At 37.9% G+C, this 72,089-nt stretch overlaps 1 protein-coding gene across 7 annotated transcripts; it reads left to right on the top strand.

Annotated features, from left to right (window-relative positions):
- The first annotated feature begins 49,039 nt into the window (after positions 1-49,039).
- On the top strand, positions 49,040-69,977 carry ci (cubitus interruptus). 7 transcript variants are annotated; one of them, XM_070282422.1, is made up of 7 exons: positions 49,056-49,162; positions 49,733-49,864; positions 60,101-60,450; positions 60,508-61,133; positions 65,072-65,569; positions 66,827-66,991; positions 67,293-69,977. In XM_070282422.1, exons 3-7 carry the CDS (start codon positions 60,198-60,200, stop codon positions 69,636-69,638), a joined length of 3,888 nt encoding a protein of 1,295 aa, XP_070138523.1. In that variant the 5' UTR covers positions 49,056-49,162; positions 49,733-49,864; positions 60,101-60,197; the 3' UTR covers positions 69,639-69,977. The 7 variants fall into 7 exon arrangements, with proteins under 7 accessions (XP_017088051.2, XP_070138523.1, XP_017088052.2 ...); XM_017232562.3 differs by lacking the exon at positions 49,733-49,864 and having other exon boundaries at positions 49,040-49,162; XM_017232563.3 differs by lacking the exon at positions 49,056-49,162 and having other exon boundaries at positions 49,727-49,864.
- Positions 69,978-72,089: the final 2,112 nt, after the last annotated feature.

Genomic DNA, 72,089 nt, shown 5'->3' with positions numbered 1-72,089 from the left:
AGGAAAACGCAAAGGATGGCGGAGGTCTGTATCACGGGCAGCCTACGTACCACTCCTACGGACGCACTAGACTTCATACTCGACCTATTACCAGTAGAGATAGTGGGAGTCAAGATGGCCACGCTATCGTCAATCAGGCTACGAGAGACGGGCGCATGGAAAAGGACTGACTACGGACATACCAAGTTAGATCTGCACCACTGCACGCCAACGGGGTCTACAGACTACTGCGTACCTGTTGATAATCCCACCTTAAAATACAAGGTCTACATTCCAACAAGGGAGGAATGGGACACACAAATCCCGGGACCAGCCGGTTCCCTCCATATTTACACAGACGGTTCAAAATTGAATGGCCAGGTGGGAGGCGGTTTCCATTGCGAACAGCTGTGTTTAAATGAGTCCTTCAGACTCCCAGACCACTGTAGTGTTTTCCAAGCAGAAGTAATAGCTATCGGAGAAGCACTCAGATCCCCAGCACTTATTGGTAATCAGGACACAATCTGTATCTTCTCAGACAGTCAGGCGGCACTCAAAGCCCTTGACGGTCTTTCATCCAACTCCAGGACAGTGAATGACTGTCGCAGATCTCTTAACGAGATGGCAAAGCAGCAGAGACCACGAGGGTAACTGCGCCGCCGACGAACTAGCAAGAGCAGGTACTACCAATCCTCTCCTACCGGAGAAGGAACCAGTAGGTATCCCCTTAGCTACGTGTAGGCTAAAATGCAGGGATCACTTTGACCGCGCATCACTGCGGAAATGGAGAAACCTCCAAAACTGCAGGAACTCCCGCATGATATGGCCAATCCGATCTAGGAAGAGGTCAATGATGCTTATCGCCCTGAATAGGCAGGACTGTAGTCTGGCGATCAAGGCCATTACGGGACATTGGTTAATAGAAGCACACGCGGCTAGACTAGCGGTGCCTCATTATGACTACTGCAGGAGCTGTGGAGACGAAGAAGAGGAAGAGACAGTCGCACACCTCCTGTGTCAATGCCCTGCGCTGGGGCGCATCCGACTCAAATTCCTGGGCGCAGCAATACTTACAGACCTTACAGACCTCGCGGAGGTCGCTCCACACAGACTCGTAGCCTTCATCCGTAAATCTGGATGGGACCGCGAGCCGGTTCAAGAAGGATAGAGCACCCTTGGGCACATAAGTAGTGGGAAGGGAGAGGTCCTTTTGTAGGATCCTTGCCTGTGCGGTATCACAAGGAGCCCCAGCGGCTCAAGTGGATGGGGGTCAGAACCGGCCCTCATCGACGCCTCAACCTAACCTACCTAACCTAATTAAAGGAGGAGATGTGTTATATATTGTCAATCTCACATCTGTTTTGTATTCTCCATTCTATACACCTTTTATGTAGTACTTTAAGAATCTGGCAACTCTGTAAGCTTCGCATACAATAAGGCAGTCTGAAATAGAACTCAACGAGAACATAACATGGAGTAAAACTTATGAATAGCACAGACTAGCACAAAAGTAAAAAAGGGGGAATTACAGACAAAAGTGCTCTTGTAGTCATACAATTTACACTTTATGCTTCTTTTTGCAAAAATTGGGTTTTTCAGCAACATATGTTTTTCACCGCGGGGCTCCTTTTAAAGTTTTGGAAAGCAACAACCGCTCGCGAAAAGCCCTAAAGAAGCCCTATATTATTTAAAAAAAAAAAAAGTGGCGATCAGAACAGCAAAACCACAAATAAGACAACATCACACCAAATTGCAAATTTTTTTGTTACATAATTAAACATTTCCCACAATGCTGCTAAAACACCAAGCAACTTAAAAAAAAAAAAAAACATGCCATTTTGAAGGAACAGGAAAACATGGATTTTAATCAGAATAAAAACATGGATTTTTACTGCACGTACCACCTACGTACCTATTAACCTACTAAACTACCGTACTATTAAGTCAAACCAAATTTTCGAAAAATTTGAGAGACACTTATAGACGGCAACGTGTTAAATGTATTAACAGGAACAAGATCCTGCCAGGGGTGTCCAATGTGCGGGGCAAAACCCATTTAAATATAACATATTTTTTATACCAAAACATTTAATATGATGACACATACGGATCAACATGAATGAGGTTCCCTTCGTGCGTTGTTTTTCCTTTTTTTGATTTTGACTCAAATTGGCTTACAGAATTGAGCTTATCAATATGGATTAGGTTCCCTTCCCAATTTTGACTCAAATTGGCTTACAGAATTGAGCTATAAATGTGGCACGTCAAGAGAAATTATAAAATCGAATTGGAGTCACGAAAACAACAAATTCAGACCGAGTTTTGGAAAGAAATGAGGCTTCATGTAGGCAAGTCGAGGCAATACGGCGAGGCGGGCATTCTCCAACCAAAAATTACTGTCATCAATATTAGGAATAGATCAAAATTTGATTAAGCGCTTGCACGTTATTCTGATTGCCATAAATTGTCATAACGCTATAAATTCAGAGAAACTCCACATATTCGGTTCTGAAACTATCACAATGTATATAGCTAAATACTTTTGGTTCCCCATGTCGCCAACAGTACACAAACTTATGTTACATAGTTATGATGTAGTTGAAAAATCAATTGTTTCTGTTGGCTGGTTAGCAGAAAATGCAAGGCATAAAATTTTTAAAGCTCACAAAAAATATTATGTCAGAAAATGTACCCGGGCTGACAATATTTCCGATATTTTTCACAGGGCCTTGGAATCAGAATATCACTTACTATCTAGTTTTTGCGTTACAAAAAGCAACAAGATACTCCTGCCAGCAAAGGTTGCGAACGAACGAAGATGATACAGATGAAGAAAATGGAAGTGACACTTCTAAAATAGAGTTAGAGGAATAGGTACCAGAAGAGAATTAAAAACAAGAAATAAATAAAAAAAAACAAAAATGGTAAGTTACAATTTTAGATTTAAAAAAAAAAGAGTAGTTTTTTTTTCAGTGTTCGTTAAATATAAATAATGGATCCTAAATATAGAAATGAATTTTGTTTTATTTTTTCTAGCACGTATCATTATTTAAAATCGTTAATAAATGTTAATCTGAAAGTGTTTTAACCCACTGTGCGGGGAACAAATGAAAAAAAATACAAAAATCACGTATTACACTAAAAAAATGTCAGGGCAATATCTAATAAACATATATTAAACCAAAGATTATAAAGTACATAGATGGGACATCTCCTACAAAGAAAAATTTTCTATGGCGGGTTCCAGCAGTGGAACCCGCTGGAACGAGCGGGTTCCATGACAAACGGCTGGCAGATGAGAGCGGGAAATAGAGAATTCTATTTTTAGATCGTAACATCTTTGGAACGATGAAAGTTTGAAACGTTGTAACCGAACCAATGTAAGAGTAAAGAGATCAGAAATATCTTTTACTATCCTTACTCGTCAGCTCTGTTTTTGGTATGGATTCTAGCGCCTCCTCTAACACCAATTTTAAGTATCATAAAATCAACTTCGAGGGATAGATGGATAGATGGAATCAACAACATAGATGGATAGTGCGCGGTCCTTATTCATGGGGTCCTGGGTTCAATTTCATTAGCTGGCGGTTGTTTCAATTTTGGTAAAGTTTCAGTTTTATGATTCTTTTTATACCCTTTCAGAGGGTATTATAATTTTGTCCAAAAGTGTGCAACGCAGTGAAGGAGACATCTCCGACCCTATAAAGTATATATATTCTTGATCAGGATCACCTCCTGAGTTGATATGAGCATGTCCGTCTGTCCGTCTGTCTGTCCGTCTGTCTGTCCGTTTCTACGCGAACTAGTCTCTCAGTTTTGAAGCTATCGTCTTGAAACTTTGCACACACCCTTCTTTCCTTTGCACGCAGTATATAAGTCGGAACGGCCGGGATCGGCCGACTATATCCTATAGCTGCCATATAACTGATTGATCGGAAATGGTATAACTTTGGTGTTTTTAGAGTTAGAGAGTTCAAATTTGACACGAAAACTGTTTTTGGCAAACCATTACGACATGCCAAATTTCATAAGGATCGGCCGACTATATCCTATAGCTGCCATATAACTGAACGATCGGAAATGATCCAACTTTCGTGTTTTTGAAGATAGAAAGCTGAAACTTAATACAGATTCTATTTTTGGCCAGTTGATCCAACCTACCAAATTTCATTAGGATCGGCCGACTATATCCTATAGCTGCCATATAACTGAACGATTATAATTTTAAGAGGGTATTATAATTTTGTCCAAAAGTGTGCAACGCAGTGAAGGAGACATCTCCGACCCTATAAAGTATATATATTCTTGATCAGGATCACCTCCTGAGTTGATATGAGCATGTCCGTCTGTCCGTCTGTTTTTAGAGTTAGAGAGTTCAAATTTGACACAAAAACTGTTTTTGGCAAACCATTACGACATGCCAAATTTCATAAGGATCGGCCGACTATATCCTATAGCTGTCATATAACTGAACGATCGGAAATGATCCAACTTTCGTGTTTTTGAAGATAGAAAGCTGGAATTTAGTACAGACTCTATTTTTGGTCAGTTGATCCAACCTACCAAATTTCATAAGGATCGGCCGACTATATCCTATAGCTGCCATATAACTGAACGATCGGAAATGATCCAACTTTCGTGTTTTTGAAGATAGAAAGCTGAAACTTAATACAGATTCTATTTTTGGCCAGTTGATCCAACCTACCAAATTTCATTAGGATCGGCCGACTGTATCCTATAGCTGCCATATAACTGAACGATCGGAAATGGTACTTGGTAGAAATATCAACTTTCGTATTTTTGAAGATAGAAGTTTGGGACTTTTTTTAGATTTTTTATTTTAGTTAATTAGTTTTATTATGATGTAATCATAAGGATCGGCCAACTATATCCGATGTTTGCGATATATATCCGGTTTTAACTGCAAGGGTATATAAACTTCGGCTCCGCCCGAAGTTAGCTTTCCTTTCTTGTTACGCTTATGCTTGCATGCGATTCGCCAACACGTTGAAGAATTTTTTTTATATTTTAACGGCTTGGGGTGTCAATGGACGAGCCATTTAAAAAAAACTACAATTTAATTTAAATATTAAATATTATATAAATATTTTTGAGTAATAAATAATAAATATTTTAATAATAATAAAAAATAAATAAATATTTTTTGAGTTGGTACACATACATTTTAAAAATGATATGTACTAAAAACAAGAAAGGAAAGCTAACTTCGGGCGGAGCCGAAGTTTATATACCCTTGCAGTTAAAACCGGATATATATCGCAAACATCGGATATAGTTGGCCGATCCTTATGATTACATCATAATAACACTAATTAACTAAAATAAAAAATCTAAAAAAAGTCCCAAACTTCTATCTTCAAAAATACGAAAGTTGATATTTCTACCAAGTACCATTTCCGATCGTTCAGTTATATGGCAGCTATAGGATATAGTCGGCCGATCCTAATGAAATTTGGTAGGTTGGATCAACTGGCCAAAAATAGAATCTGTATTAAGTTTCAGCTTTCTATCTTCAAAAACACGAAAGTTGGATCATTTCCGATCGTTCAGTTATATGGCAGCTATAGGATATAGTCGGCCGATCCTTATGAAATTTGGCATGTCGTAATGGTTTGCCAAAAACAGTTTTCGTGTCAAATTTGAACTCTCTAACTCTAAAAACACCAAAGTTATACCATTTCCGATCAATCAGTTATATGGCAGCTATAGGATATAGTCGGCCGATCCCGGCCGTTCCGACTTATATACTGCGTGCAAAGGAAAGAAGGGTGTGTGCAAAGTTTCAAGACGATAGCTTCAAAACTGAGAGACTAGTTCGCGTAGAAACGGACAGACAGACGGACAGACAGACGGACAGACGGACATGCTCATATCAACTCAGGAGGTGATCCTGATCAAGAATATATATACTTTATAGGGTCGGAGATGTCTCCTTCACTGCGTTGCACACTTTTGGACATAATTATAATACCCTCTGCAAGGGTATAACAAGAAAGGAAAGCTAACTTCGGGCGGAGCCGAAGTTGATATACCCTTGCAGTTAAAACCGGATATATATCGCAAACATCGGATATAGTTGGCCGATCCTATTGATTACATTATAATAAAACCAATTAACTAAAATAAAAAATCTAAAAAAAAGTCCCAAGCTTCTATCTTCAAAAATACGAAAGTTGATATTTCTAACAAATACCATTTCCGATTGTTCAGTTATATGGCAGCTATAGGATATAATCGGCCAATCCTAATGAAATTTGGTAGGTTGAATCAACTGACCAAAAATGGAATCTGTACTAAGTATCAGCTATCAGTATCAGTTCTATCTTCAAAAACACGAAAGTTGGGTCATTTTCGATCGTTCAGTTATATGGCAGCTATAAGATATTTATGGCCGATCCTTTTAAAATTTAGTAGGTTGGGTTAACTGACCAAAAATTTAATCTGTACTAAGTTTCAGTTTTCTTTCCTCAAAATCACGAAAGTTGGGTCATTTCCGATCGTGCAGTTATATGGCAGCTGAAGGATATAGTTGGCCGATCCTTACGAAATTTAGCATGTCGTATTATTTTGCCAAAAATAGCTCTCATGTTAAATTTGAAATCACGTTAAATGTTAAACTCTCTAACTCTAAAAACACCGAAGTTATAGCATTTCCAATCAATCAGTTATATGGCAGCTATGGGATATAGTCGACCGATCCCGGTCGCTCCGACTTATATACTGCGTGCAAAGGAAAGAAGGGTGGGTGCAACGATTCAAGTCGATAGCCTTAAAACTGAGAGACAAGTTTGCGTTGAAACAGACAGACGGACAGACGGACGGACGGACAGACGGACAGACGGACGGACGGACAGACGGACATGCTTATATCAACTCAGGAAGTGATCCTGATAAAGAATATATATACTTTATAGGGTCGGAGATGTCTCCTTCCCTACGTTGCACACTATTGGACAAAATTATTATCCCCTTTGCAAGAATATAATAAATAATTACCTATAAAATAATTCAGTTTATTAAACAAAAAAAATTTATAAATAAATAGATTACAAACAAGCAAAAGTAAAATGACTACGTTACACAATTCACCAAAAACACAGCTGAAGAGAGAACCCTACGGTATTGGGCCCACTGAAGGCTTACGTTCCTTGGTCCAAATCCTGCATCCTTGGAATCATCGCCGGCCTTCCCTAAACTCCTCTTTACACCGACATGCACTCTCAGATTTTATATTCCACGTTTTCACTCCCTCTTTCCTATTGTATGTTCTCACTCACATTTCATTTTGATTGATAACACAGTGCAGAAAAAAAAAAATTTGGAGGAACTTTGGAAGAGACCTAGTAAGAATTGTTTATTAGGTCGAATATGGTATAATACGGGTATTTGAAATTTTTCTAACACCCTTAAAATCTTGATTTATCTAGAAAAAACGGGTTTTCGGGACTTTTTTGCTCTTAAAAATTCCTAAGCGCGTAATTTTACACCAATTTAAAAATTTTGTACGTTTTTCAATGGTTAAATGTTGTAGTTTTCGAAAAAAAAATATATCTTTAATTTATTTTAACAAAAAGGATAAAATTTTTACGCAAGAAACTAGGGACCGTAAATAATGATTATGAGTTAAAAAAAATTGAAGCCCAAAACAGTCTCCAAAAAAATTGAAAAAAATTGTCATAAGTTAAATTTTTATGGCAAATTCAAAAACAAGATACATTTTTTTTTTCATTTTATATGAAAAAAATTTATTTTTAATAATTAAAATTAATTTTAATAATACAAAATTAGTAATAATTATTAAGTATCAATTTTTATATAAAAATTACGCAATAACTTTTATTTTCAATTTTTATTATATAAATTGGAAAATAAAAATTATTCGACAACTTTTATTTTAACAAGAAAGCAAAGCTAACTTCGGGCGGAGCCGAAGTTGATATACCCTTGCAGCTAAAACCGGATATATATCGCAAACATCGGATATAGTTGGCCGATCCTTATGATTACATCATAATAAAACCAATTAATTACAATAAAAAATCTAAAAAAAAGTCCCAAGCTTCTATCTTCAAAAATACGAAAATTGATATTTCTACCAAAAACCATTTCCGATCGTACAGTTATATGTCAGCTATAAGATATAGTCAACCGATCTTTATGAAATTTGGTAGATCGGATTAACTGACCAAAAATAGAATGTGTACCAAGTGCCAGCTGTCTATCATCAAAAACACGAAAGTTGGGTCATTTCCGATCGTTCAGTTATATGGCAGCTATAGGATATAGACGGCCGATCCTTATGAAATTTGGCAAGTCGTAATATTTTGCCAAAAATAGCTCTCATGTCAAATTTGAACTCTCTAACTCTAACTAAAAACACCAAAGTTATACCATTTCCGATCAATCAGTTATATGGCAGCTATAGGATATAGTCGGCCGATCCCGGCCGTTCCGACTTATATACTGCGTGCAAAGGAAAGAAGAGTGTGTGCAAAGTTTCAAGACGATAGCTTTAAAACTGAGAGACTAGTTCGCGTAGAAACAGACAGACAGACAGACGGACAGACGGACAGACGGACATGCTCATATCAACTCAGGAGGTGATCCTGATCAAGAATATATATACTTTATAGGGTCGGAGATGTCTCCTTCACTGCGTTGCACACTTTTGGACAAAATTATAATACCCTCTGCAAGGGTATAAAAATTGAAAATAAAGATTGAATCTATATATTTTTTGATCCGTTGAAGCCAGATCCAATATATATGTATATATATGATCTACACATCAATACCTTTCAGATGGTATATAATAAGTATGTATATATATACAATATGTTTATCCGCTTATGTGCCTGTGCAGTATTGACAGTATTCATAGATAGCCAAACTATTGTTGCGGCGGCTGAGAAAGAGTAGTTCATTAAATTATTAATCGAGATTAAAGGAAGTAGTAGTGGAAAGGTGACTGTCTGACTGGCACATTAAAATAAACAAAAACAAGAAAAGAAAGCTAACTTCGGACGGAGCCGAAGTTGATATACCCTTGCAGTTAAAACCGGATATATATCGCAAGCATCGGATATAGTTGGCCGATCCTTATGAGAATATGATAATATAACCCAATTTATTATAATATAAAATCTAAAAAAAAGTCCCAAACTTCTATCTTCAAATAGAAGAATAGATCCTTATGAAATTTTGCATGTCGTAATGTTTTGCCAAAAATAGCTCTCATGTCAAATTTGACTTCTCTAACTCTAAAAAACACCAAAGTTATACCATTTCCGATAAATCAGTTATAAGGCAGCTATATAAATATATACAAATATCGAATAAAGCTGGCTGAATTTTTGTTGAACCAACTGCCAGGACATACCTCAGCAATAACAGGTACCACAGCAACAGTGAATGGCATGCAACTTCATTACCTAAACCAGAAACCGAATCAGCCATATCAGCAGCAAAGATGGACAAGCTGATCACTTGTTGGAATACATCAATTCTGCTAAAATACCACTGCCAGATCCAGCAATTCCATCGTACATACAGGGCACCGAACGATGTGTGCAGTTGTTAACACATGTCTCACGACGAGTTATGCCGCAGAATCGAGATGCTGTTATGTCATTGACTTTAGAAAGTCGTTCCAAAGTTCCTAAAATGGAGTCAAAGAAAGACTTGAGATTCTAATAAGATGACGTTATTGTCCAAGTCAACAAAATGCAAAAACTACCTACTTGTTGGAAAGCAAATAAACTTTATAATAAAAAATTAAATTAAATTCCGCCTTTTATCATGCCACGCCTATTTTTATTTAGTTGCTTAAAATGCCTTTGAATATATATTTAATTTTTCAGATCGATACCGTACTTCGTTAAAAAGTTACAGACGCATTACTCATACTTTCTTACATGAGGCTAAGTACATGGCTAGTTTGACTCTTTTTTTCGAAATTAAAAATAAATTATAAGGTAAATAAATTTAAAAAAAAATTATAAAATTTGTTGTAAAAAGATGAATCAGAATTGACTCCAACATAATTGGAAAATGCGTATGTTTTTTTTAAATACATTAAAATGTCTTAAATACCTCGAAATACCTTATGTACCTCATAGTGAAATCTTTAAGCTTCACGGCGCGAGCTAGGAATTCATTTTAGACACATGGTTTCATGGTGAAATTTCCTTAGATTCCGATTATGGGGGACGATTTTTGCGAAAAAAAATTGACCCGCCCTAATATATATACTTTATATAACAATGGGCCAAGACGACTTCCTTGAGGGACGCCAGATTTAGCACGGACCAGACGGGAATGTGTGTTTTTAAATAAGACTCTTTGTGTCCTTCCATCTAATTAGCTGGAGATCCACAATAAGAGGTCTGTACTCAACAAGACTGAGTGATTCACCGAATCAAATGCTTTGCTAAAGTCTGTGTAAATTACATCGTTTTGATATCCCTTACGAAAGTTATCTATGACAAAGGATGTCAACTCCAATAAGTTCGAGCGACGCTTAATAAAGCCATGCTGACAAGGAGAGATGATCGAAGAACAAAGGTGTTACAAATGAGGAGTAACTAATTTTTCAAATAACTCTGGAATTTCCGAGAATTTAGAGATGCCTCTGTAATTGGCGGCATCGGACTTTTCCCCTTTTTTCTGTAAGGGAATTATGAAAGATTCCTTCCACCTAAGGGTAAAAATCGAGGTTTCCAAAGATAAGTTGAAAAGTCTTAGAAGAGGTTTGCATAAAGCCCTGGCACAGTATTTTGGCACACAGCCTGGTACTCCGTCAGGGCCTGGCGAATAAATGGGTTTGACCTTTAGAGGATCAGATAATAAGATATTCTCGGAGAAAAACGGACAGAAAATAAGATAAGCTGATTGATCGTTGTATGCGTAAGGCTGATCTGTCAATTTAGGCGGAGAATAAGTTGTTTGAAAAAATTCTGCGAACAGATCGGCAATGGCCTGATCAGAGATCGCAGATGAATTTTCAAACGTAAGCAGTAAATTGTCCTGAGTAATCCTGATCCTGAGTAAATTGTATCCGGCAGCGGCGAATATAATTTCTGTAACATTCAGCATTATGCACGGTAAAATTTGACCGAGCTAGTAGATATCTTGAAAAATCAATACTATTGCAGGTTTTTTTATATTTAAGTAAAAGATTATTTTTAGAATTTTTAGGTTAGTGAGTCACCTTGTAAACCAAGGAGGATTTGTTGAAGCGGAAGGGTATTTCCATGGCACACATAAGTCAAAAAATTTATTTAAAGTACAGTAGAATTTTTCTAAGGTGACCTTTAGATCAGAGCATGCCAGAATATCGGACCAATCATATGTATCGATAAGGCTATTAAGTTTATGAAAATCAGCTTTACGGAAACAGCGAACCTTATTTACCACGCGTGGAGACATCTGATCGATACCAGGAATGGTTTCGATTGAGACCTCCAGCGTGGGGTGATATGGATCCTCTGGGGTTGAAAGGGGAAAAGCTCTGGAGAGAGCGGTACCATCAGGATCAGATACAAAATATAAGTCTAAAAGCCGACCCAACGAATTTCTAACATGGTTAATCTGACCTAGGGACATGTCAAACATGCCCGCGGTGAAGTCATGGTGCGTGATAAGGGACAAATATCGACGTTATTGACGTTGGACCACTTTAATTCTGGGATATTAAAGTCACCCACAGCTACGAGTTGGTCACGATCAGGTATAAGATTAAAAACGGATTGAATAGCGGACAATATGTGGGCGGTTTGGACGAAGGCGGTATGTATGAACATGTAATGTATAGAGATTTCGCGGACAAAGTGATTTTAATGCAAATAAATTCTATGTCACCAAACTCTTGAGATTTCACCTCTTCAGAAGCAAGTTGGGAGTCTACCGAAATGAGGACTCCACCTCCCCTTCGCTGAGGTCGATCCCGTCTAAAAGTGGTGTACTTACTTGGAAAAACTTCGGAGCTATAGATTTCCGGCTTTAACCAAGTTTCAGTAAAGGCTATTATATGGGGTGCAAAGAAAGAACTATCAGAATATAGTTTGGGGAGTTTGCTACATAGCCCCTTAGTATTCTGATAGGTAAGTGTTCGTAACGATATTATTTAATTAAATTAGTGGACGAAGAAATGGAGAAAAGTTGGACAGTGATTCTAATATGTGGAAGTTTTACTTCTAGAGGTTAAAACTTTTTTCTTTACAGTACTAGGCTGATGTTCTTGGACGAAAACGTTCTGTGGCCAAAAACTGGGTGAACAAATCGTCTTGAACATCAGCGCAGGCACACGAATCTTAAAAGCAGACGTGGCCCTTACATAATTATATTTAAATTTCGCTATGTTCTCCACCTTATACCGGTTTTTGTTTTGGCTTTGATATAAGCCGAGATATCAATCTCTGAAGTATCAGGGGCAAGCCGAGAAACAAATATATGTTTCGATGGAGGAATCACCTGTAAGGGTTTTGGTGTCGCAGCTACGAGAACTGCAGCATCAGCCGGTGCCGGGGGTCCGGACTTTGGGTGACTCTGACGGGGGTTTTGTTTACTAGGACCTGTGGTATCACTTGAAGGAATACCACGGAGGACATATTGGACAATTGCCCATTTTCCTTGAGAAATTCGGACGACGAATCGTTCTCAGTTCTAGCTCATGGGGTGGCTAAAGATATGAGCAGCTGCGTTATTGACGGCTGAACAGGCTGAGACGGATCACAAACAGCGGATTTTTTACGCTTAGTGGACTCAGTTAGCAGCTGAAGGCCGCTAAACTGAGTGTCAAGCGGTCATTGATTTTACGAAAACCAGTGGTCAACCCTTTAAATCCATTCTTAGTCAGTCTCATGAACGACCTCATTTCGTCTTGGACAGCAAGACAATTTCCACAACAACAATTTAAACCAGACCTACGGGAAATGGAATCCGAAACTGAGGCAGTGAACCCGGCACACTTGGCGTGTACGACGTTTTCACATAGCCAGCAATGGATGGTAGGCTGGGATGAGGAGATTGTCTTGTTACAAGACTTTATAGAACAGACCAGTTTAAATTCTATATTACACAGTGCAACAAAAAAAAAATTGGAGGAACTTTTAAAGAGACCTAGTTGTAATTGTTTATTAGGTCGAATATAACACAAAACCGTGTTTGAAATATTTGTAACACCCTCTAAATGTTGATTTATTTGGAAAAAACCATTTCCGTGACTTTTTTGGGCTTAAAAACGCGTAATTTTAAACCGAATTTAATCGTTTAAACCGTTTTTCAATAGTTAAATGTCGTAGCTTTTGAAAAAAAAAATTTATCTTACATTTTTTTAAACAAAAAGGATAACATTTTTACACAAGAAACTTACGTGTTTTTGGGACTTTTGTTCGTGTTTTTGATTCTTTCACGCCATTTTTTCGGTACTACTCATAAGATATGCTATCATTTTTGACACATATCAATATTGTCTCCTTAATCCTGAACAAAACGAGACCAATTTAATTACAAAATTATGAAAATTGTTGAAGTTATAGCGCTCCGGAGTAAAAGTTCGTAAAAGAAAGCAATAAGCGAAATGGAAGGACGCACTTTTGCTTCGGAACACTAGTAAGATTGCACTGACTTGTTTAGGAAAAGCGTTATAACTTCAACCATTTTCATACTTTTGTAATGAAATTGGTCTCGTTTTATTCAGGATTAATAAGACAATATTGATATGTGTCAACAAAGGCAACCATTTCATGGAAGTTAAACCGAAAAAATGTCGTCAAATTCCGAAAAACTCGAAAAAAAATTCAAAAGTGTCAGTTTCTTGTGTAAAAATTATATCTTTTTTGTTTTAATTAATTAAAGATATATATTTTTTTTAAAGCTACAACATTTAACTATTAAAAAACGTCGGAAATTCACCGCTTAAAAACCGCTTAAAATTACGCGTTAAGGAATTCTTCAGGACAAAAAGTCCAGAAAACCCGTTTTTTCTAAATAAATCAAGATTTTATGGGTGTAAGAAATATTTCTAACACCGTTTTGTACTATATTGGAGTTAATAAACAATTCCTACTAGGTCTATTCAAAAGTTCCAAATCACTGTCGCACTGTGTTATTAATTAATATATAAAGTTAAAAAACACTATACCTTGAACCACTGAGCCAAATAAGAAGCCGAAGCGGGAGCTTTGGGGAGTGACAAGGAAAAATGTAGAAATAGAGATAAGACGGGGATTGAATGCTTCGAATTGAATTTAAACAAATTTTTAATTCGCCTCCAAATATACCACAGCACACGCGAAGCGATTCGGTTTAAATTAAAACTTAAGATTCTCAATAAATTCAATTCACAAGCAAGTAAACACCGGTTTACCAATATTTATCACAAACGCAGGGCGCACAAGAAAAACACGACCGTTCGCTTAAGAGGAAGAGAGAGAAGTAATATCTTTTTATTAATATCTTTTATATCTTTTACTATTGACCGATATCTTTTACCAATAGAAAAATAGAGGGCGTGGACGTGGGATTTTATTTTAATCAGATTTTAACCAATTAACTAGGTCTGTGGGAGTATTTTTTAAAAATATATTAAAGTTATAAAAAAGGAAGTCCATCTTTGTAATGAAAGACAATTAATAATGTATAGAAGACATGTATTTTCCCTACACACTTCTTAAAAAAAATCCAACTCTTTGTTCTCTAACTCAATATTATATTGATATTCAAAATGCCCAATATCAAAAGAGCTTTTATCCTCACCCGCCGTGGTGTCATCGGGATTTGATGAGCCCTCTAATAGGTCCAAAACCTCTAATGGAAGACACATTTTTTTCGGTCACTGTATTCATTGATCTAAATTCAAGGGCGAAATGATCGGATCAGAAGTATCTGTAGCTCGCTGAAATTCGTCTGGACTACAAGTCTGGAGTCGCGTTCTTTCTGCGAGATATATTGCCCTTCGCATGAAAAGGCAGGGTTGGCCGACCAGTTTTTTGAATTCAGCCAAACTGCATGATTCCGGCGCTACTGACTTAATATAGAAGAGCACTCCTTCCACATTTGCGCCAAGCGGTAGAAACATTTTTTACTCGCTTGGTCTACGATATCGCTGTTTTCTTCAAAATTCACGCCTGAGATGGAATCTTTGCCACATTAAGTTCGGAATGTTAAAAAATAGTTTTATAGCCTCCGAGGGCAAATCCACACAAGCGGTGTGATAGGCACGCCGGCAGATGGACGCGCACCGAACGGCCTCACACCCACGAAGTTGGGTTGCAGTAACTTCTGCACTGCACTGCAAACGAGAGGCGACATGAGCGAAAAAGTAAATGTCCGAACTCAAAGAAAGCTAGATGCAGGCTAAAGGTTAGGTCCTAAAAATGAAAAATTTTCGCAAAATCAGAAAAAGTGATAATTTAAATTATGTACATTCATTCGAACAAGAATTTAATACTGTACAACATACAATACGTTTCGTGGATGGACTCACTTTAAATCCCTTATGGAACATAATACTTTATCCAGAATATGCATTGACAAGGCTACCTTTATTTTTGAACTATTACGCGGTCAACACGATTTTATTCTACAAACGACGTTCACTATTACGCGGTCAACACGATTTTATTCTACAAACGACGTTCACAAACACATAATACCAACCACAGAGGTTTGAATTAATTTCAAAAAATGTTGTAATATTGTTTAGCTTTATACTTCTACCCGCTCAAACTTTGTAAACAAAACATAATATTTCAGTCGCCTGTGCTTTGCAATTGCAACAACTGTGTTTGCCAGCTGAGTCATTTTTTGTGGCGCCCTTTATCAAAATTTCTGTTATGCAACACTGAAGATTGGTGAATTTGGAACAAGTTACACTTAAAATTATTTTAATTTTCCGACTTTCACAAAATGGATTTTTGTCACAAAAACTGGTCGAAAACCCCATTGGATTGGCGGCACACAAAGGCGCTACAAACAGTTCGTAGGGATCAGAGTAGCTAAGATTTTGGAGTCGATGAAAGTAGCCCAATGGAGATGGATACCGTCCGCCGATAACGTGGCGGAGGATGCGACTGCAGCGTGGACCTAACGAGGAGTCAAGATGGTTAGAAGGATCAGCATTCCTGAGGAGACCAGCAGGAAGCTGGCCAGGATCTGCACCCGACGACGAAGAGAATGCAGAGAGATGCCGAGTGAGTTTGTGCCCGTCGGAGCGAGTGAATCGTTTATATCGTTGCAGAGGTTCTTGAGGTACAGGCGATTGGTAAGGACAACGTCCTGGGTCATAAGGTTCACGCGCCGATGCCGTGGACACCAAGATGAGCTTGAGAACTACGGCCTCACTGTGGCTGAGTGTGAGGCAGCCGAGATTTTGTTGGTCCGCAGAGCGCAGTGTTAGGCATTCCCGGATGAGATGCGAGGCGCCAGGTGATTTTTGGATGCTGCGAGTGTAAGCTGCAGAGAGCGCGGCCGATGCCGCCGATAATGGGACTCCTGCCAAAGGATCGTTTGGAGGCCAATGGTTGGCCGTTCAAAAACACCACTGCTAGTCACCGTAGCCTGGCACCAGAAGAAGCGATGGGTGGCCTTGTTTAGGTGTCTGACGACCAAGGCGATTCATTTGAAACTGACGCATAGCCCTGCAGAACTGGAGGTGTCGATCACTACATGGGTACTTACTAGGTTAACCCTATAGTAATCGAACGTCGTACCACCGAGTCGACTCGAGTTTGCGATTGGTCCTGGGTAAGTGCTTACCTTGTCGATCACTACATGGGTACTTACAAGATTAACCCTATAGAATCGAACGTCGAACCACCCAGTTAATAAATATATGCGCCTTAAAGCATTAGTACAAAATAACGGCAAGCATCGCTTTTTTTTATTATTTTGTGGAAAGAGCATACAGAAAATTAAAGACAAAACTTCGATTATGCTTTATATCGCTGTTTTTTTACGCGTCTTAGGTGCACTGCTTACAAAAAAAATTGTCCAGAAAGAACAGTTTGTTTTATTTTGTGCTACCCTTTCGCTTAAACGCAGCTGTGTTTGCTGGCTGACGAAATTTTTGCAAGCATTTGAGTTGAGAAGTTCAAAACGGATCAATCGATTATAAGGTGAGTGACTTAAAAAATAGTATATGTTTGTATTATATGTGTACTAATGTGTAAATATTAAATAAACAATAAAAGTACGACAAGCAGTTCCAATAAGGTATAGTGAATGACATATAAGATGGCCAAAGCAGCAGCAAAAAGGAAAATTTAAAGTAAAGTTAAGATCTACAGTGGAGAACAAAAATGTGTCCAAAGAAGAAGTGGAAATTATTAGAGAAAATTTACATTATGGAAATAATAACAGTGAAGCTATTTTTTTGGAGGAAATAATTTTTGAAGACAATTTTGACAATGAACTAAAGACCAAAAGAAATGACGGTAACAAAAACTTGAATGACGTTTCTAAAAAATGGTTTTTAAAACATAGGCCAACACGTGACTGTGCAATTGATTTAGTTTGAATACTAAAAAACAATAGTTTAGAAGTCGGACCATTTTACAAATACAGTGCCCCTAAAAAAGCTGAAATAATGCAAATGAGTGGTGGCCGATGCAAGACGATTCAAGAATGTGCGGATTTTTATACGGAGCCTATAAGATCCTCTGACTTGGGTATTTACGTAGTAGATCCGGAGCCCTTATCTTCTGAAGAAATTTTTGAATTAAACCAGTTGATTTGTAAAGCAGTCGCAATACCATATTTAAAGATTATGATTATAATGCCGTTACTTCACCATATTGATGATTGAGGATATTGTCGTACTTTTATCTGTTTAACCCTAAATTATGTCATATAGAGGGTGGTTAAATTTCAAGGGCCGATGTTGATTTTGATAAAACACAAACTATTTAGGAAATTATTGTAATTTTTTTTTATTATGATATATTGGTATTATTCAATTAGGTATGGAACAAAATATCGGCCAAATGGGCACCGCGACCACGGCGGCACAACTCCATCCGATGGTCAAAATTTTCGATGTCCCTGAGGCATAATGGAGGTTCTATGCCGGTAAGGTGCCGAATTATCTCATCCTTTAGCTCTTGAATTGTTGCTGGCCGACCGATGTACACCTTTTCTTTTAAATCACATGATCTTGGCGGCCAATTGACATCGCCATTACGTAAGATAACACGGCCATTTAATTTGTTGCGCAAAAGTGCCGTTGTTTCGTTAGCTGTGTGGCAAGTGGCACCGTCTTGCTGAAACCACATATCGTCCACATCCATATCTTGCAATTCGGGCCATAAAAAGTTTCATTATCATCTCACTATAGCGAACACCTGTACAGGGTCGCCAAAGGAAATCACCCAGATCGCCCAGAAAAATGGGGCAATTATATTTGCACGTCTGTGCTCTTTGATTACTGTTTTATTTCTGACTTTAATTTGAAAGATAAAGAATTCTCTAAGTCTAAATACATAAGTTTGGCGCGCGCTGCGCTTCCAGTTCAGCCGGCAGCGGAGCGGCTACATTACATATTTCTTATATACATATAATTAGCTGGTATGTTGTTGGGAGAGCATGTCACATGGGCATGCACGCTTAGTTTATGTAAATGTATAGAGAGTGAGTCTTATGCACACATGTCTTTGGCATATGCGGTCAGCGTGGGAACGCTGACTTAGCCTAACTCATAATTGGGCGGTCATATTTCGCGCACTTGAATTGGTTTATTTGTTTGTTATATGCATGCAGGGTACAGTGTTACCTCGCTACATGTTTCTACATATGTGCATATTACATCTCCCTCCTTTTGAAAAATAACGTAACCTAGTGAAGTTATTTTTATACCCTTGCAGAGGGTATTATAATTTTGTCCAAAAGTGTGCAACGCAGTGAAGGAGACATCTCCGACCCTATAAAGTATATATATTCTTGATCAGGATCACCTCCTGAGTTGATATGAGCATGTCCGTCTGTCCGTCTGTCCGTATGTCTGTTTCTACGCAAACTAGTCTTTCAGTTTTAAAGCTATCGTCTTGAAACTTTGCACACACCCTTCTTTCCTTTGCACGCAGTATATAAGTCGGAACGGCCGGGATCGGCCGACTATATCCTAAAGCTGCCATATAACTGATTGATCGGAAATGGTATAACTTTGGTGTTTTTAGAGTTAGAGAGTTCAAATTTGACATGAGAGCTATTTTTGGCAGAACATTACGACATGCCAAATTTCATAAGGATCGGCCGACTATATCCTATAGCTGCCATATAACTGAACGATCGGAAATGACCCAACTTTCGTTTTTTTGAAGATAGAAAGCTGGAATTTAGTACAGACTCTATTTTTGGTTAGTTGATCCAACCTACCAAATTTCATTAGGATCGGCTAACTATATCCGATGTTTGCGATATATATCCGGTTTTAGCTGCAAGGGTATATAAACTTCGGCTCCGCCCGAAGTTAGTTTTCCTTTCTTGTTTTTTTTTATTTTTATTTTTTTATTTGTAAAATTTTATTTTATTTTTTTTAGATGCTAAAAATTGACAATTTTATTATTATTATATTTGAGTGTTTTCAGTGTTTTCTTTTTCATATAGTATTTCTATATAGTATTTTTGAAATTTATGACCATTGATTCTTGTGAATTAAAAATTTTTATCCTATCCTTATGTACTGTTTGTTTTTTGTTTTTATGTCCTGAAATAACTATATTATCTCTGTCATTAATTTGTTCTACTCTATAGGGGCCTGTGTATTGGAAGTCTAATTTATGTCCTACTTCATTTTTAAGTAAAACTTTATCTCCTATTGATAGACTTATTTCTTTAGCTTTTTTATCATAATATTCCTTATTTTTCTGCTTATTCGAGCCAAGCATATTTCTTGCTCTTTTGTATGCAACTTCTAATCTATATTTACTTTCCTTAGCGTAATCATCTATGTTATATAATGGTTCTATATTATTTACGCTATTAAAATGCTTAGGTAAGTTACTTGTTTTTCCAAAGAAAAGTTCATATGGACAATAGTCATGTGTGTATATATGAATGTATGTATTCATTAAAAGTTCTATAACTTCTTTCGACTGTTCCAAATGTCTGATGGTGGGGTGCAGTAGATGTTATATTAGTTATTTTTAAATACTTATACAGGTCATTTATTATCGAATTTTTGTATTCTGTTCCCATGTCCGTAATGAACGTCTTCATTGGACCGTATTTCAGAATAAAATTTTCGAATATAGCCTTCGCTATTGTATTAGCGTTTTTATTTGGAATTGGAATTGCTACTAAATATTTAGTCAGGTCACAAATTAATGTGGCTGCATATTCGTTTGCGTTTTCTGACTTGGGTAGTGGACCTATAGTGTCTACTATAACCCTGTCAAAGGCTTTTAAAGGGGTTTCAGCAATAGTTAAGGGGGTTTTAACATGTTTATTTATTTTTGTGATATGCTGTGTTATATCACGAGTCATACCTTTCCAGTAATAATTTCTTTTTACCTTGGCCAAGGTTTTTGTAATGCCTGTATGACCTCCTTGTATAGGATCATCATGGAATGTTGACAATATTGCTTCTTTCTCTATAACATTTGTTAAAGTGGTCACCGGGTTGAGTAGCGCTACTCTTAATGTATTCAATAATTCATTGCCCATATTTTTGAAATCATCTATTGAAATTTTTTCAAAGATGTTTTCCCGCGGTGCCATTTTCAATTGGCTTATTTTTAATGTACCGACTTCTTTTTCAAGCCTTGGAAATAGTTTTCCTAAGTCAATATTTCCATTTGCACATAAATCACCAATATCTATTCTTGCTATAATTCTTTTACCATGTTTAAATAAACATAGCGCATCTTTTACATACAAGGTCACTTTTTTACGTACTTCGTCATTATTTATGACTTGGTATACGTTAGGCTGAGAAGCTTTTTCTGTAGATTGCCTTGGCAATTATATTTTTCATTGTCTGCGCAGATATTTCGTCTACTTTGGTACCTGGTAGTGACTTTCAGGATTTTATTGTGTATGTCTTTTAATTCGGATATTGTTATCCTAGATAGGGCGTTTGCCACGAAATTATCTTTACCCTTTAGGTACTCGATAGTAAAGTCGTATTCTTCTAATTCTAGCCGCATGCGTGTTAATTTAGAACTAGGATTTACCATAGAAAATAAATATGTTAAAGGTCGGTGATCTGTTTTAATTGTAAAATGTTTTCCATAAATATATGGTCGAAAATGTAATATTGCCCAGTGGATTGCTGCTAATTATTGTTCTGTAGTACTCTTATTGCTTTCACCTTTTGTGAATGCTCTCGATACGTAAGCAATGGGGAGTTGGAGTCCGTTATAGTTTTGGGTTAAAACTGCTCCACATGCTTGCTTATTTGCATCAGTGATTATACAAAATTCTTTGCTAAAATCGGGATATTGCAACAGGGTTGGTTCCATAAGTTTCTTTTTTAAATACAGGAATGCTTTTTGGCATTCGTCTGTCCATAAGAATGGGACATTCTTTTTACTTAATCGTGTTAAGTGCCGTGAATAGTCGGCGAAGTTTTTTATAAAACGTCGATAATAGTTGCAGAATGCAACGAATCGTCAAGCACTGTCCCCATAGTGTGGTACGGGATAATTTATGATGACTTCATACTTTTTGTCATCTGGAAGTATTCCTTTATCTGTGCACTTGTGACCAAGAAATGTCACTTCATGCATAAAGAATGAACATTTTTGTGGATGTAATTTGAGGTTATTTTTTCTACAGAGTTCGAATACATTGGTTAGGTTTTTGATCATATGTTTTTCTGAACATCCACTGACGATTAGATCGTCCATATTAAGGAATGCTTGGGATGGTTCTAAACCCGAGAATGCTATTGTCATCATTGTCTGAAATGAATTTGGTGCTATTTTTAAACCAAATGGCAACCGCGTGAAACGATAAGAGCCGTTGGTTGAGAATGACGTTATATTTCTTGATTTTTCTTCAAGCTCTATTTGATGAAAACCTGACATAAGGCCAAGGCATGAAAAGTATTTAGCTCTACCTAATTGATCAAGTAAAACGTCAATCCTAGGTAGGGTAAATTTATCAGACAGAAGTTTTTTATTAATTTGGCGATAGTCTATTACTAATCTCCATTTTTTATCATTAGAACCTGGGAGTGATTTCTTAGGTACTAACAGAAGTGGGCTATTGTATTCAGATACAGACTCTTCCAATATATTATCTTTAATATTTTTATCTACTTGGTTCTTTCTTTCGTCATGACTGTGCGGTATTCTGTAGTTTTTTATGTACTTTGGTTCTTTATCTTTAAGTCTTAAATGTTGTTTGTAAAAATTATTAGTTGTGATTGATTCGGTTTCGAGTCCGAATATGTCACTATATTTAGAACATATGTCGGTGAGCTCTGATTCGAATTGCTTAGGAAAGTTTTTCTTTAATTTGGATATGACTTCACCTGTTCTAGAACCTTTGCTTGGTTGAATTGTCTCGTAATTCGAAAGCGGTTCATACTGTATGTTATTTATATCTATTAATTGGTCGGTACTGATTCAGTAAACGGACAAATGTATTATTGGATGTTGCTACTGTATTCGCAACATAAATACCGGATACTACTTCTTGATTTAGAATTAAGATATTATCTTCTGGTAAGTTTATATCTAATTTACGGACAACTTCAGATCTTGCTGGTAATAGTATTAAATTATTACCAGAACTAAACTTTATTGGAACGTTTATTGGGTATTTTAAGTTGTTTGGTCTTATTATGAACCAATCATTTGCTGGTGCACAATCTAATTTGCAATTAAAAGTTTTTATAAAGTCAACTCCTATAATTCCGTCGCATGGTATTGCGAAATTTTTTGAAACTAAATGGAAATTGTGCGGAATTGTATACTTGTCAGTCTGCAATTCAATTCGAATTAAGTCATTGGACCTAATTACTCCTTGTCCAATGCCTTGTATATCTATTGTTCTATCATGCTCGATGTTTTCAAAAGCATCTGAATTATCTTTTAGTAATGAAATGTCTGCTCCTGTATCTAGGAAAAAATTATTCCAATGAGCTTTCTTGTATGGCCTTTCAATTTTGACTTGATTAAGTTAATGGCTGTTGTTTCATGAGGGCCTTTTAGTGAATCTATTAGATTCAATGCGTCTATGAAACTTGTCAGATTTTCTGCCTTTCCATCAAACTCTGGCAGCCGAGATGAGGCAATCTTTAGGTATTCTACCTGTGACATAGCCATGTTTACGACTTTTTCAGATATTGATTCTGACTCAGATTCGGATACCTCGGGAAAATGTATTTCCGCTGGTATCGTGAGATCCTGTAGATCTTCTTCTTTAATCAGATATTTTAAATCGCTTGCGATTTCTGAATCGCTTACAGCTTCTGTATCTGTATTTGTTTCTTCTTCGATTACCGCTGGTGTGTTCAGTATCGAAGGTATTGTAATTTCTAGTAAGTATTTTGTCTTAATATTCTGAAGGTTATTTTTAAACCTCTGTAAGAATCTAGATACATACGACCAATGGTGAGAGTTTAACTTTTTTCTATTGACGTGTATCAATGAACGTGCTTGGTTGAAACAAACAACTAGCGTTGTTGCGTGTTTTTTTACTGTTACGCTTGATACACTTCTATTTTGCGTTAAGCATTTATATGACTTATCGAACTGTGTTTTAATATCAACTAATTTGGCGTTCAAATTATTCCATTCCATTGCAATTCGTAATGGAAAATAATGAAATAGTTCTTCGCCGTGTCTTTAGTTATATATATATATATTTTAAATGTCTCTCTTTCATCTATCTATGCAGTTTTACCATTAAAATTGTACATTCGCCCATTATTGGATTAGTTTCTTGTAATTTTTTTATATATACATACGGAAATGTAGTCAAAATTATTGCTTTAATTGTATTATCGAAGTACAGAAAAGGGCTGAACATACGGGTATATGTTTCCATATATTCACATTCAAATTCATATAAGGACATATAATCCTTGTGTTTGTGCAGAATGCTAAATGCAGGAATTCGGCATTTTCGGTATTTCTGGCATTGCTTTAAATTTAAAATTCAATTATTCAATTAAGTTGTATTCCAATGATACCACATAGATACATAAGACAAATTAGCGAGTGGAATTAGATTATTCATAATTTTATTTTCATTTTATTAGCTTACTTACAATGTTTTTTTTTTGCTTTGTTTTTGTTTTGATTGTTTTTCTTAAATTTTATCCAAGTCACTTGCTTGGCTCTGGTATCTTTTCTTGATACATTTATTGTGGTAATTATATATTTTATACAATAGATTTGCCACATTTATTATGAATATTATAACAATTAATATGGTTATAAATTTAAGGTCAGTGTTATCAACTTCTACTTTGTTGATAGCATTGGCTGTAGAGTCTACAGTTTTAACGTCTACAATGCCCATGTTGGCAAAATTTTCTGATAATTCTGATTCTATTTTGTTTTTTGTTTGCTTATTTTGTTTGTCTCTATAGACATTTAGTTTTTATACATATTTTCCTGCCTATTGTTTCGAATGGCTTTTCGGGCCAAACGGCTTACCGGTCGACTCAATTGTCGTCGGGTATTACAATGATTTTTATTTTTATATATTAGTATTATTATAAGTGTAGCTATCTAAGTGTTGGGCGCACTTAGTTGCGCTGTCGGGTTGTCCTGCTGCACTACTCTATGTAGTGCCTAGGTATGTAGTGTCTAGGCGGTGGGCGCACTTAGTTGCGCTGACGGGTTGTCCTGCACTCCATGTAGTGCCGCCGGCATCTGCACCCTTTGTGGTGCTGTCGACTTCTTTAGGCGCAGCTTGATTTGCTGGCGGTGCCGGTGCTGGCTTCACTGGCTTTTGTTGCTGTTCCTGGTGCATGTCTCCATGCAGTACGGGCTATAGTGGGCCTTCACAGTCAGCTGGACATCTGGCTTTGTAAGGCTGTATACTTTTCCGATCTGGACGAGGATTTTTTGGATTAATTATTTTATTCTGAATTGTTTGTGAGTTACAGGTTGAGTCAGTGGCTTTTTTCTTTAACAATGTCTCGATGTGTTCGAGTTCATTGAAAATTTTTTGTTCAATATGCCACTTCGGGGGATTTTTGCTTTTGTATATGGTCTTTACGATCTCAGACCAGCGTTTTCTGAGTCGTTCTTTGACCCCACTTCGCCTTTTGCTCATTGCCTGTACTCACTCAGAATTATTTCCGTTTTGTTCAGTTGTTGACTGCTGCTGTTGCAAGTCCTAAGTCCTCCAGGACTTGTGTCGCCCAGAAAAATGGGGCAATTATATTTCCACGTCTGTGCTCTTTGATTACTTTTTTATTTCTGACTTTAATTCGAAAGATAAAGAATTCTCTAAGTCTAAATACATAAGTTTGGCGCGCGCTGCGCTTCCAGTTCAGCCGGCAGCGGAGCGGCTACATTACATATTTCTTATATACATATAATTAGGTGGTATGTTGTTGGGCGAGCATGTCACATGGGCATGCACGCTTAGTTTATGTAAATGTGTAGAGAGTGAGTCTTATGCACACATGTCTTTGGCATATGCGGTCAGCGTGGGAACGCTGACTTAGCCTAACTCATAATTGGGCGGTCATATTTCGCGCACTTGAATTGGTTTATTTGTTTGTTATATGCATGCAGGGTACAGTGTTACCTCGCTACATGTTTCTACATATGTGCATATTACACACCATTCACAGTCACTGCCTGACCGGCCTCATTTTAAAAAACTACGGCCCGATGATGCCGCAAGCCCATAAACCGAGCTGTACGAGCATGCACTGGTGTTCTCACATCTTCTACTGACCCGGTTCGCTCGAATTTTTCCACGATTTTTGCGATAGTACGCACATTTGGACGATCGAATTGACCAAAAATAACACGAAGTGCACGATATGTATTTTGGATAACTTTAACACGTTGTTTGATTGATAGATAGACCATCGAACTACCTAACTGAGCGGACGTGCTTTGTCCGAGCTCCGGGAAAACTGCACCATAATACAGCTAATCAAAAAACTGGGCTAACCCAATATAAGCGAAAAGACGCTAAACTACAATTAATTAAAGGCAATAGACAAGCTTTTTATAACCGTTGTGATGTGCTAAACCAAAACTAGTGCATTGTTTCAAAAAATAAGTGCCACGCAATGAGCTTATTGAGCAACGATCAAAAGAACGAGCGTAGAAGTTCCGTGAACCAAAGAAACGGCTTCTACTCTTACTTTTCAACCCGCGAGACCGAAATGGAAAAATCGGCGATTATAAGCAACCCGGCTTTACTGACCGCTGAAACCCAAAGGGCACGGTCTTGCTCACCAGCTCTGCTCACTCCGACTCCCGCGTCATGGAGTTCGCAGTGTAAAACCCCCCCTCCAATATCGGAAACAAATTTCGCACCAACAACTAGCAGCGCTACAATTTCTGCAACAACAGCGAAAACATCTGCAACTCAAAGTACCGCGACGTCAACGACTACAGCGAGTACAAAAACAACAACTTCGGAAAGTGCCAAAGCGGCAACGGCCACACAGACTGGAATGGATCGCTACATCCAAATTAAGCGCAAGCTTAGCCCACAAAGTAATCCGACAGGCAATAAAACAAAAATTAACCGTGTCCTGAATATCGATAAAGAACTCGACAGATCCATTACTAACAGATTTGCCCTACTGGCGGAGGTTGAGGAAAACCAACCAGCCCAAGACACCGCAAAAAAACCCAAGCCCCCTCCAATCTATATTAGGGAAAAAAGCTCGAGTGCCCTGGTCAACAAATTGCGTCGTTGATCGGGAACGGTGACAACTTTCATGTTGTTCCGCTTATCAAAGGGAACATCCATTAAACAAAGGTGCAAGCCAAGACTGAAGACCACTTCCGAATCGTGTCCAAATATCTGGACACTGTACAAAAGAAACTATTACAAGTACCAGTTGAAAAGCAGTAAGGGCCTACAAGTGGTAGTGAAGGGAATAGAACCTGATGTTACCATCGCGGAAATAAAAACCGCCCTTAAAGAAAAGGGCTTCGCCGCCAAGAATGTTATTATTATAATGTTATCGAGCTCGAACCAGAAAGCAGCTCGCTGAAGAAGAACGAAGTCCACCCAATCTACAACCTGCAATATCTTTTGCATCGGAAAATCACTGTTGAAGAGCCACATAAATGCAACGGTCCAGTGCAATGTACTAATTGTCAAGAGTATGGACACACAAGGTCTTACTGCACACTTCGGGCTGTCTGTGTAGTCTGCGGGGACGCCCACAAGTCCGCTTACTGCACTACAAACAAGGACAGTACCGTGAAGAAATGTGGAAACTGCGGAGGCTGCCATACGGCAAACTATAGAGGATGTATGGTGTATAAGGAGCGACCGCAACGCGCAACCAAAATCCACAGAATGCGTACATTGCGTCAAAAAACTACGCCAGACGTCTTCTTCGCCAAAGCTGCGAGATCCTCATTCGGCTCACTAAACACCACCAACGGCTTCTCCTACGCCGATGCTCTACGATCTGGAAGGAAAATTCCAATTCAGCCTAACTCTTAAAGAGCTCAACAGGCCCCAGAACAGCCACACTGCAAAACGGAAACTATGATGCTTACCCTCCAACAAAGCATGATGGAGCTTATGTCATTCATAACAAGAAAGGAAAGCTAACTTCGGGCGGAGCCGAAGTTTATATACCCTTGCAGTTAAAACCGGATATATATCGCAAACATCGGATATAGTTGGCCGATCCTTATGGGAATAGGAATATATAACCCAATTTATTATAATATAAAATCTAAAAAAAAGTCCCAAACTTCTATCTTCAAAAATACGAAAGTTGATATTTCTACCAAATACCATTTCCGATCGTTCAGTTATATAGCAGCTATGGGATATAGTCGGCCGATCCTAATGAAATTTAGTAGGTTGGATCAACTGACTAAAAATATAATCTGTATTGAATTTCAGCTTTCTATCTTCAAAAACACGAAAGTTGGGTCATTTCCGATCGTTCAGTTATATGGCAGCTATAGGATATAGTCGGCCGATCCTTATGAAATTTGGCATGACGTAATAGTTTGCCAAAAATAGCTCTCATTTCAAATTTGAACTCTCTAACTCTAAAAACACCAAAGTTATACCATTTCCGATCAATCAGTTATATGGCAGCTATAGGATATAGTCGGCCGATCCGGGCCGTTCCGACTTATATACTGCGTGCAAAGGAAAGAAGGGTGTGTGCAAAGTTTCAAGACGATAGCTTTAAAACTGAGAGACTAGTTCGCGTAGAAACAGACAGACAGACGGACAGACAGACGGACAGACAGACGGACATGCTCATATCAACTCAGGAGGTGATCCTGATCAAGAATATATATACTTTATAGGGTCGGAGATGTCTCCTTCACTGCGTTGCACACTTTTGACCAAAATTATAATACCCTTGTTCAAACGCTTGTTCAAAACCAGAACATGGTGATACAGCTGCTTATAGCACAACAGTCTAAATAATCAATGCAGGCTCTACGAATATCAATGTGGAACGCCAATGGTGTCTCACGGCATAAACTAAAATTGTCACAATTCTTGACCGCATCTTACAAGCAAATAAAACTTTCATATAAGAGGCTACACAATCTACCGCACAGATCATCCAGATAGGAAAGCCCACGGCGGAACTGGAGTTCAAATCACAGAACGCATTAAACACCATTTTCACAAAAGGTTTGCAGCAAACTTCTTGCAGGCCACATCGATACAAATTCAGTCAAGCAACGGAATCCTTTCAAACGCTGCCGTTTACTGCCCTCCTCGTTTCTCAATCTTGGAAAGACAATTTATGGACTTCTACAATTCACTTGGGGATCGATTTATAGGCGCAAGAGACTACAACGCCAAAGGAAGACAATTGTACAATGCAATTATAAATATGAAAAATAAACTGGACTACGTTTCCCCTGGAAGTCCCACATACTGGCCAACAGACTCACGAAAGCTCCCAGACCTTATTGATTTTGCAGTGACAAAAAACATACCTCGCAATCTAATAAGTGCCAAAGCAGTCTCGGACTTATCATCAGACCACTCGCCTGTGCTTCTAACGCTTCTTCAAAGCCCGGAAATAACCGAACACCCCTTCAGCCTGACGACGCCAAAAACGAACTGGCTAAAATACAAAAAGTACATGAGTGCCCACATAGAACTCGCCCCGGAATTTTACATCGAATCGGACATCGACTACACTACGAGCGCTCTGGAAGAAGTACTCGTTGCGGCAGCTATAATCTCTACTCCTCATGGGAAAGAAGTAGTAGAAACACTTCAAATCTAATCAGAAAATCGAACAGCTCGTGCGAGAAAAGAGGCGCACGCGTCGTGATTGGCAAAACAGCAGATCACCAGCTTCAAAACAACACCTTAAGGAAGCAACCCGATCACTCGACCAGGCTCTTCGCCAACAGAAAGAAAATGCACAGCTGAGGTACATCCAGAATCTCTCGCCAACAAGCACGAAATACCCCCTGTGGAGGGCCCACCCAAATCTTAGCGCCCCAATTGAAACGACCACCCCGATAAGAAACTCTTCGAGATGCTGGGCTCGCAGCGAGGAAGACCGAGCTGAAACATTCGCCACACATCTCCAAAGTGTCTTCCAGCCAAACCCAGCCTCAAATTCATTCCTCCTGCCAGTAATTCAGCCAGAGTCCTCCACTCCCCTTCATTCTGGCCGAACGAAATCGAAAAAGTCATAAGAGGCTAAAACCAAAAACGTCTTCCGGTGGTGACCTATTGACCCCAAAGATGCTGATCGAACTTCCAAAATGCGCTATAGAGGTCGTCTGCAAACTAATTAATGGAATCATTAATCTTGGCTATTTCCCAAAAAAGTGGAAAAAATTCATCATTATAATGATACCGAAGCATGGAAAAGACCACACAATTCCGTCATCATACAGACCAATAAGCCTTCTATCTTATTTGTCTAAATTGTTTGAAAAATGCTTGTTAACTCGCATAATACCACATCTGGAAGCTTGCAATATTATCCCGGCACACCAATTTGGCTTCCGAAGATACCACGGAACCATCGAACAAGTGAACAGGTTAACATCCCAAATACGCTCAGCCTTCGAGAACAGCGAGAATACTGCAGCGCTATTTTCCTCGACGTATCTCAAGCTTTCGACCGAGTTTGGCTCATCGGCACAAGTTACTGGAATCATACCTCTACAATAGGGTATTCTCAGTGAGATGCAACGCAGTACTTCGGGCGACTACACCATCAAAGCTGGAGTTCCACAAGGAAGCGCACTCGGCCCGTGTCTATATGTTTTGTATACTGCGGATATTCCTACGAGCGCACAACTAACAACGTCAACGTTCGCCGATGATACCGCTATCCTTAGTCGCTCCAGATGCCCAACGCAGGCAACAACCCAACTGGCTAATCATCTCACAATAGTGGAAAGGTGGCTGTCCGACTGGCGCATTAAAATAAACGAACAAAAGTGTAAACATATAACGTTTACTCTTAATAGACAAACATGCCCTCCGCTTTTACTAAACGGTATGCAGATCCCTCAAGCTAATGACGTAACGTACCTTGGCGTTCACCTTGATAGACGACTTACCTGGCGTAAGCACATCGAATGCAAAAAGATGCACCTAAAACTGAAAGCCAGCAGCCTCCACTGGATCATAAACTCACAATCGCCACTGTGCCTGGACTACAAGTTACTACTGTAAAATTCAGTCCTAAAGCCAATCTGGACGTATGGCTCCCAGCTGTGGGGGAACGCGAGCAGCAGCAACATAGACCCGGTAAGTACTTGAGCGCGCACAATCAAAAATCTTGACAACTAGCACAGGGGCACCTTGGTATGTTCGCAACGAAAACATCCACCGGGATCTGGGCATCCTCGCAAAGAAAGACGAAATCCAGAAGGAAAAAGAGTCATACAAAGAAAAACTGTCTTCGCACCCAAATTTTCTCGCTCGGAATTGACCCGGGTTTCTAGCGTATCCCGCCTTATACGCAACGACCTCCCAACCCCGCAATCGATTTTTAGGGCCGTCTAACTCCGTATCAGTCAATATGACTGTTAGTTAAGTATAAAATATATATAAAATAAAACTTATATAAAATATAAGATTTGATATACCTCTTATTAGTCTCGCAAAGAGAAGATTCAAGAAATAAAAGCAACGTTAAAAAAAAAAAAAAAAAATGTGTGCCTTTGAGTGGCTCCAGTTGGATGATGAGCTCCAAGTCTTGTTTCTTTGAAGTGTAGTTAGAGCTCCGTCGAAAATTATTTTGAGAATTTTGAATTGGATTTTCCCACGTGTCCTTCTCTTGTTGGTGTTCTCTTTCCTTTTTTTTCGTCTCCTTGATCCCAGGAGCTAGCCGGGCCAGGAGCTAGCCGGGCCAGTGGGTTCTCCAGTGAGTTCTCCAGTGCATAAAGTGAGTTGCCCAGAACGTTACATACCCTACACTTCACATATGTTGGAGTTGACGTTCTTGCGGAGCTTGCTGAGTATGAAATTCCGCTTATAAACTTCTTGTCCCGGTAAGTACTTGACTTCCCAGGTTTTTAAGTTTTACCACTAACCATACAGCATATAGACAACCCATTTCATACAACGAAAATGGACGCAAAAATTTCTTGCGACAGGCCCCAGCAGGCCCCAGAGCGGATTTCTTACACTCTCTTACGCTCATCGTTCGTTCATCTTACGCTCAATCTCTCATTAAATTTTTTCTGTTTCTCAGTCTCTAAACGGAGCGCGATGAAGAAGGTTGGCCTGCGCTTCGGTTGATCTTTGTATGTATGCGTGTCACACATACACATACACGGGTGTTTGTGTGCGTACGATTTCGTTTCGAAGCCAGCGCACAAAATTTGGATTTTTCTTACTTTTCAGGCTTGCTACCCTAACAAAATTCGGGTATTCGTTATTTGATGAAATGACGAAAGAAATTTATTATTATTATACATTTGTTATTTATTTTACATTTTTAATTTATTTAGGAATTAGATTAAGTGTTAGTAGTAAAATGTTTTCTGTATATATATTTTTACGAATCATTAAAAATCAATATACTGAGAATGTGTCAGAGTATATTTCAGTCGGAGTCACTTAAAACGCCGATCTAATCTAATTCCTAAATAAATTAAAAATGTATAATAAATAATAAATGTATAATAATAATAAATTTCTTTCGTAATTTCATCAAATAACGAATACCCGAATATGAAATGGGTATGGATATATGGATAATGGATATGAATTGTATGAAATGGGTTGTCTATATGCTGTATGGTTAGTGGTTTTACCTATGCGCCGCCTCTTCGTAGGCCTGGTGAATTCGTTTCTTTATCCCGGAACACTGGACTTGTTCTTTCTCCGACCTTCGTAGCTGCCGAATCTCCGACTCGTTTAACGCCTTTAGCTTACGGGGCAGCTGGTAATCTCCACCATTCGAAAACATATGTTGCCCGAACATTGCAAAATATTCCATATTCCCGACACCGCTGTCGAGCAATGTGACGCTGCCCTCAGTGCCGCCTGTACCTCCGGTAATCGTTCATCCCGTCGGGCTCGCCAATATTTACTCTAATGGCCGCGAGTACCGACTGGTTGACGCGCTCGGAAGCATTTTCTTGCAGTGCGTATCTACTCGGCCTTCTTGAAAACATAGCGGCTTACCCTTCTTGTAATCCGCTCCTCGCACTCCAATTGGATTCTTTATATTTACTAATACTTGATTAATATGCTTAACACTACTTATTGCCTTATTTTCTAGAGTCTGCGGATCGGCCTCTTCCTTGATGCAAATGGGTTGGAGCGTGGCTCCTCGGCCCATGACATGCTCCTTCCCCCGTTTCTCGACTGACACTTCGGACATTTCGGCTACACGACTGCCACACTTATAGCAAAATATGTTGCGCAGTGCGCACCGTCGATTCACACTCCCAAAATGTGTGCCCCGCTCGTTGCAGTTCCAGCAATTTAGTGGCGACTTATCCCTCGACTTCTCTTACCGGTGTAGAGTTTCGACTTCAACATACATTATTTATTCTTTTATTCTTTTAGCTCTTCCACCCTCGGACGATAGAAGAATCCTCTTTGATGCTCACCCTCCGCTGACTGCCTAGATCATCGAGTGGCTAGCATCCTCTCCGCATCGTGACACTCATGGCGTAGCTGCTCCAGGTTTGTGACATTAATGGGATATCCTCTCTCTAAGGTTCATTTTTATTATTTTTATTAGACCAAAGTCGGATACCGGTGTCTCCAATCTTGCCCTCAATGTCAACATCACATGGATACAATCCTCCACACTCACTCCGGATCTTTGTTTCCTCTCTCGCAGCTCATACTCCCTTTCAAAGTTTGACCGATGGCTGTGGAATTGTTGGAGTGCCTACCGCAGGTATGGCCAGTCCGTCCCCTAGTTGGTACGTATGTACATCCAATACTATTCTCTGGCTGGACCTTCATGGAACTCCCTTAGCACCTCGCTCCACGACCTCTGCAGGACAACGCTTGCCCGGGCTGTTGATAAGCGCTTGTTTCCCAGCCGTTCCTGGATGCGGCTCGTTCCGGCGGCCTCGACTGATCCTGCTTACCATAGATACTCGGTGGGGGCTTTGAATAGTCTCCCGGCAAAGGGACCTCCTGTCTCATCGCGTCCGACCTTGCTTCTGCGCGCTGCGTCTTTTGTCCGGTTGGTGGTGCGAATGATGACCCCTGCCAACGTCGGTCTGAACACTCAGTCGCCGGCTGACACGGAGGCGGCTGTTGAAGCTGCCATTCAGGAGGCTTCATTGGATGAGCCTCTGCCGGCTGTTGCTGCTGTTGACTCATCCACGGGCTCTCGAAGTCCTTCCTCCAAGATGACATACAGTCGTTTATGAGCTTCCAAGATGACATACAGTCGTTTATTCCAAGATGACATACAGTCGTTTCAAAAACAGCATCATTTCGGCCTGCTTTTGCTCCTTAAATGCATTGAACTTGCAGTACCTCCCCTATTCGTACGTCTGTTGCGCCTGAAGAAGTGCCGTATTTACTGCCGGCCGAATCTCTGCCAAATCTCATTCTATCTGCATCTACTCTATTATTCTCTATAATTGGCATTTCTTCCCAAATAATCTTAATTAAATCTTTTAACTTATTTTGTTATATTTTTTTTTTTGTAGGTATCTTAACTTTCTACTATTCTTTTTAAAACTGTTTTTTGGATTTCTTTTAAAGGGGGTTGTGAAAACGCATTCCTCAAACTCCTCAGATCTGTGAGATTTTCCCCCATCTCGTCTTTTGTGCTGCTTCTCCCGATAGACTTTACTTAATTCTATACACACAATACTATACTGAACACACATACTTCATCACATGTATAGTACGTGGACAACATCGTCGAGCCGCTGGACTAAATGCAGATTCAGTCTCGTCGGAAGGGCAGCTCGTGATTTGGAATCTAAAATCCTGTCACGGGTCCAGCTTCCGAGAATCCTTCGATCCTACCAGGTCCGTTTTCCGATTGGGCGCCATTTGTGAGGGTGTTCCTATTTTCTATCGGGATTTTTCCACTTCGCCGGTTAGCACGCGTTAACATCTGCAGGGATGGGAACACCCGGAAAAACCCGAAAGGCAGTCTCGCAAAAAAAATAAATGATTACCTATAAACCAATTCAATTTATTAACAAAAAAAAATAAATAAATAAATAGATTACAAACAAGCAAAAGTAAAAATGACTACGTTACACAATTTATCAAATCACCCAAAACAAAGCTGAAGAGAGAACTCTACGGTATTGGGCCCAATGAAGGCTTCCCTTCCTTGGTCCAAATCCTGCATTTTTGGCATCACTGACCTTCCTTAAACTCCATTTTACACCGATCTGCACTCTCAGATTTTATATTCCACGTTTTCACTCCCCCTCCTCTTTTTTATGTTCTCACTCACATTTAATTTTAATTTATAATTTAATTTAATATTTATTATTTCATTTTTTATCTTTCATCTTTTATGTTTGATACCACTCTTAAATATTAAACATGGATTAACCTAACACCTAACCAAGGCACCTTGGGGCGAATACAGATAATTTATTAATTACAAAAAAAAATATAAATAACAAATAAATAATTTAAATAAATAAATATATAATATGAACAACTTCCTTTCGTGCAGAAATGTTCGCCTTCGAGTGGCTACAGTTGGATGATGAGCTCCAAGTCTTGTTTCTTCGAAATGTAGTTAGAGCTCCGTAGAACATTATTGAGAATTTTGAATTGGATTTTTCCCTCGTGTCCTCCTCCTATTGGCGTTCTCTTTCCTTTTTTTTGTCTCCTTGATCCATGCTTTCCTTGCAATCACAGCGGTTAGATCCCGTCTGGTTCGTCCTGGCTTCTTTATTCTCAGGTCCATTGAAAGCGCCCCGATGTGCCATCTCTAGTACCGACATGCCAAAATGTTTTCATTATATCCGGAAGGTCTTTTGCTTTCATGATCTGAAAGAATTTTTAAAATATTAAACTTCTTGTGTTAAAAAAATTTTTTTTTTTTGTAATATGTCGAAAATGATTGAAAATGTCCAAGGGGCCATATTGGCCTTACAATCGGAAAACTTAAGCTTCCGAGAAATAAGCGCTAACGTTGGATTTATTAAGTCTTCTTTCGAGGATTTCCTACAACATTTTGAAAAAAACAGTAATCTAAAGCATTATCCAGGGTCAGGAAAGAAGAAGACACCAACTACCACAAGGATCGAATCCTTTCACGATTAAGCATCGTTGCAAATATGAAAAACTTGTAAGAAGTAAGTTTTGCCATTCGAAAGGAGTCGAAATGAGAACTCGAACCTTTTGAAGGAACATTGAGGAGGCAGGACTTCATGGCCAGCGAACAGCGAAAAATCCAGTCTTTACCGTAAAAATGGTCCAGAAAAGTCTAAAGTGGGCCAAAATAAACCTTTTTCCTTACAATACTATGAGCTACGTGTGCCCCAAATGCACAAACGCTTCAAAAATTATTTGAATACGTTAAATATAATAGTTTTCAAAAAATATTTGCAACCTTGGAATATTTGGAAAAAAACATTTTTTTTTTGCCTATATATTGGTTTATTTCATCGAATATGGAAGAATAGTTATTATTTCCAAATAAAACAAAATGAAATTTAAAAAAAAAAAACATGTTTTTGATTAATATTTATAATAATTTCATCGATTTAAAACAAATTTACTCTATAGTGTTATTTTCTGCCTGTCCGGATTTCATGTCCGCTACTGTACATAACTTCAATATAATATAACTATAATTTCTATATGCTTTGGAAAATCGAATTATTTTTTTCATATTATTAACTATTATCGTTTAGTTATATGGCAGCTATAGGATATAGTCGGCCGATCCTTCTGAAATCCGGCATGTTGTATTATTTTGCCAAAAATAGCTCTTGTGTAAAATCTCGTTGAACTCTCTAACTCTAAAAACATCAAAGTTGTTGTGGCCGATAAATAAGTCGGACTAGCGATGCCACCTATTCAGGCATGGTAGGGCCTAGTGATGCCACCTAGTCGGACAAGATCTAGTCTGCATAGGGATGCCACCTAGTTATAGTAAGATATAGGGAAATTTGGGGTAATTTTTGTTGAAAGGGTTGTTGACCCGGGACGGTTCATGTATGGAATAACGGACCTATCCGAATGACCGTTCCGGGGCCCAAGAGAACTGGGAAACAGATGAAATGCAAGTGGCGAACAGTGCAGGCGACAAAGTCACCTAGATATATAAAAGGTGAAAAATGTGAAACTAAAGACGCAAAGCCTAATTTTTTTCAAAAAAATATAAGGAAAAATTAAACCAAATAAAACTAAAAAGTTCCGGCCAATAACCCAGGAGGAAGAGACGGAGACGGGAGGCAGGATCGGCAGAAAATAGAGGTAAGAGGTCGGTCCTGGAAGAAGAGCCATAGCTAATGGATTGCTTCTTTCCAGACCGACCAGACCCCTTTATCCTGACTAGGAAGCCAGGCCTAAAAGAAGAAAAAATTGGGCCTGGCGAATTTTGTGGTTTAAATTTTTTCTTCACACCGCCAATTTTGGGGAGTGTAAACCCAGTGCCAGGCAAGCCGGCATTTTCCGTTTTTTTTTTGGGTTCCTCCACACATTTTTATGTCTGCGGGCCATTAACTGCGCAACGCGGCCCGCCCGAATGAAGAAAAATTTGGAAAATTTAACCGAGGCCAAACTCTTGATCGAGGACATTCCTTTCATCCCTTTAAGTCGACGACTGCAAAAAAAAAAAAAAGGGAAATCCCGCCATCGACTCCCCGATTATAATTAATTTTTTTTTGTTTTTTTATATATATTAGTATTTATTTTATTGTGTATGTGTGTGTTAAATATTTTTTTTGTGTTACATTTTTTTTTATTTATATCTTGTAAAGTTTATACCTAGTTTTAAGTCTTATTTGATTTTTATTTATTGCCAATATAATTTGTGAGTTCCGGCAGCGGCTGTGGAAGCTGACAGATATCATTTCCCTATATTGTGTGGTTGTCCCAAATCCAAAGAGAGCTCTCCTAGGTAGGGAAAATTTAAAACCTTAGTCCCCGCGTGGTGGGATATAATTCGAAAAAGGAAAACGCTGGGCAGCAAAGCAAAAGCTCAAGAACAGATATCAATTGTTAGATATTAGCATAAAATAAAGAAATAATTGAGTAAAGAAATGAATATTGAGTAGAGCGATACGAGAGGGGGCATGAGGAAGGGATAATGGGGAAGTAGAAGGGGGGATCGGGTGTATGAATTAGGGGCGGACGCGAGAAAAGGCCAGTGTTCCGCTAAGGATGGGAGGGAAGGCCAACGAAACTCCAAGTCAACAGGAGTAATAAAAGATCTGTGATTCAGTAGGGTAAGCATAAATGTTACGTGTGTTAGTATTAGGAGTCTTAAATTTGAATGTTGTGGGAGTTTCAGTGTTGAGTAACGTCCGATAGATCTTTGTGTTTTTAGGATTAATTTATTGTTAACGGTCAGATGGGAAGGGTCAGGGAAGCCACGGCCCTGGATGAGCTAGCCGGAGCCAGACCCATGCCGGTAGGCAGACCGTCGGACCCGAAGTGGTCATAACAATATGGCGCCCAATATGTAAATCAACGCTATAGCCTCCACAAGAGGAACATCTACTTTTTATAGTCCAGAGAACTAGATAGGTGACCGCTCGAGAGGCAACCAAATAGCGTATCTCTGGACTACCAAAAAAAAAAAGATGGAAGAAAGGAAATATAGGAATTCAACGTTATTCATGGCAGTAAGGATCGCGGTTGATGATTGATTCCAAATGCGACATCAGAATTGGCAAGAAAATCAAAAACTGATTTGCGCACTAGGAACCAAGAAATTTAACTGTGATAATTACTGTGATAAATAGATAGGATTTAGTGTAAGGACAGATGTTTATATATAGGAATGGGGGGGGAAATCCTATGGCTGTGTTTAGATCATGAAAGATAAACACATAGCGCTGGAAGGGGGTAAAAAAACGTCACGATCCAAAAATAAAAGAGATCGTTTGCGTAGGTAAGGGAATAAAAAAAAAAAAAAAAAAAAAATAAATAAATATAGGAAATAGTAATAAGGAATTAGAATTAATTAGTTTTTATATGGGGTTCCGGATCCCGAAATGGATGTCCCAAACGGCTAAGTCCCTTGCGTTGCTCCAAGAAGGACCAAAATGGAACCCTGAAAGAAAATAAAAATTAATATAATTCAAAAACGGATCGGCATCTTGACTATCAACCATCAATAAGATTGATGATTCGAATAGTCGACAATGCCATATAAAACACTTACCCTAATACCAGGGAATCACAGATCTGACCAAAAAAAAAAACACTCGGTCCGAAACCAAGAAGTCCTTCCTTATAGCCCCCAGTTAGAAGATTCAATAGAAGAAATCGTGATTGAGAATTTGTTTTGATAAGTATATGAGTCTGCAATTTATGGGAGTGATCAGTTATTTATTTATTCGGGTTATTTATTTGTTTATCGATTTATTTATTTAATTTTTATATATTTATTTATTTATCCTTTTTGTTATTGATTTATTTATTTTTTTTGTTATTGATTTATTTAATTTTTTTTTGTTATTGATATACTTATTTATTTTTTTGTTATTGATATATTTGTTTATTTATTTTTTTTTTGTTATTGATATATTTGTTTATTTATTTATTTTTGGTTATTGATTTATTTATTTATTTATATTGTTGAAAGTATTCCCTAGTGTTTATCCTTCAATTATTTATTTAGGTATAGAGTTATTAGGCGAGTAAAAACAGTTCTTAGGGTAGATAGGTCAACCAAAAACTCCGAATCCGAAAGGAAACCTCCGAATCATACTTTCATGGGCGGTCCGAGTCTGTCAATGCTTGAAGAAAGAGAAATGGATTTGGACAGGGAAGGAGGCGCACAGGGCGGTACAGAGACTAGAGAGACCGGTCGGCTCAGCGCACAACAGAGGGGGGCTATTCCAAGAAACCTCAGCCTGGACCAAGCATCCACTCCATATGGAACCTATTCCCATGTGCAATTAGACCCCATACAGGAGCAATATAGCATGGAAAACGCAGAGGCCTACGCATCCTTCAATCGTCGGGAGATTCAATCCTCATACAAACATCCCAAGAGCAGCTAAGGGTGGATCTCAGCCAGTTGGTAGATCGAAGGATCGACGCGTGCATGAGGACCGGATTCGAGCAGATTATCCGGAAAATAGAACAGAGTAAGGAAAAGATCCCGTCCTCTAGATCCTCCGAGTCCTCAATGATGACGCAGGTGGAGAATAATCAGCCGGCAGGGTCAGCAGACGGTTCTCCAAGTTCAGGAAGGCGTCAGGAAGACAAGCGAAAGGCAGAAAATCCGACAATTTCACTTGCACCACCGAGCTCAGATGCGGGAAACAACAGGAGACAGGTGGATGCTCCAGGAGCGGAAGATCTGAACGTCTTCCTTAACCGCTTAATGGCGGAGAGGAATCAAAGGCCGGAAAGGAATCGAAATTGGGAGTTCCCGGCACCGCAGACCGAAGGGAGACCCCGCAGTTCAAGCCGGAATAGGAGTTTCCTTGGGTCGCAAAGAGACGGGCCTTGGAATGAAAACACCGGAGGGACGTATCGGATACCACCGGGACACGAATCGCAGCAAAGAAGCCGGCATTATGTACCCGTGGATAAGTGGGGTTGTCAGTTTTCCGGGCGTCCAGGAACGATGAGAGCGGAGGATTTCGTATTCCGGGTAGAACACCTACAGAGGCAGTATGCGATGCCATGGATTGAGCTGCTACGGGACTTCCACCGCTTGCTGTCCGAAGAAGCATCCGAATGGTATTGGCTACTCATAAGGACAAAGCCGCCACACGACTGGAGGGAACTGAAAGAAGCCATACAACGCCGATATTGTGACAACAGAAGCGACTACGATAGGATACAAGATATCGCGGAAAGGAAACAACGGCAGGGAGAGTCGCTAGAAGATTACTTCATGGCTCTCAATAGACTGGTGGCATCCATAAAAGTAGGGGTGGATAATGAATGGATCATCAAGACGGCAAAACGAAATCTGCTGGAGCCGATGAGGCAGTGGGTCTATCCGATTCGGGTGTACACTCTGGAACACCTACACGACGAGTGTAAGGAGGTAGAACGGGTCCTAGTTCCGGAGCGAGGAGCAGGGTTTAGGCAACGCATGGCCACTGGATACAAACCCCGGGATGATCCACGTGTAGGAAGACTGGAGGAGGTGCATTCGTATTGGACGAACGAACCAGCCGAAGGAGCCGCAAGGGAAAGGTCGGAGGAAACGGTTGCAGCAATAACTAACGGCGCACCCCGGAAAGTGATCAAGTGCTGGAACTGTCAGCAAGAGGGACACGTCTACATGGACTGCGAAGCAGAGCAGCGACGGATCTTCTGCTACAAGTGCGGGTTGGCCAACACCGTAACGCCAAAATGTCCGAACTGCAAGCAGGGAAACGCCAACAGGAACGTTGGGGTAACGGGCAACCAACGTTCAGCGAAGGAGCCCGAGGTCCAGAGGAGGCAGTGAGCCGGGTTAAGATAGCCAAAAGAGAATCCGTACCCGACAACCAAGATGAAGCCGGAAGGATAGAGCAAGCGAAACAGAAGGTGATACAGAGCTTGGACGAGAGGGTGCGACGTTATAAAGAGACGAGAGAAAGAATCTTCCGGCAGAACCAACTAGCTGGGATGACGATGGTCACAAGAAGGGTCAAAAAGATCCGAGAGCGCTTTAGGAGAAGAAAAAAGGAACGCCAGGGAGTGAGCAGCTCGGTTATGTCAATGACGCGAGGGGCAACCAGGAGGGACCCCCGACCCTACGCTATGGTCAAGGTGGCAGGAATGGAGATGAGAGATCTGTTGGATTCTGGAGCATCGGTCAGTTTGGTCGGAAGAGGCTGCAGAGAATGGGTGGAGCGTCTGGAAATTCCATGGAAGCCGTGGCACGCGAAGGTCCGGACAGCGAACGGAGCACCGCAGCAAATCTTGGGCAAGGTGGTGGTGGAGGTGGAATACAGAAATAAAAAAAAGGATATCTTGTTCTACCTATGTCCATCGTTGGAGCAGGAGTTATACCTGGGAGTGAATTTCTGGCAGGAGTTCGAGATCGCCACAGAGTTGTTCGAAGTTGAAGAATTGGAAATGGCCCAGGAGGAGACGAGCAGAACAGCGGCGGAGCAAGGTAAACATGAACATCACAAATTAAGTGAAGCGGAGAGTATGCACCTGGAGAGAGTCCAAAAATCCTTCCTGAATTTTGAGGAAAGTGGATTAGGAAGGACCGCGCTCATGAAACATACCATCGAGCTGACTGAAGGGGCCACGCCTATCAAGGATCGGCACTATCCCGTGTCTCCAGCAGTACAGGCGCTGATTTATCAGGAAGTCGATGAGATGCTACGACTCGGAGTGATAGAAGAGAGTGACAGCGCGTGGAGCAACACTATTACGTTAGTCCGGAAGCCAGGGAAAAATCGCCTCTGCCTCGACGCCCGGAAGCTGAATAAGATCACGATCAAGGACGCATATCCGCAGCAAAACATTGAGGGAATCTTAAGTCGGATCGAAACAACAAGGTACATTTCCAGTATGGATTTGAAGCACGCGTTCTGGCAGATAGAGTTGGACGACGCCAGCAAAAGGTATACGGCTTTCACGGTACCGGGTCGCCCGTTGTACCATTTCGTGGTAATGCCGTTCGGGTTAACGAATGCAGCCCAGAGGTTGTGTCGACTTATGGACAAGGTGATACCACAGGAACTGAGGGAAAGTGTCTTTGTGTACCTGGACGACTTGTTGGTGGTATCGGAAAACTTTCAGGACCACATGAGGACGCTGGAGGAGGTTTCCAGGAGTCTGAAGGCGGCAGGACTGACGATAGGGCTGAAGAAGTCACACTTTTGCTTCAAGGAGCTGCGCTATCTAGGCTATGTAATTGGCGGAGGAGTGGTGAGGACCGATCCGGAGAAAGTCGAAGCAATCAACAGGGTCACGGTGCCAAAGAGTGCCAAGGAAGTTCGGCGATTCCTCGGGATGGCAGGATGGTACCGAAGATTCATACGGAACTTCGCAGAACTGGCGGCGCCGCTGACGGATACTCTGAGAAAGGGCAAATTCGTAATGACGGAGGAGGCAGAGAAATCGGTGAGGATGCTGAAGGAAGCACTGACTACGGCGCCAGTCTTAAGACATCCGGATTTTAAAAGGATGTTTTATGTGCAGTGCGATGCTTCAGACACAGGAGTAGGAGCAGTTCTGTTCCAAGAGTCGAAAGATGAGGGCGAACGTCCTATAGCCTTCTTTTCCCAGAAGCTAAACCCAGCGCAGCGCAACTACAGCGTAACGGAGAAGGAGTGTTTGGCAGCCGTGTTAGCAGTGGAACGTTTTCGGCCGTACATCGAACTGATGCCATGTAAGCTGCTCACGGATCATTCGAGCCTGCAATGGATCATGTCTGTGAAGAACTTGGCAGGAAGATTGGCTAGGTGGTCTTTCAAACTACAACCGTACCAGATGGCAATCGAGCACTGCAAGGGGTCCGAGAACGTGGTGGCAGACACGCTATCCAGGATGTTGGAAGCCGTCGAGGAGCCCGAAGAAGACTGGATGCTCGGATTTCAAACGACCGAATTTGAGTCACCAGAATACTTGGAGTTGAGGCAGGTGCTCGAGTCGGAAAAAGAGAGGTTCCCGGATGTTAAGGTGGTGGACGGCTACGTGTTCAAGCGAACGGAGTGCAGAACCGCAACGGAGTTGGAGGAGAACACTTGGAAGTTGATGGTACCAGCCTCTCTGAGTGTGGCCCTCATAGACCAGGCGCATTCCCCACCTAATAAGGCCCACGGAGGAATGGGTAAAACTCTGTATCGTTTGAGGCAGCGGTTTTACTGGCCGGGAATGGTAGCTCAAGTCCGGGCTTTTGTAAGGGACTGTCGAACGTGCAAGGAGACGAAGCCTACGAATAGCGGCCCGCGGCCAGGCATAGGAGCAGAGACGGTAACCTACAGGCCATTCCAGAAGCTTTATATAGACTTCCTGGGGAAGTATCCGAGGTCGCGTAAAGGGCACGCCTATATATTTGTGGTGGTAGACCACTTCTCGAAGTACGTCTTCCTGAAGGCGATGAAGGAAGCAACGACGGCAGAGGTGGTGAAATTCCTGGTGGGAGAGATATTTCACACTTTTGGAGTCCCGGAGACCATCCATTCGGACAATGGGAAACAATTTGTGTCAAAACGATTTAAGGAGATGGCGGAAGAATTCCACATCCGCCATGTCAGAACAGCGGTGTATTCCCCTCAGTCAAACGCAGCGGAGAGAGTGAACCAGTCGGTGTTGAACGCAATTAGAGCGTATCTGGACCAGGACCACAGGGATTGGGATCTGTACCTGACGGAAATTGAGGCGGCTCTAAGGATGTCGGTGCATACCGCGACGGGAGTAACACCACATTTTGCCCTGTTTGGACAGCACATGTTTACAGATGGAACGGACTATCAGGTAGCAAGGAGGCTGAAAGCTCTAGAGGACAACGAGATCCTTTGTCTGCCCTCATCAGAAAGAATGGCGTTGATCAGGGATGCGGTAAGAAGGAACTTGCATGGGGCACATGAAACCAGTGCAAGAGTGTATAATAGGCGAACGCGCATGGTGCGATTTCGACCTGGCCAAGAAGTCTTCCGGAGGAATTTTGTTCTCAGCGACTTTGGGAAGAATTTCAATGCAAAGTTCGCACGAAAGTTCGTAAGGTGTCGAATCCGAAAGCCGATCGGGGACCACATGTACGAGGTGGAGAATCTGGACGGGAAGACGGCGGGAGTGTTTCACCCGAAAGATCTGAGACAGTGACAAGGAGAGAGAAGGAGGAAAAGGTATACCAACGAGGAGGTTCCTGGAAGAGAAAGGGAATAATGAATCAGGCACTGGACTGGTAAAGTAGGTACTTGCGAGATCGAAGGACGCTGTCAATCCTACAACCCCAGGCGTAGTGGCACCAAACGTCGAGATGGAGAAGCAGAGGTTGAGTTCGAAGGGGTCGTCTCCCACGTTGGGCGCTGAAGATAGGGTCCGAAGAGGCCTTCTGATAATGGGTCTGCTCCGAAAAGGGGATTCAATCGTCCTTTTTTTCCATTAGCATTTGACGTTGGAAAGCGTAAAATGCTAGTGTGGCTGTTGTGGCCGATAAATAAGTCGGACTAGCGATGCCACCTATTCAGGCATGGTAGGGCCTAGTGATGCCACCTAGTCGGACAAGATCTAGTCTGCATAGGGATGCCACCTAGTTATAGTAAGATATAGGGAAATTTGGGGTAATTTTTGTTGAAAGGGTTGTTGACCCGGGACGGTTCATGTATGGAATAACGGACCTATCCGAATGACCGTTCCGGGGCCCAAGAGAACTGGGAAACAGATGAAATGCAAGTGGCGAACAGTGCAGGCGACAAAGTCACCTAGATATATACAAGGTGAAAAATGTGAAACTAAAGACGCAAAGCCTAATTTTTTTCAAAAAAATATAAGGAAAAATTAAACCAAATAAAACTAAAAAGTTCCGGCCAATAATCCAGGAGGAAGAGACGGAGACGGGAGGCAGGATCGGCAGAAAATAGAGGTAAGAGGTCGGTCCTGGAAGAAGAGCCATAGCTAATGGATTGCTTCTTTCCAGACCGACCAGACCCCTTTATCCTGACTAGGAAGCCAGGCCTAAAAGAAGAAAAAATTGGGCCTGGCGAATTTTGTGGTTTAAATTTTTTCTTCACACCGCCAATTTTGGGGAGTGTAAACCCAGTGCCAGGCAAGCCGGCATTTTCCGTTTTTTTTTTGGGTTCCTCCACACATTTTTATGTCTGCGGGCCATTAACTGCGCAACGCGGCCCGCCCGAATGAAGAAAAATTTGGAAAATTTAACCGAGGCCAAACTCTTGAACGAGGACATTCCTTTCATCCCTTTAAGTCGACGACTGCAAAAAAAAAAAAAGGGAAATCCCGCCATCGACTCCCCGATTATAATTAATTTTTTTTTGTTTTTTTATATATATTAGTATTTATTTTATTGTGTATGTGTGTGTTAAATATTTTTTTTGTGTTACATTTTTTTTTATTTATATCTTGTAAAGTTTATACCTAGTTTTAAGTCTTATTTGATTTTTATTTATTGCCAATATAATTTGTGAGTTCCGGCAGCGGCTGTGGAAGCTGACAGATATCATTTCCCTATATTGTGTGGTTGTCCCAAATCCAAAGAGAGCTCTCCTAGGTAGGGAAAATTTAAAACCTTAGTCCCCGCGTGGTGGGATATAATTCGAAAAAGGAAAACGCTGGGCAGCAAAGCAAAAGCTCAAGAACAGATATCAATTGTTAGATATTAGCATAAAATAAAGAAATAATTGAGAAAAGAAATGAATATTGAGTAGAGCGATACGAGAGGGGGCATGAGGAAGGGATAATGGGGAAGTAGAAGGGGGGATCGGGTGTATGAATTAGGGGCGGACGCGAGAAAAGGCCAGTGTTCCGCTAAGGATGGGAGGGAAGGCCAACGAAACTCCAAGTCAACAGGAGTAATAAAAGATCTGTGATTCAGTAGGGTAAGCATAAATGTTACGTGTGTTAGTATTAGGAGTCTTAAATTTGAATGTTGTGGGAGTTTCAGTGTTGAGTAACGTCCGATAGACCTTTGTGTTTTTAGGATTAATTTATTGTTAACGGTCAGATGGGAAGGGTCAGGGAAGCCACGGCCCTGGATGAGCTAGACGGAGCCAGACCCATGCCGATAGGCAGACCGTCGGACCCGAAGTGGTCATAACAAAGTTATACCATTTCCGATCAATAATTTATATGGCAGCTATAGGATATAGTCGGCCGTTCCGGACGTTCCGATTTATATACTGCGTGTAAAGGAAAGAAGGGTGTGTGCAAAGTATCAAGTCGATATCTTTAAAACTAAGAGACAAGTTTGCGTAGAAACACTCAGACGGACATGCTCATATCAACTCAGGAGGTGATCCTGATCAAGAATATATATATGTACTTTATAGGGTCAAAGATATCTCCTTCACTGCGTTGCACACCTTTGGACAATATTATAATACCCTCTGCAAGGGTATACAAATTCTTTCAATATTACCTTATAATAATCAATCGTTTAAACATTTTTAAAAAATTTACTTAGCCTGTGGTATATTTTGCAAATTTTCAATACTTTTATTTTGACCGATTGATTTTTTGTCAGATTCAACATTTTTATTATTACATACTTACCTAGTATAATTTTCCCCAAAAAAATTCCCAAAATCATAAATGATCGTCACCATTATTCAAAAATTTTAAGCGAAGTAATACTTCCGTATTTTTTAGAGGACTTGTTACTTTTTTGGACGTTTTAAAAGGATAAAGCACTCAAGCACACCAGTTCTTTGGCCAAAGAGTGGTTTACCAACAACCGAATCAAGGTTATGAAATCGCCGCCACAGTCAATTAATATCAACCCAATTGCGATCTTATGTTGTGAAATGAAGAGATTAGTCCTAGAAATAAAACCACCCATTAACATTCAACTTCGAAAAAAATGTTAAAGGTCCTGAGCCTAAATTACTGGCGAGAGATACCAAAATTTGGTAGACTCTTTGCTAAAACGCTGGGAAGCTGCTATAGCTAACAAAGACGGTTCAAATAAATAATAAATAATTCCTTCAACAGTACTATTAACAATCAATCGTTTAAAAATTTTTAGAAAATTTACTTAGGCTGTGGTATATCTTTCTAATTTTCACTTCTATTATTTTCACCGATTGATTTTTTGTCAGTTACATTTTTATTTTGTATGTAGCTGCTGTATGTATATACTCTTGATCAGCGGAAACAGCCGAGTCGATATAGCCAAGTCCGTCTGTCTGTATGAACGCGCAGATCCCACAGCCACGCCCCCTCCCCCCTCAAAAAATTGCTTATTTCTGTCCCCAGCACAGGAAAGGTTTTTTTTTAAAGAAAAACTATTTCTATAGGTAATTTATATCTGGAGGACAAAATTCAACCACGTTGGCCCATTTTTAGAGAAGTTATGACATTCGTATACGGATACGAACGCAGATCCCACAGCCACGCCCCCCGTCCCAACACGTGAATTGTGTGTAGCACAGAGTTTTATTTTGCTTCCCCAGCAGTTCGACTGGTAGCAATAGTTCTATTTGGGTATGGATTTGGGTACTCTTCTTGAGTACCCCTATTCGATACTCATTTGTATACGAATAGTTGAATTAGTTGAATTCGCCTCTGAAATACATGTCTTAAGTATTGACTGGGGAGTACTCGTCTACCCTAGAGGCATAGTGAATTCGAACTAGAGGCGAACTGCTGGGGATCCCAACTCAATTGCTTCGGTTGGTTTTTTCCCAAAAGTATGCAAGTCATTTTTTTTCCTGAGAATTCACCTTTGAACTTTAAAAGTAAGTTAAAGTGTGGGTTGAAGAGATAAGTACCGTATATATTATAGCCGGGAGACTCGACTATAGCCGTCCTTTCTTGTTTTAGTAAGTAAAGTTGTATTTTGTCGACTTTCCAAGTGTGCATACTAGACAGACATGGACGGTTTTATACTATATGGAAATTTGCATAACATCTAAATATATAAGTATGTATGTACATACATATGTATATTTTATTGAGACTTGCAAAATTTTGTAAAGAAATGTAATATAATAAATATATCCCTGGTTTAAAACCTATAGCCGGGTCTACATGCATAAAGGGTTAAATCGGACAACATGATCGTACCAGTGTTATCATTAATAAATACTTAAAATTCTCAAGTTTCTCTGTACATATGTATATATGTATATTCATATGTGTGGGTTTACGTTTTTTAAATGACTTACATACATACATACATATGTACATTTAAAAGGCATAAAACACAATATGTAAGTACATATATGCTCATAGACATACAGACATAGGTACTTACATATATACATACATATATATTAATATTTGAGTACTTATGCACGTATGTATGTACATATGAATGTATATATTTTTGTACACAATAGGACACAGTTTTTAAACCTGTAGCGTAGCGATAGACTTGAAGAAATTCGTTGTAAGGCTCAGCGGGAATGCATCTGCTATCCGGAGGCGCTGTCAGTTTAAACCAACAAACATACCCAGGTTCTCTTTCTGAGCCATTGTATTTTAACGTCTTATTTAAGTCCACTACGTGTTCGTTTTTGTATCAACGATCATAAACCTACAAACATTTTACAGATCCTACATACAAATGAACACATGCTTGTATGTATGCATGCAATTTTAAACCTTTGCTGCACGTGTATATACAATAGGTACGTACATATGCGTAGCTGTGTACATATGTACACATATGTATGTATATACATATGTATAAATATCTGTTGAGTGTAAGAAATGTGACTGCAGTCTTTTTATTTTGGGAGCGGTAAAAGTCCATTCTGGGAAACAATAAAATTCTATATTCCTGTACATGCGTATAATAAACATTTACTAGGTAAGAAATATGTATAAATCTGGTGGTTTTTTATGTTTTTTTTTGTAAAATGTGTTTTGTACATATGTACATATATAGCTATGTGTGTATATATACATATTTACATATGTATATTCTACATTTTATGCATCAGATACCTGGATAAATAGATACACATGTATGTATGTATATTCACATTTGTACCTGCAAAATGTATAAATATATTTATATATGTACATACATACATATCTGTACATACATATGTACATATCTACGTATATTTTGCACCGTGCCTTCCTATACAAGCTTATATTGAATCGAGCCCAATGACTTTATTTTCATCGGCTGGCACCAACACAAATTTTAAAGGCTTAATTAGTCAGAGGATCGAAGGGAAAAAGAAAAAAAAGACATCGTTGCCGACAGCGCCGTCCATGTTACACATACATACATACATAAATGGTATATGTATAAACGTATGTATGTATGAAAATAAATGTACGAACATAAACATATACACACACGTATACATACATATAAATACATACATACACCTAAGCTCTTTAAATCCAGTTTCTTTCTCCATTAAAGACAAGGCAGGCACAGATTGAAGCATCATCATTATCAAGAAATTGAGCAGAGTTGGCCTTTGGAATTATGTTGTCTTTCGGGACAAAAAACGGAAAGAAGACGAAACAACGCATTTCAGAGAATTGTTGCCGGGTAACAGAAACCAATGAATACACATTAGAATATCTTTATTTATGTATGTATATACATACATACATATGTATGTATCTTGTATAGGAATTCCCACATTTTGCCCATGTTATTATACATACAATATACAACTTATATTTCACAATAATTTTAATTATTTTCCCGTTATTTCTTAAAGTCACATAAATACATACATATAACATGCGTTTTCATAAGTGCATTAATATACACATGTAAATATATGTACAATATATATGCATGTTTTTCAAAAGCGTGAAAATATAAAAGCCTCCCATTAAGCAGGTTATATTAAAGGTTTATTGTCATGAGTCGAAAAATACTTTTCTAATGATACAGATTTTTTTTTATTTTATTTTTTATGCTCTTGTGTTCCGCCTCACAAGGTAACGTCTTTACCGGGCGTAAAAAAAACCTTCACCGGGGCCCATTTCTCTTCTTCTTTTCATAACCTGTATAATATGTGTACGTTCCGAATAATATGTGTACTTTCCCTAAGGTTCAAGCATCCTGATTTTTCATAGTTTATATGCATAAAAGTCGCTTGATTTGACTTAATTGCGTTCAAAGGTAATTTCTAAACCGCGTAGAGATTGAAAATATCACTCACGTGATACTTCCGATACCGGTACCGCATTTTTAGATTTATTCGTCCGTTTCGGCCATGTTTGCACAAGAAAATACACCTTGTTCGTATTTTATTTAAAATAACATTTACAACTAATTGAAAACAACCCAAGAAAAAATTTATATTCACTTGTAACGTTTTTAAGGGCACCTTTATTCTCACGTTTATTTTTAATTAATATGACACATACAGGATAAATCTGTATGTATAAAGACGATATGTTTATATATATATACTACGTGCAGAGAAGAATGTTTTGCAAAGCTTGGAGTCTATAACTTTCCAACAAAAACTCAAGTACTTGAAAAAAAAGACAATTTCCATGCTTATATCGACTCATCCTTTATAAGAATATATAAATAAAAGTATGTATTATACTCTATAAAATCTGAAATTTTACGCTAAAGAAATATAAAAAGGATACAAACAACATTTTTAAAAAAGCGAATACAGGAGGTTTTAATTCAAAGTCCTTAAAGTTCTAAACTATTTGACTCTTTAGTACAAGTTAGGCTAAATAAGTTCAAGTATTTATTAAGGGGAGGGTAAGGTATTAAATTTTTTTTTTATTTTTTAAATTGAATGCATAATATCTGAAGAATATTGTGTCAAAATTTCAAGTCAATTAAAGCAAAATTGACGAAGTTATTAGTTATTGACGAAGTTGCTTGCAAACGTTTTACACTGGATTTTGTTTTGTTTAAAACTTTAAAGCGTTATTCCCACAACTCACGTTTTCAAAGTCGGTGCCCCTCATAACTTCAAAACTACTGCACCGATCCTTTTGAAATTTTAAACACTATTTCTGTACATATTTTACGAGGTAACGCTGTCGAGTTTTTTTTTTTTTTTTTTCATAGTTTTGATTTTGCAATGACAAATTAACCGATTTTTTCCCAAAAAATTGAGTTTTTCACTTCAAAGTCTTCGAAAAAATTAAAAAATTGCAATTTTCAAAAAACCTTTACAGCGTTACCTGGGGCGAACTATTATCTAACGAATGAATTTTCATTTTTTGATTACAAACGATCCAGCACCGAGTTATGAGGGGCACCGCAATTCAACTTTTTTTGGCGACACGTCCGGACAACTACTACCATTGCCATATTTTTAAATATTTTTTTGTAAAAATTTTATTAAACATTCTTCTAATGTCATACTTTAATATACCGTTGGTTGAATAAATAAATTTTAACTGTGTCGTCAGGAAAAAAATCACAAAAACATGGCTTTTTTCGCATGATTTGACCTTACCCTCCCCTTAAATAAATACATATTGGTATTTATACCCAATGTGTTTATTGTCTCATAAAAGTAGAACATTTTAAAAAATAAATAAAGGGTTTATTGAAAGCTTATTAAAATTTTATTTATTATTTCTGTTTTTATAGTAAGTTCTCGTATAAACACTTATAAGTCAGTAAACACTTATTGTACCGGCTCTTCCTGGTATTCTAAGGTTGAGATAGAGTTTGACTGTGAAAAAATCGAAACTTAATTACGTTAAAAGATGAAAAGAATGTTAGCTTCGGGCAGACCCGAAGTTGATACATATGTATATCCTTGCATGTACATAAAATAAATGAAAAAACTTGCATAAAATACCAATGTTAAAATATTTTCAATCAATCACTTATGTGGCAGCTATAAGACGTAGGCCACCCGATCCCAACCGCTTCGACTTTATAATGCGTGCAAAGGAAAGAAGGACGTATCTCGATATCTTTTTTTTATTATTATTTTTATTATAAAACATATAAAATGCTTATAATACATTTTTCATAAGAATTTGCCAACTATAACCGATCTTTATACCCTTGAGTTGAAGGGCGGAGCTAAAGCTTATACTGCAGTTAAGATCGTTTATAGTTGGCGAATTCTTATGGGAAATGTATTATAAACCATATTTCTTATGTTTTATTGCTAAAACTTAAAAAAAAGATCCGAAGTTTTTATCTTTAAAAATACGAATGTTGGTTTATTAACAATCGGTCAGTTGTATGACAATCGTTCAGTTCCTGAGAAAGAAAATTATACATATACTCTATAAAGAAATGTCTCCTTTACTTTGGGTTTTTTGACCAAAGTTATAAAAACCTCTGCAAGGGTATAATAAACACACCTTTGGTTGCTAACTTTTTTTTTAACTTTGTAGAAATATAAAATAAATAAATAAAACAAAGTTTCTTAAATATTAACAACTTTATGGGTTTTTCAAGTTTGAACAAATTTTTGTTTTATAGAAACGATGAGGAAAGGTTTATTTTAATAAACTAATCAACCGGTCCTTGCGGAACGTGAGGGATACAAAAAATATATAGATCCCGGGCATTATCATTTATGGAAATGAAACTTTTTAATTGCATACAAGGTTTGAATTTAAATGCGTATATGGTAGCGTATATTGTCGCTAAATCCATGCATTTCAATTTTTTGTATATGTATCTTTGTAGGTATACGTATGTACGTACATATACCGATTTTTTTTGTAACCTAAAAATCATTACAAAACATAAGCTTGGATTTTTTATTTCAAATTTTTACTTTTATATACTTTTATTCTAAAAATATTTTTTAACTCAAAAAAAATTATGAAAGATGGTATAAAAATGAATGTGTATAAATCATTCCTTATGAAACAGGCTGGGTACATACACATGTACATATAATAGTTTTGGCTAGTAAACAGCCAACTTGCCATAGCTATCAGCCTTTGTGTACATGTATTGTGTAGCCATCTTCGATCAGCCCGCCTTCGTTTGTTGTTCGTGATCTGTTTCTATACATATACTAAGACATCACAATCAGGGTTTGTTTTTAATGTACGTATGTATGTATGTATATATGAGTTTGTGGTAGCGAATGTATCTGTATATAAATTTGTATGTGGGATTCGAAATGCTCCATGTATGCTGACCGAAGACCTTATACTGATCATCTGCACTGAGCGAATCCCATAGTACAAAATAAATATAAAAAAATATAATAACTTAGTTTGGCCGAAAAGCATCGGGTCCAAAATATGTACATACATATGTAAATATGCATAGACATTTTTAGCTCTCTTCGAATTTGAGCCGCAGTTCTGTTGAGTACGGTCAAAATCGTCGTAGCGCACGAGCTCAAACATGGTTCGATCCCTCCCACCAACAAAAAAAAACAAAAACCTCACTCGACACGACCTGTTGAGTATTGTGCAGTTGGGCCAAAACGAAACGGAGTATCGGATCTCTTGTTCTTAACCAACTGCACAATACGCAACATGTCGTGTCGTGCGAGAAGTCAATATACGATCCTATAGTCTCGTCTCCCTCGGTCGCAACTGCACAGTACCCAACCTTGCTCGACAAGATGAGCATGTTGGAACCGAAATGGAGGCACGAACTACAACATGAAACACTTGAAAAAATCGAATATGAAATATAGTTGGCAAAAATATTGTATCTGTTATTTTCGAAGTTATTGTCAAGCGCGCGTTGTTGGGTGAAGCATCGAAGCCACGGAAGGCACTGAAACTGTGGATATTTGGTCAAAAATTAGTCATTCGAATTCGAAAACAGAATATTATGTGTATATATATTTTTAAATTGTTGGAATTCGAATATATCCTAACTAATCCTTTAACTAATTAAAATAATTCAATTAATTAAAAACCCTCAAATAAAGTGATCATATATTAAACTATGGGAAACCAACGATTATTAAGATACAAGCTTTTTGTATGTTTAGTATTTCCTAACGTTTTAAAGTGTCTGATTCACAATAAAAATTTTTAAAAAGTGCCGACGGTATACGATTTAATAATAATAAAAGCACGACAATATTTGGATTTGAATATAAACATGGACGCGTACCCTTTGCCAACATATTTTCCTCTTGCGTAAGTTCAATTTAATTTTTATACCCTTGCAGAGGGTATTATAATTTTGTCCAAAAGTGTGCAACGCAGTGAAGGAGACATCTCCGACCCTATAAAGTATATATATTCTTGATCAGGATCACCTCCTGAGTTGATATGAGCATGTCCGTCTGTCCGTCTGTCCGTCTGTCTGTCCGTTTCTACGCGAACTAGTCTCTCAGTTTTGAAGCTATCGTCTTGAAACTTTGCACACACCCTTCTTTCCTTTGCACGCAGTATATAAGTCGGAACGGCCGGGATCGGCCGACTATATCCTATAGCTGCCATATAACTGATTGATCGGAAATGGTATAACTTTGGTGTTTTTAGAGTTAGAGAGTTCAAATTTGACACGAAAACTGTTTTTGGCAAAATTACGACATGCCAAATTTCATAAGGATCGGCCGACTATATCCTATAGCTGCCATATAACTGAACGATCGGAAATGATCCAACTTTCGTGTTTTTGAAGATAGAAAGCTGAAACTTAATACAGATTCTATTTTTGGCCAGTTGATCCAACCTACCAAATTTCATTAGGATCGGCCGACTATATCCTATAGCTGCCATATAACTGAACGATCGGAAATGGTACTTGGTAGAAATATCAACTTTCGTATTTTTGAAGATAGAAGTTTGGGACTTTTTTTAGATTTTTTATTTTAGTTAATTAGTTTTATTATGATGTAATCAATAGGATCGGCCAACTATATCCAATGTTTGCGATATATATCCGGTTTTAACTGCAAGGGTATATAAACTTCGGCTCCGCCCGAAGTTAGCTTTCCTTTCTTGTTTTTTTATATTTTTATAAAAAAATTAAATTTAATTTTTATATATATATATTCTTAAGGCTTGTTAAGTTTATTATTATCAAGTTATGTTGTAATGTGTTGAAGGACGAACGCCAAACATTTCTTGATAACCTTAAGAAATATCTTTTTATTATATGTTTCCAATCAATCCTTATACAGTAATATATAATTGATTTGATCAGAGAAATACTTTTCGAAAATTTAGAAATCCAATTATTATCAGAACACGAAACAAAATTTTCAGCTCTTAATATTCGGTAGAATATAAGAATTCTCAGTTTGAAAAAAGCATATAAATCTTCCAGTACCCCAAAATTAAAAAAAAATGTTAAAAGTCATTGTATTACAAATGCTCAGTTATACCATGAAATCAAATAAAGAGAAATAAAGCGTATAACATAGTTGTGAAATTTTGTCCCTACTTTATATGCTAGGTCCTCGCTTTGTTTTCGTGCGAATGTACATATATAACAGGGAGGAGGAAAGTAAATAAAGTCATAGTAAATATTTACCTCATAAAGTATATATTTTGTTACAGAATAAAAATCCAAATCGATAAAGTCCATCTGATTTTGCACCAATTCAGATAAGTTGAGATTGATTGATTTTCGTAGCTCCAGTTCAGATAAGTTGTACTTGATATTTGATGACAATCTCCTCCTCCCTTACCGAGAAAAGAAGAATGTGCGAAGAGTGTGATACAGTTAGCGTAGAAACAGACAGACAAACGGAAAGACGGAAAGGCGGATAGCTATTGACCTAGGAGGTGATGCTGATCATGAATGTATATAGTGTTGGAGATGTGTCCTTTACTTTGACCCTTGAAAAAGGTCAATTATGTTATAGACTATCCTTTATATAGTCTATAAATAAAACGTTGGGACTTGCCGCGAACATTCATTTTAGTCTATTTATCCGTTGTAACATTGGTAGACTAAAATCAATAGCTGACGGTGGAATAAAAATAAAAATTTAAGCTACTTTGGAATTTTATTTAATATTACAATTTTAGTAATATTTGTATTTTATGCGATTGGGTTGATAATAAAATTCTAATAAAGATCAGTAAGAGATCGGAACCTTATCCGATATTTGCGATATATATCCGCTCAAATCTTATTATATATACCGTGTCTTTACTTTTATCTTTCAATTATTTGAAGTCGATTGATGATGTATGGTTTCTAGTTTTTAGAAACTCGAAAAATAAAGGGGGATACATGACCCATGATTTTTTGACGAATGCCTTTTTTGATCCATCTGTGATACATTCTATTCCGCAATTTCACTTGATTTAGCTGACTTTCCGATGTATTACGGTGCTTTCGGCTGCTCTATTCAGGAATCCGGCAAAGCGTTTCCCGTGGAACAATATTTCTTTTTATACCTATTAAATTACGCAGAGAAAGAGACATCTCCGACTCTAAGAAGTATAAATATTCTTGATCAGCATTATCTCTTGATCCTCCTGGGTATGTCGGTTTGCAAGTCCGTCTTTCATTTGTCTGTCTGTTCCTAAGATACCTAGTTTTTCTAGGGACTTGAGACTTTCTTTGAATTCTATGTTGGGCCAACTGATTTAACCTACCAAATTTCATAAGGATTGTCCAACAACACCTACAGCTGCCATAAAACAGAACGATCCTTAGTGCCGTAAAATTTGTAGTTATTAAAAATAAAAGCTAGGAATATTTCAAAAATTTATATTTAGGGGTGCTACAAAAATGGCTAACGGAAATAATTCCCCCGAATTAATCCCGCTAAAAAATTTTAGCTGCGACAGAGAACCTTGATTTATTTAATTTAATCTGCTAATTTAGTATATGAATATATTTAAGTTAGCTGATATACCCGGTACTCGTAGAATTCAAGGGTATACTGTAGTCTTGTGAATGTATGTAACATAGAGAAGGAATTATCTCCGACCCCATAAAGTATACATATATATTATTGATCAGCATCAACAACCGAGTCGATATAGGCATGTCCGTCTGTCCGTCCGTCCGAACGCGTGGATCTCAGATACTATAAAAGGGAAGCTATAGGATTTGGCATGGAGACTCCTAAAATACCCACGCAGTTCAACTTTGTTTCAAATTTTTTTCACGCCCCCACAAATCGTGAAAATCGCCAAAGTACTTTGCCGTACGCCAAAGTACAAGTACACCAATGTATTTCTATAGTTAATATATATCCGAAAAACAAATTCCATTCATATTTAAGTTTTAGAGGTGTTATAGACTTCCCAACTGCTTCCCAACTGCATCGGTAGTATAGCGTAGGTAGGGTTACTTTTTTTTTTGTCCAAGCGCAAAAGTATGCAACAACAATTTGTTGCTGAGGATCCATACTATTAAAGTTTAAACTATAAAAGTTAGTTAAATTGTAGGTGGAAGAGATGAGTACCGGGTACAATATTGTCGGGAAATTTGACTATGGCCGTCCTTTCTTGCCTTTTTTTGTACCAATCTTTTTGCCAGGGTGTTGAGGTGACATTTAATGCGTATCAAGTAGATTTCTGCTACGTTATCTCCTTCTTTATTATGGGTCATTACACATTCTTCTAATCACGTTACTTTGGCCACTCTTCTTTTATTAAGGATTGTTTTCGCCGTAACTTCATAGATTTAGTAGACATACTTCAAAATGGGGCTCAAAATGGATTCATAAATTCGGACTTTGTTGTCGAAGAACAATTTGTTTCTGAGCAAAAGAAGCCCAAACATAACAGCCACATTCGAATGAACTTATTGCTTTAGCATAGTTGTGTGCTTTTGTAAATTGAGACCCCTGCCCAAGATGACCCAGAGGTATTTGTAAGTGTTCTCGTGTCGAAGTCTGAGACTATCGTGGGAAATTCCAGGGCAGATCTTAAGCCCTGTTGAAAACACAAACTTATTTGCTGCCGTTTATTCGGATATTCCCATCAGTGGTCCATTTTTCAAAACGGGAGACATATTCCTGCAGCCTAAGGTGGCAGCGTCTATGCATGGATGGCTGGGTCAACTGCGTAATGAGGAGGTTCTCATCGTCATCATTCTCAACCTGCGTACAACTCCAGAAATCAGGCATATCAGGTGATACTCTAGCTGAGATAGGTCGTTTAGAAGATTTTTCGCCATCAATGATTATAGAAAATTTCCTTCCGAAAGGAACCTTTTGATTAATGGAAAAGCTGTGGCGCCAGAATCGTCTTCAGCTTGCATAACAGACTGTCGTGTCCAACACTATCAAACGTTTGTTTGATAAAGACAGTTCATGCATACATTTTGCTTTCCATAGCGTCCAGAGCGAAGCTAACCACACAGTGTAACTGTTCTGGTGTATCGTGAAAAAATTGAAAAATGCCACTTTGGAATTATACTGCACAAATACTGCATCAATGGTAGCCATACGATATAGAAAGGCGCCCCGGTCTTTCCAAATTATTTACCAAAGGAAATAAGAATGTGTGCAAAGATTTAAATCAAAAGCTTTAAAACTGAGCGACTTTCCGCGTAGAAACAGAAAAATGGACAGACGGACACGATCCTGATCAAGAATATATATGCTTTATCGGGTCGGAGATGTCTTCTTTGCACACATTACACACATTGCAAAAATATAATGCATTCTGCAAGTGTAGCATGAAAGCGAAGCTAACCTTCAGACAGTTATTATTATATATAGAAACATATATATATACATACTATATACGTATATACAAATAAAACAAGAAAGGAAAGCTAACTTCGGGCGGAGCCGAAGTTGATATACCCTTGCAGTTAAAACCGGATATATATCGCAAACATCGGATATAGTTGGCCGATCCTTATGAGAATATGATAATATAACCCAATTTATTATAATACAAAATCTAAAAAAAAGTCCCAAACTTCTATCTTTAAAAATACCAAAGTTGGTATTTCTACCAAAAACCATTTCCGATCGGTCAGTTATATGGCAGCTGTAAGATATAGTCGGCCGATCGTTATGAAATTTGGCAAGTCGTTTTATTTTGCCAAAAATAGCTCTAATGTAAAATTTCAACTCTCTAACTCTAAAAACATCAAAGTTATACCATTTCCGATCAATCATTTATATGGCAGCTATAGAATATAGTCGGCCGATACCGGTCGTTCCGACTTATATACTGTGTGCAAAGGAATGAAGGGTGTGTGCAAAGTTTCAAGTCGATAGCTTTAAAACTATCAGACAGACGGACAGACGGACAGACGGACATGCTCATATCAACTCAGGAGTTGATCCTGATTAAGAATATACATACTTTATAGGGTCAAAGATGTCTCCTTAACTGCGTTGCACACTTTTGACCAAAATTATAATACCCTCTGCAAGGGTATAAAAAATAAATATATACAAATATTGTATAAAGCTGGCTGAATTTTTGTTGAACCAACTGCCAGGACATACCTCAGCAATAACAGGTACTAAGCAACAGTGAATGGCATGCAACTTCATTACCTAAACCCGAAACCGAATCAGCCATATCAGCAGCATAGATGGACGACTTTCTGGGGCATGTTGACATAACGCATTCACCTAATTTTTTAGGGACGACCGAATATATCCTAAAGCTGCCATATAATTAAACAATGGGAAATTTCATAACTTGGGTGTTGTTAAGACAAAATATTTGTTATGGCCCTAATATGGACTTTCTTTTTGGAAAATTTATCCATTTTAAAAATTAAAAATGATCTGTAAATATGGTAATGTACGGTGTTAAACATCAGCGCCTTTCAGAATTTTATTCTTTGAGCGAAAAAAAATAAAAATTTGTGCAAAGTTTAAAGTGAATAGCTTAGAAAAGGTTAAAGAATAATTTTTCTTCTTGGATATTTACATTTTTATCTACAAAATAATTGTATTATTTTCAGATACTCCGAGTTGCAATTTTTGGCATCTAGGCGGGCTGCTGCCGTTGCAGCCGCAGCAACAGTTTTACCGGGATCATCATGCATAAATCATACACACATGACAGATGTTTCTGGCTCCTTAGTTTCAATGGCAGAGCCTTCAAATAACATAAAAGAGACGGGACAAACTCTCCAAACAATTTCTAACGGAAACACCTTGAACCCAAACTCTACCGGACATATTCACAATCATCAACATGTTCATAGTATTAATGGGCAACCACATGAATTTCATCCAGCCTACAGAATTCCAGGATATATGGAACAGTTATATTCCCTTCAACGAAGCAGCCCAAATGGATCATTCCATGGTAAAAAACTTTATCCAATTTATATTTAATACATTATTTATAAATGTTATGCAATAGATCCATATACAAATTGTGCGTCTGCTTTTCACCTAGCCGGAATTGGATTGGCGTCTGGAGACTTCTTAGGTACCCGGACTATAGGTTCCCTTGGAGACTTGCATCACGCTGCAGTAGCCGCTGCAGCTGGATCCCTGGCAAGCACAGATTTTAATTTTAGCATCGATGGAAACAGACGCTTAAGTAGTCCTCGACCAGCTGGTGGTAGCATTCGGAACACAATTAGCCGTAAAAGAGCCTTATCTTCATCACCTTATTCAGATTCATTCGACATAAATTCCATGATACGATTCTCACCAAACTCTTTAGCAACTTTTATGAATGGTTCGCGGGGAAGCAGTACGGCTAGTGGATCTTACGGCCATATTTCCGCTGGTACACTAAACCACATGGCTCATGCACATTCAGCACTAGGACCACGCCTTCAACAAATACAAGCTCATTTTCTACGTGCTAGTGCAGGGCTTTTAAATCCAATATCTTCTCAACAATGTACAGCAGCTGGATTTTCTATGGGACCTGTTCCGAGTGCATCTTCTTTGGGTATTAATGATATTCATGCAAATCTAAATGACTTACCTTTACATATCCAAACACCTGTTGATGGTGTAAAACAAACCTCTAAGGTAATGTTTTTATTATATTTATTCATATTTATTTATTAAGTAAGGCATCTAGATAAAATTAGCTTTTGAAATTAATTTGTATACCCTTGCAGAGGGTATTATAATTTTGGTCAAATGTGTGCAACACAGTGAAGAAGACATCTCCGACCCTATAAAGTATATATATTCTTGATCAGGATCACCTCCTAAGTGGATATAAGCTTGTCCGTCTGTCTATCGACTTAAAACTTTTAACACACCCACCTTGTTTTTGCACGCAGTATATAAGTCGGAACGGACGGGATCGGCCGACTATATTCTACAGCTGCCATTGATCGGAAATGCTATAACTTTGGAGCTACAGTCGAGTCCCGATAATTCGAAATGGCATGGGGATCACTTTTTTACGAATTTAATTTATACGGGAATTCAATGTATCGAGATTTTTATTTAACGGGGCTCAAAAATGAAAGAGTCGAATTAAAGGGGTTCTTACATTTCACATCATGTTTACATATGTATTTAACTTTTTTGAAATTAAACAAACATTATAAGTATGTACATTCATTTGTACGTTTTTCAAATGAGGGGAAAATTAAACAGAAACATGAAATTGCAATAATATAAAATTAAAGAATTAAGCAGAAACATTAAATTATAAAAAACAAAAAAAACAAGCTTTAAAATAATTGGACATTTTTGGTAACAATAATTAGTAACAGCAAACTCAACGAAAACAGTGAGACAAACACAAAATTCATAATGCATAGCGACATAGAGGCGGCATACCTGTCTGCAAAATCTACCGGTGCTTTAACTACAACAAAAATTTCGCATCGCATTACGATTTATAAGAGGTTAGGAAACAAAATGACGATTTATAAGAGGTTCAATATTCTTTGCGTTGCGCCAAATACTACGAATTAACGAGGGGACCAAAATGTATGGAATTTTTACGAATTAACGAGTTTTTTTCAAGGGGACAGAATTTTTTACGAATTTTTTACGATTTTCGTTTAAGCGGGGTACGAATTATCGGGATTCGACTGTATAAGAGAGTATGTATTTTGTATGTATGCTATTTTTGGCCAAATAATACGACGTATCAAATTTCATAAGGATCGGCTGACTATATCTTAAAGCTGCTATATACCTGAACGATCGGAAATGGTATTTGATAAAAAATACTTTGTATCTACAACTACAATCTACAATACCACAACTTTGGTATTTTTGTAGATATAAGCTTGGGACGTTTTGAGACGAAGACGAAGACGAAGCTGAAGATGAATTCCTTGCGATGCGAGTAAGCTAATAGGTTACATAGTGCAAGACGAATTTGTTGCGATTTTGTGATGTTAGACGCGATGGATTTCTCTTCAGATGATTAGCTACTGTTAGAGGAAAGTTTATTTTTTAAATTAAAACGAAAGAAAACAGTGAATGGAGTAATTCACCCAATTAATTTGGGAAGAAAAGTATTCGGCGAATTTCATCATTTATTTAATGAGCTGCGACAAGATGAAAAAAAATTTTTGAAGTATACCAGAATGAAAATCAGCACATTTGATTACATTCTGTTAAAAATTGAACCGCTAATTATTAAAAATTGGACAAATTTTAATAAAACCCCAATTATACCTGCAGAAAGGTTAATTGTAACGTTAAGGTGAAAAATTATTAAAAAACTTTTTTGTTTTCATTCATTTTAATCATTTTAAATTTTCATTCAGTTACATTTTTTATATTTTTCTTAATTTGAAAATGTAATAATGTTTCCTGATGAAACGTATTGGTTCGGCACCTGTGGGGATAAAGCATTATCAGAATATTGGGTTAACGAAGATTCAAATTCAGTTAATGATGGTACAGATATGTTAGAAGCTGGGTTTTGAATATTTTGAAATTGAAAAGAGCTTCCCACATTGTATGCATAGTTATAAACAGATTTCTGCATGTCCATTCTGCATAAAAGTTTCGTTTGCGGATCCATTTTTCTAACATGTGGCAATAAGCTCATAAAAAAACCCATATCCTCATCGTCAGCCGAATCGTCATCGTCATCGTCATAGCAAGCAATCGTCAGGAACAAAGCAAAATAGCAAGCGATTCGTCTTCAAAAACAGTACCGCACCGTTTGAAGCTGAACGCTTTTGTTTCGTCTTCATCTTCGTCTTCGTCTCAGCGCGCACTATGTTTGCAGCCTTACTTTTTTTTTGCATCTCTTCGTGCACATCCTTTCCTTCAATACCAGTGCACTATAGGAAATTTTTTTCTGGCCAAAAATCACTTTTTGAAAGTTGATATAAATTAATGTTGCATACCAGAAAGTTCAATAGATGGCATCACTGCGAAGAAATTAGCTGTGGATGTAAATGTTTACATGAGCTTACAATTTGAGTGCGATTTTAAAAACGAGAAAAGTGAAAATTTTATGGACAAAATCAAAAGTTTTGAAATGATAATTTGTATTATGTGTTTGTGTATATGAAGGGTCCGAAAAACTTGTGTTGTGTCCAAAATACTTGTGCAACCTCAAAACCTTTAATGTAAATCTGAGACTACTGTAAAACCGATTAAAATTTATAAAATTAAAAGATTTTTTGATTAAAAAACAAGAAAGTAGAGCTAACTTCGGGCGGAGCCGAAGTTGATATACCCTTGCAGTTCAAACCGGATATATATCGCAAACATCGGATATAGTTGGCCCATCCTTATGAAATTTGGTAAGTTGGATGAACTGAACCAAAAATAGAATCTGTACCAAGTTCCAGCTTTCTATCTTCAAAAACACAAAAGTTGGGTCAATTCCGACCTTTCAGTTATATGGCAGCTATAGGATATAGTCGGCCGATCCTTATGAAATTTGGTAGGTTGGATCAACTGACCAAATATATAATCTGTACTAAATTCCAGCTTTCTATCTTCAAAAACACAAAAGTTGGGTCATTTCCGATCGTTCAGTTATATGGCAGCTATAGGATATAGTTGGCCGATCCTTACCAAATTTTGCATGTTTTGCCAAAAATAGCTCTCATGTAAAATTTGAACTCTCTAACTCTAAAAACACCAAAGTTATACCATTTCCGATCAATCATTTATATGGCAGCTATAGGATATAGTCGGCCGATCCCGGTTCCGACTTATATACTGCGTGCAAAGGAAAGAAGGGTGTGTGCAAAGTTTCAAATCGATAGCTTAAAAACTGAGAGACTAGTTCGCGTAGAAACAGACAGACAGACGGACAGACGGACATGCTCATATCAACTCAGGAGGTGATCCTGATCAAGAATATATATTCTTTATAGGCTCGGGGATGTCTCCTTCACTGCGTTGCACACTTTTGGACAAAATTATAATACCCTCTGCAAGGGTATAAAAAAAACCCAAGTTTCTATCTTCAAAAATACTATCTTCAAAAAAATATTGAAAAAAAAGAATCTGTAGAAAGTTCAAACGCGTTTAAAAAAGTGTATTTCTAAAACACAAAAGTTTCAAACAAGAAAGGCAGCTATAGTCGAGGTTTCCGACTATATTATACACGGTAATCATCTATTCCACCCACAGCTTAACTTACCTTTGTAGTTTCAACTTTAACGGTATGGATTCTCAGCAAAATTGTTTGCTGCATAGTTTTGCGCTTGGGCAAAACAATAACTTCAGCCCCTTACGGTCATACTGCCGATTCAGAAGGGAAGCAGACTAAAAAGTATATAAGTCCCCTAAAACTTATCCGATTTGGCTTCTTTTTGATTTGTCTGTGAAGATTAGTCATTAGATATATAAATCCCATTGGGGTATAAAAATAGAAATTATTGTTCCTATTACAATAAGAGAAGAATTTGGAAAGCTTTTTTAAGGAAAGAGCTGGGAAGAGAAAAACAAATATTAGAGCTTAAATAGGATTAGCCTTACTTGTTAATTAATTTTGCAACTTTTCTATTTTCATAATTTTAAAGCACCTTGATGATGGGCTTAAAAAAAATCTACTGCCTCAAGGTAAATCAAATGAGCAACCATCTTCAACATCCGGTACGATAGCTCAAGTAGAAGCTGACAGTGCATCATCGAACCTGGAAAATCATCAAAGAAAAGTCCCTGATAACAATATAAACGGCGACAAAACTTTTAGCAATCACTCAGAAGATTTAGTTAGGTGTGTCTCTGCGTCGACTACACTCAATGAATACGATTGCGCAAATGCAGATACAACAGATATTAAGGATGAACCCGGAGATTTTATTGAAACAAATTGTCATTGGCATAGTTGTGGAATAGAGTTTTCGACTCAAGATGAACTTGTTCGACATATTAATAACGACCATATTCAAACAAATAAAAAAGCTTTTGTTTGTCGATGGGAAAATTGTTCGAGGGGTGAGAAACCGTTTAAAGCGCAATATATGTTGGTCGTCCATATGCGCCGACATACTGGTGAAAAACCCCACAAATGCACTGTAAGTTTTTTTTTTATCATTTAATATTTTTGTATAAAAACATAATTTAAAAAAAAAACATAAAACACATAAAAAAAATCAACACAATATACATTTTTCCATTTTTATAACCCTTTAGCGTAGGAATAATTGGGTCAAATTGGTTATTTTTAAAGATACTGGCAAAAATAAATTTTTTAGTTTTTGAAAATTTAAAAAAAAATTGTCTCTAGGTGTTAGGAAATTCTCATATGATATGTCCTGTGGGGCTAAAATCCTGTAAAGTACATTTTGACATACTGTAAAGAAAAGCATATTTTAGAGCCGTGGGGGCAACACATGTTAAAAATTTTAGTGTATGCGTAGCAGCCAAAAACAATGAGAGCAGAGCATTCATTGAGTGAAAAAACGTAGGCAGAATTTCCGACCCTATGCACGCGTGCTATGAAAAATGAGAGTCATTAAAATTGATTAAAAACAGCATTTCAAACCGTGCCCGTAGTCCAAAAAGAGTAGTATGTAGTATTTGTTTGTGTCCTTATACCTTAGAAATCGATTGTGATCTGACTTCAATTTTTGTGTAAATATTAGTTTTAAATTAGGGTAGATTTCTAAGGTTCAAGGAGAGTTATAGAATGAGTCAAACCTAGGGTTTTTAATGCACTCTTTTTCGAATGCATACTGTCTGATTGCACTAAGCGCACAAGCGCGCATTCTTCCATATTTTTAATTTAAAAGACTTACTCTGAGATGAAAATTGTTTTTTTTTGACTCGTGTTTGCCAAGGCGTTATTTTTTTACCATTCCGCAGAGCATAAAGGAAAAAAACAATGAGGGGTTTCAAAAGAATGATGATGAAGAAAGTTAAGACGGCTAAAATCCGCATTCATATATAAAAATATATATTATAAATAATTTGTCATGCAAACTTTTTTTTTTGGAATCATAAAATTCTGTAGCTTTTTCTAATAATAAATAGTTGCCTAAACAGGTTTTGTCTTAACCACTGTCCTGTGGCAGGGCAAACATTTAAATTTATAAAAAAATTGTTTTTGGTTAACTCTAATTTGAAAAGTTAGTTAGATAAAAAACTACTTGAATACAAACGAAAAATCTGGGTGCAAACGTGATGGGTAGCCTGTAGAGTCGGAAAAAATTATGTTAATTATTGGGAATATAGCACTGGGTGGTCTTTAAAAGGTTATTAAAACTTCGGCTATATTCGAAGATTAAGTGTTTCACTTCGGTTTGTTTTAATTTTTATTTTTATTTATATAGTTTGAAGGTTGTTGTAAAGCTTATTCACGTTTGGAAAACCTGAAAACTCATTTACGTTCACATACAGGTGAAAAACCATACACCTGCGAGTATCCAGGATGTAGTAAAGCTTTTAGTAATGCAAGCGATCGTGCCAAGCATCAAAATCGAACCCACAGTAACGAGGTGAGTAGAAACAGTTAGCGCTATAATACTCGGTACTTTTTTTACAAACATAAGTAAATTAAAAGAAAACAAAAAATGTTTCCATAAATCCGATTTTAGCATGTCAATATACCTTGTCTACTTTATAAACAGTTTATACTTTCCACAATTTTCCTTGCAAAGTGTTTTTACCGCGTTTTTTCAGAAACTTTTGTATTAAAACAAGATTTAAACTGGCTGGGTTATTTAAAAGTACCGGGTACATTAATAGTCGATTAACTTTAATATAACTGGTAACTTACCTTTATACATACTCCAACAGAAACCGTACATTTGTAAGGCTCCAGGATGTACAAAACGCTACACTGATCCGAGTTCATTGCGAAAACATGTTAAAACCGTTCACGGAGCTGAGTTCTACGCTAATAAAAAGCATAAAGGCTTACCTTTAAATGATGCAAATTCTCGGTTACATAAAGGCATTAGTCAAAAACATCATAATCTCCAAGATCATAATATTGATTCCAGTCCATGCAGCGTTGACCTTCATATTGGAAAAGTGGTTGGAATATCGAGTTCCAGCATTAAGTCGGAAGCAGATGGAAACTCTCCTCACCTTTTTGTTAATGAGGTGGGACCATCAGCATCAGAGTGCTACTTATCATTGACTAACGACGAAGTGGAGAACTTGACTTTGGATGATTGTTGGGATTGCGATGACGATGTAGACGTGGCTGACTTACCAATAGTTTTACGAGCAATGGTTAATGTAGGAAATGGCAATTCATCTGTTTCTTCTGTAGGAGGGGGTGGTATTATGTCTAGGCAACGTTTTAGAAGTCGACTTCAAACTAAAGGTTTTGCGACAAGCGCAGCTTTACTTTGTAACATTCCAGAAAGTAATAGGCTCATCGGGATTAGCGAATTAAATCAGCGAATAACAGATCTTAAAATGGAGCCTGGTATTGCATATCAAGAAGTGGTTCCATTATCAGAAAATTCGTGCGTTGGTGGGTTACCAGAAGAGCTATCACAAACACATCTACAAACTCACAATCCTTTACATTGCAATCAATTACAACAATCCCAATTTCGGCGGGACAGTCAAAACTCTACAGCTAGTACATATTATGGAAGCATGCCGAGTCGTCGTAGTAGTCAGTCATCTCAAGTGTCTTCCATGTCGACGATGCGACCAGATCCCTCCTATAACTTACTTTCCTCTTCCCTATATGATCCTATATCACCTGGATGTTCTCGACGATCTAGCCAATTGTCAAATTTGACTAACTGTTATACACAAACAGCAGTAGCAGGACATGCCAACAAAGATCGTATTTTTAACAGCAGACCGAAAGCTGATAGTTTACCACCACCCCCATCATCTCATTTAACTTCGACTAATTTAAAGCGCCTTCAGGGAAAAGATTCAGAAAGTTCTTACCAGAATAATTTCAATTCGCCTGGCGCCGGTAGGTATTCAATACCAAATGTAATCCATGTTTCAAACAGTCAATTAGATTCAAATGAAATGTCTCGACGCCAGTCTGAACCAATATCAAACGGAATTTCGGAATCTAAAATGCCTCTTTCCTTTCTGAGTAACCAATTCAAAAATGTTCAATGCAATACAAATACTAAAATTCTCATAAACAATGGAAAAGAAGTCAATACTTCTAACACGATTTCGTGTGATCAACACCCAAACGAAAAAATAAACTTGGATGAGGTTGAAGAACTTATTCTTCCCGATGAGATGTTACAGTACTTAGACTTAGTAAAAGAAGATAATAAAAATGGCATAAAAAAAGTTTCCGGGACAATTGATACATTTTCTTTTGAAGATGGTAGCTTGCCAACCAAAGTTAATAAAGTTTACCATCCAATAAATTCTTTGAAAAATGAAATACCATTGCCAAATTCTAACTTTGGTTTAACTTCCAACATACCTCTTCAAACTGTAAGCCAACCAGAATACAGCATAACATCAATTGAAATTCACAATCGAGCCCCAGAAGTTTTTCCGCTATCAGAGACATATTACCATAGTTTTGGCCCTAAAAATAATAATATTGTTAATACAAATACCTTTGAAACGAATCTCCAGCCTTTACCATTAAATTTTAAACAAGGAGATAAGCCCTCACAAACTGAACTAATCAAGTCATCAATGACTAGTTTACCACCGGAGCATAATGAACTACATAAAAATCAAAATATATCAACTAATATTGTTTTGCAATTAAATGAAAACAATAAAAATTGCAACGAAATTCAATGCGGAATCATAAGTCAGTCTCAAATGTCTCCATCTTTAAAGATTAATACTGATTTTCAGGACTCTACTTTAAAGTCGCCATCATATTCAATAGTTAAGTTAAGCGATTCGCATATTTCACAAAAAAAAGAATCGAATGTTCAAACAAATTATGTTAAATCAATGCAGTCAGATACCTATCAACGAACTCTACAGTATGTTCAAAGTTGTCAAAATTGGATGGAGACAAACAATGCAGTTACAGTTCCAACTACTATTGATACTAACTGCTTTTTGGCTGACGTGAGCAGTTCTACGCACCCATATCCTGGGAACATGGTTATTAATGATATGACAACTTCACTAAGTTCACTTTTGGAAGAAAATAAATTTCTTCAAATGATGCATTAAGAAAAGATACAAAAATTAAAAAAAAAAAAAAAAAAAAATTAATTCAAAAATTCAAGTTCATTTTCGATTTAATTATTGAAACTATAAAAATTAATGTAGATAAAAAATATCCATTTATGATTTGACGACAACCTTTTATTCTTAAAATGGTAATACAATTTATTCTTATATCTGAAAGTATTAAAAGTCCTAATGGGCCAATAATACTATAGAATATAAAAGAGATTTAATATATAATTTTGCTTTAAAGAATAAATGAAGTTAATGTTTCCTAAAGTATTCGTAAAAATTATGTCTTCCCAAATAAACATAATAATAAAATTGTTAGTAATAAAAATATGTTTTGCATACTTAATTTCGGATTGGGAAACAACTTCGACACTTTCTGCTAATCTATTGGAAATTAGGTGTTTGGTGTTTTTGTTACTGTGCTACCTAATGTGGGGTGCTACCTCATAACGTACGGCTTAAATCGCTGGAATAGAACCAAGTTTATAAATCGGTAGAAAAAAATAGCTGTGTCCTCGCAAGACATTTAGAATAGTTGTTTTTAGATTTGAAGCAGAGAAAGATGAGATGATGCGGTGGAGACCATTGTAGTTCGAACATAAGTCCCTAAAAGGGTCATCTTCTAGAACCCCTAGTCTTTCTAGTACAGGGGTTCCAAAGCTCAGCATACGGAAGAACAAACTTCAATACCAATGCAAAAAATCACCAATACATTGGAGCAAGATTTTTTTTATCGGTATTAAGTTGGCTAAGTCATGTCGGTATATAAAAAAATTTTGTAGTACCATTTTCAATGGAAAAAAGTTAATTATCAAAAAAAATAATTATGAAATAAAAATATATTGTAATAAATAGTTAAAAATATATATATGTACAATACACAATACAATACAATATATTACAATACAAAATGTAAAAAGTCCCAAACTTCTATCTTCAAGAACACCAATGTTGGTATTTTTACCAAATACCATTTCCGATCGTTTAGTTATATGGGAGCTATAAGATAAAGTCGGCCGATCGTTATGAAATTTTGTAGGTGGGATCAACTGACTAAAAATATAATCTATACTAGTTCTATACAAAAATATAATCCACAAGTTATAACTTTTTCAAAATCACGAATTTTGCATTATTTCCGATTGTTCAGTTAGTTATATGGCAGCTATAGGATATAATCCGCCGGTCGTGATGAAATTTGGTGCGCCGTATCATTTTGCCAAAAAAACCATTCATACAAAATCCGGAAAAAAACTCTCTAACTCTAAAACACCAAATTTATAGTATTTACGATCAATGGCAGCTATAGAATATAGTAGGCCGATCCGATTTTTACATTTCATATCTCGGTAACACAAACTTAAAAATAATAAAACAAAAATAAATTATTTAAATATAAAAATACATGAATTAAATTGATTTTCAGCCTTTGGCATAAGTATTTCGACAAGTTGTTTTAAATAATGTAACATAAAACAAAATTTTGAAATGTACTTAAAGTATAATTTGAATTAATAAAATATATAATCCCCTTTATTTTGAATAACTTTTTGAAGTCGTTTTGGAACTGAGCCCACTAAAGCTTTGAGGGTATACGTGGACAAATGGTTCCAAAGGGAAGTAACCTCGTCATTTGTTTTTTCTTTGCTTTTATGCGAAGAAGCAATTCGCTTCCGCTTTATGAGAGACCACACGTTTTCAATAACATTCAAGTCTGGACTTTGTGGTGGCCAGTCGAGAGTATTGACAACAACATCCTGTAAAAACTTGGTGATCATTCTGCTTTTGTGGCTTCGGGCATTATACTGTTGCAGGATAAATGATTCACCGATAAGCTTGTCTCCGGAAGGGAAACAGTTAAAATTTACCACTCTCAAATATTGCCCTTGGTTCATCGAGCCTTCAACGGGCACCAAGTCACCCAACCTATTGTATGAGATGCACCCCCAGAACATAACCGAGCCACCGCCATGATTCACTGTTTGCAAACGGGCCTATTTTTTGTCGTTGTACGCGTGGCAGTCTTACAAGAAAACCTTTTTAGATGAATTAAATTGAAAACAACTTTCGTCCGTCGAAAGAACGCTCCTCCAAAATTCTGTAGGCTTATGCTGATGCTCCTTTATGAACTCCAATCTTTTCGCCTTATTTACTTTGTATGTGTACGGTATTTCCTTTGATCGGTACGTCTTGATTCCTGTTTCTTTAAAACGTCTGCGAACAGTACGTTCACTGGTTGGTTATTAGCTGTCTTATTTTGTTATCTTGTTTTCTTATTCTTATATTAGCTGTTGAGGCTTAAAAAAAATAATTTACTTGAATGCCCGCAGAAGGATTTTATCGTCATTTGTCGTTGTAACGTTAAACAATTAGAATTAGACAGAAATTTAGATGAATTTGTAGGAATTAGGAAACTACATACTAATAAATAATGATCCGAAA

Source organism: Drosophila bipectinata, chromosome 4 (assembly GCF_030179905.1).
Source record: "Drosophila bipectinata strain 14024-0381.07 chromosome 4, DbipHiC1v2, whole genome shotgun sequence".
NCBI classification, from domain to species: Eukaryota; Metazoa; Arthropoda; class Insecta; order Diptera; family Drosophilidae; genus Drosophila; species Drosophila bipectinata.
This window is presented reverse-complemented; position numbering and strand designations above follow the sequence as displayed.

Coding starts and splice junctions, on each gene's coding strand:
- ci (XM_017232560.3), top strand. CDS start 54,350: ATGGACGCGTACCCTTTGCCAACATATTTTCCTCTTGC. Junction 54,388..60,100: donor CCAACATATTTTCCTCTTGC/GTAAGTTCAATT, acceptor TATTATTTTCAG/ATACTCCGAGTTGCAATTTT. Junction 66,992..67,292: donor ATCGAACCCACAGTAACGAG/GTGAGTAGAAAC, acceptor ATACTCCAACAG/AAACCGTACATTTGTAAGGC.